Here is a 72,089-nt window from a genome sequence, read left to right as displayed (position 1 = left end):
TGCAATGAACATAGGGGTGCACATGCCTTTTCAAATTAGTGATTTAAATTTCTTTGATGAATACCTAGCAGTAGAATTGCTGGGTAATATAGTAGTTCTATTTTTAATTTTTTGATGAATTTTCATACTGTTTTCCATAGTATCAGCACCAATTTACAATCCCACTGATGGTGCATGCGGGCTCTCTTTTCTCCACATTCTTGTCAACACTTGCTGTTTGTTGTTTTATTGTTAATAATAGCCATTCTGACAGGTGTGAGTTGATATCTCATTGTGGCTTTAATTTGCATTTCTCTGATGACTAGTGACAGTGAGCATCTTTTCACAAGTCCATGGTTATTTGTATATTTTCTTTGGAGAAATATCTATTCAGGTTCTCTTCCTATTTTTTAATCAGATTATTTGGCTTTTTTTTTTTGGTGATAAGTTGTATGAGTTCCTTGTGTATTTTGGACATTAACCCCTTATTAGATAGATCATAGGTTAGTATCTTTTCCCATTCAGTAGGTTGTCTTTTGATTTTGTTGATGATGTCCTTTACTGTGCAAAAACTCTTTAGTTTGATGTAGTCCCATTTGTTTATTTTCTTTTGTTTCTCTTGCCCAAGGAGATATATCAGAAAAACATTACTAAGAGCTATGTCAAAGAGTTTACTGCTAATATTTTCTTTTGGAATTTTTATTGTTTTGGGTTCTACATTTAAGTCTTTAATTTATTTTGAGTTTATTCTTATATGTGGTGTAAGAATGTAATCCAGTTTCATTTTTTCTTATGTGTTTGTCCAGGTTTCCCAACATTATTTATTGGGCAGACTGTCTTTACTTCATTGTATATTCTTGGCTCCTTTGTCATAGATTAATTGACCATATAGATGTGGGTTTATTTTGGGGTTTCTGTTCTGTTCCATTGATCTATGTGTCTATTTTTATGCCAGTACAAAGCCATTTTGATTACTATCGCCTTGTAGTATAGTTTGATATCAGGTAGCATGATACCTCTAACTTTGTTTCCTTTCTCAAGATTGCTTTGGCTATTTGAAGTCTTTTTGGTTCCATATAAATTTAAGATTATTTGTTCTACTTCTGTAAAAAATGTCATTGGTATTGGGAATTGTATTGAATATGTAGATTGCTTTGGGTAGTATGGACATTTAAATGATGTTAATTATTCCTATCCATGAGCATGGTATATGCTTCCATTTATTTGGATCTTCTTCAATTTCTTTCTTCAATGTCATAGTTTTTTGAGTATAGGTCTTTTACCTTCTTGGCTAAACTTGTTCCTAGGCATTTTATTTTTTTGATGCAATTGTAAATGGGATTTTTAAAAAATTTCTTTTTCTGATAGTTCATTATTGGTGTATAAAAATGCAAACAATCTCTGAATATTAATTTTTTATCCTGTTATTTTACTGAATTCCTTTATTAGTTCTAATAGTTTTTTTGAATTCTTTAGAGTTCTTTCTATATAGTATCATGTCATCTGCAAATAAATGGTTTTACTTCTTCCTTTTCTACTTGGATGCATTTTATTTCTTTGTCCTGTCTGATTGTGGAGGCTGGGACTTCCAATACTAGTTTAATAAAAGTGGTGACAGTAGAAATTCATGTCTTGCTCCTTATCTTTAAGAAAAAGCTTTCATTTCTACTTTTCACTCTTGAAAATAATGTTAGCTGTGGTTTTTCATATATAGCTTTCCATATTTTGAGGTATGTTTTCTCTATCCCTACTTTGCTGAGAGCTTTTATCATAAATGGATGTTGGATTTTGTCAATAGATGCTTTTTCTGCATCTATTCATATATCATATAATTTCTATCCTTCATTTTGTTTATGTGGTTATCACATTAATTGATTTGTGAATAATGAACCAGGCTTGCATCCCAGGAATAAATCTCACTTCATCAGGTGGTATAATTAATTTTTTTTATTTTAATAATTTTTTAATTTTTCAAGTATAGTTGGCATACAATATTATATTAATTTCAGGTATACAATATAGTGATTATACAGTTATATAACTTATGAAGTGATCACCTCAATAAATCTAGCAGCCATCTGACACCACACATAGTTATTACAGTATTATCGAATGTTCCTTATGCTATATTTTACATCTCCATGACTATTTTGTAACTACTTAATCCCTTCCCCTTTTTCACTACTCCTCCAATCTTCCTTCCATCTGGCAACCATAAAAATGTTCTCTGTATCTTGACTTTGTTTCTGTTTTGTTTGTTCCTTCATTATTTGTTTTGTGTTTTAGATTCCACATGTAAGTGAAATCATATGGCATTTGTCTTTGTCTGTCTTACTCCACTCAGCAGGACAATATCCTCTAGGTTCATCCATGTGGTTGCAGATTGCAAGATTACTGAGTAATAAAATGGCCGAATAATATTTTGTTGTATATATATATATATATACCTCTTCTTTATCTATTCATCTATTGATGGTAGTATATTATCTTTTTTTTTTCTTTTATGTTTCAAATGTCTTATTCACTGATTTGGAGCTACTTGTTGACTTCTGTGTATTTTTTTTTTTTTTTTTTTGACAACACTTCAGTCTTCCAGGGCTTTGAGTAGTTTACTAAGTTGCATAGCATGTGTTAAATTTTTTTCTGGCTTTATTGAAATATAATAGACAATTAGTTGCTTATATTTATGTTGTGCAATTCGATAAGTTTTTTTGTTTAGTTGGCATACAATAATACATTAGTCAGTTGTACAGCATAGAGATTAGAGGTCTATATAACTCACAAAGTGATCACCCCACTAAATCTAATACCCTTCTTCTCCTTACATATTTATTACAACATTATTAAACATTTTCTTTATGATACACTTTATATCTCCATGTCTATTTTGTAACTATTCATTTGTACTTCTTAATCCTTTTGCCCTTTTTGCCATCTCCCTCAACCCCACTCCCTTCTAGTAGCCCTCAAAATATTCTCTGTACTGTGAGCTTATTTCCATTTTTGTTGTTGTTTATTTTGTTCTTTAGATTCTACATGTATGTGAAATCATGTGGTTTGTCTTTCTCTATCTGACTTATTTTATTCAGTGCAATACCTTCTAGGTCCAACAAGGCATTATCTTTTTCTATCCCCTTCCTTCTAGTCTGTGTGTCTTTTAATCTAAAGTGAGTCTCTTGTGGGCAGCATATGTAGGAGTTTTGTTTTCTTATCCATTCAACCACTCTTTCTTTTGGTTGGAGCACTTAATTAAATCAGCTACCAGTCTTATGGGTGCTCCCTTGTAGGTAACTAACTGCTTTTCTCTTGCTGCTTTTAAGATTCTTTGTATTTAACCTTTGGCATTTTAATTATAATGTGTCTTGGTGTGGACCTCTTTAAGTTCGTCTTTTTTGGAACTCTCTGAACTTCCTGGGATTGTATGTCTATTTCCTTTGCCAGATTAGGGAAGTTTCCCATCATTATTTCTTCAAAGAGCAATTCAACTTCTTGTGTTTCTTCCAGTACCCCTATGACATAGATATTTTTACATTTAATTGTGTCCCATAGGCTCCTTAAATTATTATTATAATCTTGGTTTCTTTTTTCTTGTTGTTCTGATTGTCTTTGGCTTCCCTATCCTCTATATTGGTGGTTTAATCCCCTTCTTTATCCACTTTGTTTATTCCCTCTAATATACTCCTCATCTCAGATAATGTGTTCTTCATTTCTGACTGGTTCCCTTTTATAATTTCCACTTCTATTTATGTTTTTCATTTTTTTTTTATCTCTTTGTTAAAGTTCTCACTGAATTCATCTACACTTCCCCTAAGTTCTTCAAGGATCTTTATAACCAGTGTTTTGAACTCTGCATCTGTTAGATTGCTTGACTCCATTATTCTTGGATCTCTGTTCTGTTCTCTCATGTGGTTTCTGTTTCTTAGTCTTTCCATTTTGGCAGCCTTTCTGTGTCTGTTTCTATGTACTAAATAAAGCTCCTAAGTCTCCCGGTGTAATTAGCATGGCTTTGTGTAGTAGGTGTCCAGTGGCACAGTCCTGAGAGGGGTTCAGCTGCAGACCAAGTTTAGCCCGAGCCTGTGCCCCTCTGGGGCCACCTGGTAAGGTTCAGCAAGCAATCCACAGATGCTGCCTCAAGAAACTACACCAGAAAATGAGGCCAGCTGCCACCAGTGTGAGTCTTGGCGTTGCTCAGCAGGTACACCGGACTTACAGAGAACACAACTGGATGTGGCTTGAGTGTGAGTTGGGGGAGGCAGGGTTTCAGGGAATCCTCTGAGCAGAGTGACCTCTGTTATCCAGTTTGATGCTATCTCAGCTATAGTGGCTCTGAGTCCGCACACTTGGTGGTGAGAGCTCATCAGAGGAACAAAGGATACCGCCAGCACCTCTGCCCCGGAGAAAGCCTCGCCTCAGCCCTCACCCCTTGCAAGTCTTTGGTGCAATGCTCCGCCCCTCCCACCTCCCTGTAGCCCACCCAGAGCTGGTGCTCAGAGCAAGCAGATCTGTCATTGCAAAAGTTTGCTCATGGACACAGCCCCCTGAAGAGGCATCTGCAGCTGCTGCTGCCATAGCTTCTGTCCCACTCAGCCGCTTGGGGACCAGCAGCCTTCCTCTTTGCCCCCTCCCACCTTCTACTGTTGCAGGTTGACTAATTATTTCTCCCCCTAGTTGTAATGCTTCTGTTCCTCTAGATCCCAGGTGACTTTGCTTGCTGTTTGCTCTGTGTTTCTGTCACAACTTTGATTTGATCGCGAGAGATGAACAAAGCCTCTATCATCTATGCCATTTTTTCCCACCGACTGGTATATTATCTTTTTAATGTATTGCTGAATTTGGTGTGCTAAAATTTTGAAAATTTTTGTCTCTATGTGCATCGTGGAAATTGCCTATAACTTTTTGTTGTTGTTTGTAATGTCTTTGTCTGGTTTGGTATCAGGGTAATGCTGGCTTTGTAAATGAGTTTGAGAGTCTTCGTTCAATTTTTTTGGAGTAGTTTGAGGAAGATAGTTATTAATTTTTCTTTGAACGTTTTGCTAAATTTACCCATGAAGCCAGATTTGGTCCAGGAATTTTGTTTTTTGAGAGTTTTTTGATTACTGATTTGAGCTTGTAAATAGTTATCAGTCTGTTTAGATTTTCTGTTTCTTCCTTATTAGCCTTGGAAGATTGTATGTTTCTAATAATTTATTTATTTCTTCCAGATTGTCCAATTTGATGGCATATAATTATTTATTGTATTTTCTTATAGTCCTTTGTATTTCTGTTGTGTTAGTTATCACTTCTCTGTTTTCATTTCCGATTTTATTTATGTCTGCACCTATCTTCTTGTTAATGACATTGTTTATCACTTAACTGGCTGCTATTTTCAGTGTCAAAGTTAGTCTTAAAGTGTTACCTAGTAAATTGTTATTAAGGCCCTCACCATTATTAACTTTTAAACTCTTTTGTCCTTAACTTTTAACTTTAGGGTTTAAAGGTAAATTTTGAGCTTATTAAACTACTAAATCCATTATTAGAAAGTAAACCTTTTGAAGCTAGTTGTTATAGCAACCATAGTTTTATAAATATATATATTTTTCTTTTATAAAGCTATTATCTTTGGCCAAAACTACTTCTGGAAGATTTTAATCTACATTTCTGATTTATTAATTACAATTCTGTATTCCTGCTTAGAATTTTCTCAATTGCTCTTTCTGACAATAAAGTCTACACTATTACGTATATGAATACTACAGGAATTCCAAATCTTTTGCAGCGAAATTTGGAACAGCCTTAATTCAGGAGAAATAAGACAGGATGTTACCAGTCATAGGAAGTACAGAGCTTATATTAGCAGAGCTGTTGATGTACTTTCTAATCTCAGTTGTAGCCATAATTACAGCAAGGCAGCCTTTGATTTAAGGCAAAGCCCTAATTCAAAGCTTTCTTTTCTTTAACTGTGAGTATCTGCAGGAGTTTATTTATTTATATTGGTACCTGCTGCCGAGGATTTGGGACTACATAGAGATTGATGAATTCTGGTTTTAAAACCACAGAAAAACAAGCTGAAAGCAACCCGATGATTTTGTGTATGAGAAGCAATAAGAATAGTTTCCTGCTGGTTTTTTTTTTATTCTACTAATCAGTATAGTATTGGGAGCATGATAAGAAGCTTTCAAAACTCCCCACTCCTTAAACCATCATTGAACACTTAAAAAGAAGGTACAGTGCCTCAATTTGTTTTTGCTGCAGTCAAGAACAAATTGTAATAATTTAAGTCTTTTGGGGAGCATCTTTCATCCTGGAATATTAGATTATGAAATGAAAGCTAAAGGGAGTTGTGTGGGATGGTTGCCTATAAGATGTCTACAATTTATTTTGATTAAAATTGGGAAAGGGGTACTAGAAGATTCATTCTTATTCATATCATTTAATCTATATAAAAATTTGTGACTAATATCTCTTGAGAAAGCTGTAATGATTTTTAATGTAAATGAGTTTAAAGAAATTCAGAAAGGTAGAAATTTATGTAACAGCTTTAAGATAAGCTGCTCGATTTAGCTGTTTACCTTTTCTGGGAGTATACAGTAAAGGACTGGTCTGAGTTGGAAATAGTAGTGAGAAAGGGAGACGACTAGTTGTAATCTATTCCCAATTTTATCATTGCCCAGCTCTGTGATTTGGGGCAATCACTTATATTTATATGTCTCATCATTTGAAATGGTAAAATAATGAGTGTAGATTTAGATTATGCCTTATCTAAGTTTCTTTATAGAAATAGCATCATATGAGGAAGTTGTCCAATGCACATGCCTCACCAAAAATAAGAGCAAGATTAAAGAGTATTCCAGTTAAAAAGAATCTATATGTTTGGTATTTCCAGAGGTAGGACATGGGCTCAGCATACAGGGTTGGGGGTGGGGGTGTCTAATTTATTATTATTTTTCACTCAGGAATCTGAGCTAAGAGACAAGGAGAGAAATTCAAAGTTAATGGGGTTGCTTTAGCAGAAAGAACAGTGCTCTCATGATAAGGCATGCACACAAATGATCTTGGAGTCAACCTTCTAGGTGGGCCAAGGTAGCTAACTACTAGCAAGCAACTAGAGCAGAAGTGCATCCTGAAAATAACTTCCCAATGCTATACTAAGTCCTCACTTAATGTTGTCAATAGGTTTTGCGACTCTAGGTGAAACGACATATAACGAAACCAATTTTTCCATAGGTTAATGGATATAAACAAGTGTTAAAGTTACTATAGCATCTCATCTATGTCATGATGAAACCATGTTATTCAAGGACTTGCTGTATTTGGATGAGAGTCAATGCACTGAACTCAATCAATCACACCTTCATTTTAAAATGCAAGAAAAGAAGAATTGGTCATGTTCAGTGATAATTGATTAGGAGGAATTCTTCTTCTTATTTTTTGGTAATTATTTTTGAGTGTAGTCATTTCTGAATCCTAATATGCAGTGGAAATATTGGCAGCTACTACACACATTCCCCCGCCTCCCCGATGGTGTTGGTGTTTCTTCTCTTACGAATAGTTCTTAAGTCCTGAAATATGGCAGGCTTGGCTCTAAAAGGGAGAGTCCTGAAACACTTAATCTTAATTTCTATACTCACAGCATATATTTACAAAATCCAGAGTTGCAATATGCAGCAAATTCAGAGTTGGCTACTTGTTAGGTTGTTGTTAGTTTACTGAATATTTATGAAAATAAAATTTTGTAACAACTACTGATTACACAGTAAAGATATGATAGCTTGGGGATGTTGAAATGTCCTTATGCTGGGATTCTTGAGGATTCAGGCACAATGAGGAAAAATTTAACTTGTAAAGACTTGGCCTCACTTGTTAGAGAACAATACATTTTCTTTTATATTGCAGCTATTGTGAAAACACTTCTGAATAATAAAATTATACATCAGAATACCATTAGGTAAATGGGAACATATTTAATTTACCTAAATAATCCATCTTTCTTCAATTCTATCCCTTTTTGCTTGCTTACTTCTAGTTTGTTTGTTTGTTGCTTTAACTTATTTTAGATTCTATTTGCCCAGTGTTTACTTGTGTTTGAAAGGCTGAGTTGAAGATATTTTTAATCATTTCCATTCCCTGGATGGAAGGTGAAATAAGAGAGCTTGGAAGGTCTTCGCTGTGCCTCTTTCCTCTTCACTCGTCCTCTGCTCAGCTTGCCCTCTCCTTCTTTTTTTAAGAAAACAATTACGTTTATTTTTTTATGAAACTTAAAAAAAAATTTTTATTGTCCTAAGCACACTTAATTGTGTTAGGTTATAGAGAAAGCCACTTAGAGTTTTGCCTCCAGCTGATAAAAGCCTATTATCTTGTGAGCTGGAAGAGTTTTCTCTACTTGTTTTATACCTGATTAGTTGTCCAATTAAGCTTAGCAAGAAAAAAAAAAACTAATATAAGGGATTGATATTTTCGTTTTCTTTAAGCATATTATATAATTCAATCGAATTTAAACACTTAAAAATTTTTATTTCTGTGGTTGGCAGTCTAGAATGGTACATTGAGTTGGAGGTAAGCAGATCTGAGTTTTAATTCTCAGCATGCTTCTTACTAGCTGCCTACATTATTTCACTCTCCTCAGCCTCAGTGAAAAATAAGTTCTATGGGGTGCTTAAGAGTATGGGCTTTGATCTCCCATTGCCTGCATCCATGTCCTAGCTTTGTCACTTAGCTGAGTTTTTCTGTGACTCAGTTTTATCAACTGTAAAATGGGATAGTAATAGAACTATTTCATAGAGTTGTGAAAACTGAATGAGTTAATGATAAGAAAGCACTTTAAAGCAGACACTGGCACACAGTAAGCTCTCAGCAAATGTTAGCTATTACTCATAAGACTGTTGCAAGAGTTAAAGGAAACACTTCACATGAAATTCCTGAAGGTATTCAACAATCATCAGTTCCTTTTCTCCATTTCCATAATCTTTACTAAATTGTTTCCTGCATTTAATATTTTTTTAGTACAGATACTTGCTAACCTGGCTTCTATATTTTAAGCTTTTGTCATTTGCATTGCACTCTGTACCCTATTTGTAATAACTGTTATAGCATGGTAACCTTCTTACCATGTTATTCCAGGTTGGGTGGCTGACTTTTGGTGGAAATTTTTAGTGCTCACTAAAAGGCATATGCTGTACCAGACTTTAAAATATCCTAACCATCTGTACCCTCTGTAGCTTTCACTTTATTTGAAGGCTTACCCGATTGGACAACACTGACTTAGCATTTGATGAGAGCAAAACTCAGAAAGAGAAACTAAAGAATGAATCAATTGGGGAGCATTTGAGATCTCATTCCCTGGCATATGTCATCAGTATGGCTCAAATAAGCTCATAAAAATTCTCAAAAAAAAAAAAAAAAAAAAAAGAATTAACTGGAAGACAAATGGGCTAGGAAAAATATATAGGGATGGCTTAGCTTAGAATTAGCTTAGCTGCAGCCTATGGCAAGTGCTGCTGGGCCCAGATACAGCTTTACAATTCTTTTCAACCCAATTATCCGTGAATCTGCAACCACCACTTTGACATTCCGAGTTGTCAGCCATGTGTTAACTGGTGATAAGATGGTATGGTCACTTTTGCTTATCTGGATTGGGTAAACGTCACCTTTTAGAAATTCCAAAGATAGTCTTTTTGGATTAGAAGTTTATTTTCCCTAGGAAAATGTTGAAGGTTTTGTGCATATGCAAAGGAATGATTTAGGCAAATAATATGTAAATGTCAATTAACTCATTTTATCTGTATGTTCCTTTGACATAAAAAAACTGTTAAACTATCTTATTTTTGTGAGAATAAAGTATCTCTCATTTTAAGCTGTAACTATTTTTTAATTAGTTATACTGGGTCCGTCTGTACTTCTTTATCCAGTGAAGTCAACGAGGATCATATATGGTAGAGCCCATAAAATCTTGATACAATTCATTTAGAAATAAATTATTTTACCACTGTTTTCAGATAATCTTATGTTTTAGAAAATTGGATAGGATAGTCCTAGTGGCCTGTATGAAGGAAACAGTTTCCGCTTTATAGCACATCTCATTATTTGTACCAAAACATGGTGGACAGAAGTCATACACAATGACTGAACTGTATTTTTAAAAATTATTTTATTTCACTTTTTTCCTAAAAAAATATTTCTTAAAGTTGCTGCTATGTTAATGTTCCCTAAGCAACCTGAAAATAAAAGGACAGATGGGTCTTTTTACTACCAAGTGCACACGACTCTTCGTAATTCTAGGAGTCCCTCAGCTTGCATGGCTTCCTTTATTACTTCCTTTCATTTTAGACAGCTTAGGTGGTCCTGACCAGAGGATGAGCACAAATATGAGAGGCCCCAATCCAAAAGCAAGACTAGACAGGTGGAAGCTGAGGTACAAGGAATGTCTTAGAAGAGCAGTCCCTAACCTTTTTGGCACCAAGGATCGGTGCTCCTATGGGAATCTAGTGCCTGATGATATTAGGTGGAGCTGAGGCGGTGATTCTAGTGCTGGGGAGCGGCTGCAAACACAGATGAAGCTTTGCTGGCTTGCCCAATGCTCACCTCCTGCTGCGTGGCCCGGTTCCTAACAGGCCACGGACTGCTACTGGTCTGCAATCGGGAGTTGGGGAGATATATTTAGAAGAGATATATTTCATGTAACTAACAAAAAAAAGTTAAGCAACTCATTCCCAGCACAAGTGAGTCTATGCTCTTCAACCAAGGGGCTACCCGGCCCTGCATGTTCTCACCGCCACCACAGATGATCTAGTGTCTAGAAGCTTCACTTCTGGAAAGACTGAGTTAATTATTCTTAGGTTTGTCCTCCTTCTATCCATCATTCATCACCCCTCTCCCAGCTCACCCCAACCACTCCCAGCATTTTAGAAAATAGTTTTTTACATGAGAAACTTGCAAGGCATGACTGAAAATAAAGGGTGAATTCAGCCTTTACACACTACACACACCACCTTCAGATCCCTCAATGTAACATGCTTGCTCGTGCCTTGCATGTTCTTTGTCCTCTCTGTGAAATTTCTTTTCCCTTCTATTTGTTGCCAAACTTTTGCTTGTCTTTCAAGACTCTCAGGTCATGCTACTTCCTTGAAGAAGCTTCTCCTGGACTGTCCTTTATATTCTGCGAGAAATAAGTTCTATACTTTTGACTTCTATAATATCTTGCACATAATGCCACTATTTTGTGGCAGACATCTGTCACTAGGATACAAAGTCGCCTTTGTAACCCTAAGACTAAGTAGTGTTTAGTACACAGTTCTTTCTCAATAAAGTTTGTGAGTGGAGATTACATACTAAATTGTCAACTCTGCATGAAAATGCAAGTTCTGTTCTAGAGACATGAGTGAGGTAGAGTTGTGAGGTTAACTATTATAGAGTTATGTATTGTAATTACTGACAAAGTTGCTTTGGAAAACATCAGCCATTCCGCTTCCTTCCAGTAATACCTTGTCTGTAATTTGTCCTTCTTCTCCTAGCATAGCACTCCTGGCAACAACAATGGCGTAATGCAGATACCCTGGCTGCAAACAGGTGTGGTTGGTAATGGATGGAATTGGATTTGGAACTATCTCAAAGATTTACTTTGGATGCTTTTTGATGTTTCAAGCTCTTGGTTTTGGCAAGCCTGTCACTTGCCAATTGTCAAATCGGTTGAGTCATTAGTCTGGCCTTGTCATCTAGGAGCCTCCAAATGATTGATATGGGCCTACTACACTTCTTGATGGGATGATTAAGTGTCCACTCAGCTCTATCTAACTGGTTTTATCAAAAAGTAAAATAAAATAGTTTGGCATTTATTCCTTTTTTTTTTTTTTTTACCTATGAAAACAGCAAGCTGGGAAAATACATTTGAAAAAGCTGTTTACTTTCTAATGTTCAATCCCTAAAGGATAAATTTCCTATTGGCAAAACTGAACCATGTAATTTTTTTCAGGCTAACAAAATAATTTGCATTTGTCTGCTGTGCACAGTGATTTTGCATATATTTTCCTTTCTCCTTCACAACAACCTCATGTAGTTAAAAGGATAAGGCATTATTATCTTCATGTTATAGGTAAATATCTCGAAACTCAGAAATTGTTTTAATGACATATTCAGTTTCTCTATGATATTTATCTCCTGCCACACTGTGCTATCAAACATTCTATTGTATAAAAGGGATGTCTGAATATTGCATCCACCTCTATGTTATTCTCCCATCCCGAGTCTATTTCTAAAGCATATATCTTTTGACAAACCTAATTGCCAAAATGATGTGATCCTTTAGGTGAACCTGTGAGGGAGGGGAATTAGCAAGCCTGGATCATCCCATCCCAGAGTAGGGAACCTGTCTCCAAAGGTCAGATGGAAGTGATAACTCAATCCCAGAACTGATGAGAAATCTGAGACATTCCCTACTTGTCTATACAAATGGTTTCTTTCAAAGACAAGGTGTTTATTGTCTCCAATATAATGTGGCTCTTGGATGCTATCCAGTCAGCAAAGTAGAAACTCACATTTGGCAAGGTGAACCCAGCCATGGTTTCCTGGTGTGTTGAATCAATAGGAAATGACTTTGGAAAAATACAGCAACAGCAGCAACAAATGGCTTTGAACTTTTGCAGCCAAGCACTGTATAAAGTGAACTGCCAAGAGTTTCCCCTGTGATATCCTTTCTTGGTTGATAACATATGACTTCAAACGTTTGCCCCTTATATACTATATGGCCTTCATTCTTCAGAAATGATTAAACCAAAATTCTTTCTGGAGATGAAAATTTATCCCTAAAGGTCTAAGGACCTTTAGTTTTCTTTATTCTTGCCCAATCAGGTTCTGTATCCTGATGACATTGTCAGCTTCTGGGCTCCCATTTCCATCACTATTTTTTCTCTGTGCTCTGTTTTCTGTTTCTTTCTGTTTTAAATATCAAGATAAAGCTCAAAAAATAATTACCATGTGATTCCTCACTTTATGGGAAGCTGGGCTGTCAGTGAGGAGAAGTGGGTGGGCATGGTGGGAAGGTGAAGGACTGATTGAATAGACTCGCGAGCAGCAGGATTTGGGGGTGACAGCTCGGAGCATGGGGAACTGGCGAAGAGGAATCCTGAGGGCTGGAACATCATCCTGTGGCAATTGATGGTGGGGTTAGAAGGAGTCAGTTTATTGCTGTTGGTAGTTTCCTCTTTCATGTGTTTCACCATTTTGGTTTTGAGGTGGTAATATTTTGATTTGGTGAATATTTTATAATGAAAAAGAGTTGGAGTATAACAAGTAGTAGCAATGTGCTGGGATTCTCTCTCATGTACATGCAAACTGCTGTGTCTAATAAGCTTTCTTCTTGTTGCTTAGACACATCTGGACAATACTGGAAAAGACTTCAAAGTCACAGGCACATTTCTGATGGACTCTGCTTCATTTTTGGATTATAAAGGTTAAGTTGTCAGGCAAAACTAAATAGAATAAACCAAGCTTTAGACACTCTCATACTTTTTCACTTTTTTTGTCTCTTTTTTTTTTCTACTGGCTGAAAGAATATGAGTATTTTAAAACTTAGTCTAGACTCAGCTAAAAGCAAGTGACAGAAGGACATTTGACTTTGGTTGGTGAACACGCAATGCAATATACAAATAACATTTTACTGAATTGTACACTTGAAACCTATATAATTTTATCAACCAACATCGCCATAATAAATTTAATTTAAAAAACTAAAAAAAAAAAACCCCACCCCGAGTAATGTCAAATTGTCTTGCCAAACAAGATATGTTTGTATTTCCTCAACGTGGATAATTATGATGACAGAGAATATTTATTTAGCACTTACTATCTTGCAGGCTCAAAGGGCAATCTATTACATAGATGTATTGCATACATTATTTCATTTACTGCCCTCAATAATCTGAGGGTAACAATTACTACTAATTTAAAGATGAAAAACTGGACGTTTAGAAAGACTAACCTGCTTAACAGTATCCAGCAATTTAGCGGTGGAGCTAGAAGTTGAACACTGGTCTGTTATTTCAAAGCTTATAGTCTTCTTCTATATACACGAGATGTTTTTGTTATGGTTGTTTTTCTTTTTCCTGAGGGGTGTGACCAGTAAAATAATATTCTGCAAAAAAGAGAGTTATTAGTGTATTAGGCAGGTTTATCCAAACTCTGAGTTGACTGCCAAAGTGTACAAAGTAGGACTTTAGGTTATGGTCCATTTCTATGCAAGCCTCAGAGAAGTCCTCCCATTATCAAATATAATGCAGGCTGACCATTACACTTCTTATTCTATTCCAGGATTATTTATTTCAGATGATTAAGGTTATTATAATTGCATGTCTGTAACCATTAACATGTTTCATTTGCCTATTGTGATGATTTAAAAACAAGATCCAGAGGGTTCCATGATTAATTCTTGATATCTGAAAGAATCAAATTAAAAATGGGACTAAACACCTACAATACCAGGTACCGCACTAACTGCTTTACATGCCATCTGATTTTAATCCTCACTAAAATGATGAAGAATGGGTGGGATTTTAACTTTACCCATGAAAAAATCGAGGCTCAGAGAAATTGAATAACTTGATCAAGACAATTTAACAAGTTGTAGAATCAGATTTAGAATCAGCTGAACACAACCCATTTGATCAATTCCATAAATTTTCACTGAGCATCAACTCTGCCAGGCATAGAGATGTGGACAGAAATTCAACAGAGCACAAGACAAGCATGGCCTTGTGGATCTAAGGAGCCAGGACGATTCAACTTCTCTGTGTGCTGAATGCCTTCAGCAATGGCAACAAATCACTGTGTATATGTTTATAGTTTATATTTCTATTCTTCGAGCCTACCATTTATAATCATTGTATGGAAAAAACACACTTCTTTAGTAATACCGTGTTCATATTACTGTCACTGAGCTCAACATGTTATTCTTGATATAATTACAGACTTTCTGATGGAACATAATTTACTATGGACAGGACAGAATAGGGGTAAATGATAACTTTTTCTTACCAAAAGAAAAGAAAAGAAACAAAAAAAGAAAAGAAAAGAAGAGAAAAAAAAAAAACAACAGCTAAAACACGACAACAGCAACAACAATAAAACAAATTCCAGAGTGAATTTAAGCAACACTCTCCTCAAAAGCATTTTCAACTTCCAGTCCCAACTCATAACATTTTAAAAAACTCATCAGTAAATCTGTCCTTGGAAAGTGTATTTCTCTCTCTTGAATATCGATAAAGAGATCTTAAGTCAGATGGTAACTGCTCTAACTTGGGAAGAAAATGCCAAGAGAATTCCACTTTGACCGTCCTTGAGGTTGTCATTTTAAATTGCTATTTTTGTTACATATCTCTTCCCATTTCTAAATTTAAGCTGAAACTTTATGCTAAGAAGCTGCCACTTTTATCCCATGATAATAAAAAAATTTTCTCTCTAAACCTTGTAAAAGAAGTCTAAAGATTTCTGGTACTCCTAACAGAGATATATACTTCAAAATCCAGATTTCTTTGGATTTCTATCCTTATGGAACATCTTATTTTTCCACTCACCCTCCCTCTACCTTCCATTTTGTATGTTTTTGCTTTAACCACAACTCCTTGCAGCTTGTTTTTGATTGAAACCGGAGACTAGATTACTGTTACAAAATTAAAAAGCACAGACCTGCTGAATGAACTACCTTAAGGAATATTTGAAGAAAGTCCATGTATTTACAGTCACCTCTATAATTTAGGACTTAAATGAACACTGCTTATAAAGCAGATAAATACATTTAAATACAAATTTAGCTATTTCTAATAATATTACTATCAAAACAACTACTATACATACCATGTGTCAGCTAACGTCTGTGAACTAAACGCTTTCCATACATTAGATTCTACTAACGCTCAACACAACCTGTGCATCAACTTTAAATAAATATGTCTTATTTTCAGAAAAGAGTACTGTCTTGATCAAGGTCATATAACTTTTAAGTGTCATAGGGAGGATTCAAAGACAGATTTATCCAATTCCAGAATCCGAGCTAGCCTTCTTCTCTTATTAACCTTTAATATCTAGCGGTTATTTATTTAGCAGTTACTATGTGTAATATGCTGAGAATATATTGGGAAGAGCAGCTTTATCTTCGAGTTCTTAGAGCATGCGGGTCATCTGGGGGGGAAAACCACACGAATAGGCAATGAAGAGTGATGGATGTACTCTGTGGAGGTAGCATGTGCTACTGAAGTATAGAGAAATGTTCTGCTCATGGGACATGGGCAAAGAACAGAAAATATTGCCCAGCAACTAGTATGTAGTTGAGACTAAAAGAACAAGTGGAAGTTGGTCAGAGATGGAAGGATTGGAAATCAAAGTGGAGGGTAAGTCCAAGCAGAAATAAGAGCAGGCACAGAGACCCAGACAGACACAGGGAGAGAAGGTAGGGGGCTCCATAGGACAGGGGCTTGAGCTGGGGCTGGAGAGGATTAAGAAGGACCATATATGCTAGGACTACCTGACGTCAAGGAAGATTTCTCTGACTATAAACTGGCCTCTGCAATATATGGGATCACCTGTGTCATTGGATCGCCTCATCCTCCCAGTGATTAGATTCTCCAAACAGAGGGTTAAAGCTCCATCTCTCATTGAAAGCATTTACTCTCAGTTGCTGCTCTTTAATTCTGCCTCTTGCTTGCTCTACTCTTTGTAACCATGTGTTTCTCTTGATTATCACCTTATTCATGGGAATGAAAATGGGGACACTTGGCCCTGAGAATGCTGAATGCCTAACAGTAGTGCTTCTTGAATGTCAGTGTTAATGCTAATAATGTGAAATTTTGACACTGGCCTCCTGTACACTTTTCAGTGCCTGCTTCTACTCCCTCTGCTATCACTCTCTAATTACATTTTTTTTTTTTTACAAAAAATCAAGAAACATTATGAAATACAGGCTGTTAAGGAAGTCACTAAACAAGATTAAGTTGGATTATGTTGCTTAATTTCCATAATGCCTGGTGGCTATTCAAATAAGTACTTCCCCCCGCCCCCTACCACCACGATATTTACTTTTTAGCCGATGGGATATACTTGTTTCAATATTATTTATATTTTTAAGAGGTATACTCTGTTTTCTCCCAGGTGAATCTGCAAGGAAGAAAAGTTATTATTCAAGACATTAGCCTATGGTTACAGGTAGAAATGATCAAGTTGACCAATGAGAGAACAAATTCCATGATTTTTCAATGTTAATTGCTGGTGGTGCTATTGTTTGAAACACAGATGATCACTTTTCAATATATAATCCATTTGACCCCAGAGAGCACTGAGAATTTTGATAGAATCTTATTTCATAAACATTTGTCTCTGTTTTAAAATAAGCATTTATCTAGCACTGTCATCTTCATTAATCTCTTCATGAATAGTGCCGGTAAAGAAAGAACTGTTATTCCCATTTTACAGAAATGGAAAGTGAGAGTCAGAATGGAAGAAACTTTTTATAAATATTTTAGCATGTTATTAGGCCTTAAAATTTCCACTTTGTTATTAAGCTTATTGAATTTTCTTATTGACTGAGTTGTGCTGTGTCTTCCTAAATGAGCATAGCAGATTCGAAGGAGGGCAGTATATTTAGAGTTTTGGGTTAACATTTCTGTCATACATTACTCAATTCCAGTAAAGCCCTCTACTTGAAAACCTTGTTTTCTATTGTTTTTGTCTTTTCGAAGATTACATTCTAAAGGCTGGAAGAGAATAAAATATCTCTGACTCTAGTTCTCTTGTGTTAAATAAAGAAAAAACAGTCCTTTTTTCTCCTTTTATAAATTAAAAAAAATAACTCACATGTAAGGCTATTCATGACAGAGGCAAAAATGAATAGTACCCAATGCTCATGCTAAAGAATTCTGGTATTACAAGGAAGGGAAGATCCACAAGTAGCTATATGGTAATGTAATATTAACAATCACTTAAATGTATTGAGTACTCACTGGATTTCAGGCACTTTGCATACATTATTTTAATTAATCCTCACATTACTCCTCTGAAGAAGGCAGTATTATTACCCTCATTGTAAATATGAGAAAACTAAGGCTTCAGGAGGTTGAATAATTTGTCCAAAGACATGTGACCAGGAAAGCAGAGCCAGGTCTCAAAATCCTATGGTTTGACTCTCAAACCAATGAGTCTTTCTCCTTTGCTTTCCCTTTTAACAATTGTTTAGCTATTCATGGGCAATAAGTTTTAGAATTAATTTGTCAATTCGCCCAAAATATCTTGATGGTATTTTATTTGCAATGCCATTTCTTTAAAGATAAATTGAAGGAAATAGGACATCTTGATAATAAGATGTTTCATTCAAGACCAATGGAGTGAGTAGCTATTTAGTCAGATGTTCTTTTAGATTGCTTAATAAAGATTTGCTTTTTCTTGATAAAAGCCATGTGCATTCTTTGTTAGGTTAATTTCTAGTTACTTTATAATCTTTATTGCTATTTAAATTGTCTTTTATTTTGCTTTTATTTCTTATTTTATTTCTGGTATAAAAATGTGGATTTTTAAGTTGATCTTGTATTTAACAAACTTGTTTATCAATCTTAGCTACATCTAGTAGTTTGGACTTGCAAATTATGACAGTTCTGTCCCTTCCTTTCCAATCCTAATACTTCTCCAAATCAGTGTTTAACAGTGGAGGTAACAGTGAGCATAACTGTTTTCTAATCTGAAAGGAAATAAATCTCAAAGAGATATTTTATGCGATTTTTAGACAGGACTAATTAAGTTAAGGATTAATTCTGAGTTTTATATCTTTGTTTTCTTTTTAAATCATAGAATATTTTAAATCAAGTAAATCGTGTGATTTTTCTCTTTCTGGAGATGTGATGACTGATAGATTTTCTATTATTAAATCATATTTTCATGATTGAATAAAAGTGGAGAGTTTTAGATAATTCTTATTTTATCATAGTTATTTATTTTTATTAATATTCATTTGGCTATGTCTAGGTAATATTTTATCTACAAATTTTATATCAATGTTAATAAGCAATTTTGGTGTATATTTATTTTCTCATTTTTTATTAAAAATTATTGGGGTGACATTGATTAACAAAATCAAATTCCAAGTGTATTATTCAACAGTAAGTGGCATTGTATATTCACCACCCAGAGTTAGATTTCCTTCTGTTACCAACTATTTGACCTCCTTTACCCCCAGCTACCTCCCCGCTCTCCCCTTCCGTCTGGTAACCATTAATTCACTGAGACTCTCTCATTATAGAGTCTCACTTGGTTCTGCAGTCAAGGTTGAACTAGTCTCTTATGTTGAATGGGTAGCTTTCCCTCTTTTTTTGGCTTTTTGGAACAATCTGAATGGGTTAAGACTGAGCTAGTCTTTTGTTGAATTATCCAAAACATCATGGCCTTTATTAAAGAAAAACTAAGTTCACCTGAGCTCATTGCAGTAAAGGAGAATGCCACTGTGACAGAATCTTGGTGTTTCAGAGGTGAAGTCAGAGGTGGGATATTTATAGGGTTTGAGGATCTAGGTTGATGTGGTATAAGATGAGTTTTTCAGGAAGGGAAACTGATTGAGATTGGGCAAAGTTTGTGATATAGTTTAGATTTGGCGGACGCAGTGAGGCAAGGGCCTTGAAATGAGTCTTCATAAGTAATCTGTTGATGAGTAACCTATTGACTCACATGAGAGCACTTTTTTCTCTAATAACTTGATATGCAGGAATTTCCTGAAGGAAATAGCTCACTGAGAAGACAACATTTGAGCAAAGACCATAAAAACATAAAGATATATGGATGTCTAGCAGAAAATCATTCCAGGCAGTGGGAACAAGTACAAAGGCCCTGAGCTAGGAGGAATGTGTGTGGAGTAGCGGGAAGCTGGTGTGGAAATAGTATCAGAGCATAAATGGGAGAACTGAGCCATAGAGAACATTGCAAGGACTTGGAGGTTTACTCTGAGAGATATAGTAAACTATTGGGGATTTTCGAGGGGAAAAATAATATGATCTAACTTAGATTTTAAAAGGATTACAGAGGCTGTTGTGATGAGAGTAGGGCAGTGAGTCAGGATGCTATTGCAATACTTCAGATGAGAGAAAATATAATGGTTTCTCAGATGAGAGTGGAATCAGGATATATTTTGAAGGTAAAACAGACAAATTTTGCTGATATATTGAATGTGTGTTGTGAGAGAAAAAGAGAAGTAAAGGAAGCAACAAAAGCTTTGGCCCGAGATAATGGAAGAATATAGTTGATATTTACTGGGAAGGGAAAGGCTCTTGAAAGGCTCTTGAAAGGCTCTTGAAATGGTTTTGGAGCTGTAGACAAAAGAGTTTAATTTTGAGCAAATTGATGCGAGGTGCCTTTTACCTACCCAAGTAAAGATGTCAGTAGGTAGTCAGAGATATGAGAGTGGAGCTCCAGGGAGAGGTTTGAGGTAGAAATAGAAATTTGAAGTTCTTAGCAAATAGGCGGTATATATATAAAGTCATGAGACTAGATGAAATCAACTTGGGAACAAGAATGGATAAGGAAGCTCTGACATGGGCACTAAGCTACCAATGTTTAAATGATAGAGGGAGAAAGAGGCACCAGCAAAGTATATTGAAAGGAAGAGCCAAGGCTATATGAAAGGAAAGCTAGGAGAAAAAGTGGTGTCTTGTAAGCCAAGGGACTTAATTGCTTCAAGGAAGAAAGAGGATGGATCACATTTGGATCACCTCACATAACACTGTGGAAGTAATTGGGGCCTTGAAAAGAACAGTTTGGGTGCACGGTGGGGTGAAAATCTGATTGAAGAAGAGTGAGGAAAAGAAGGAAATAAGAGGCGGGGAGCATAGACCATCCTTTTGGGGAATTTTGCCGAAAGGGCCAAAGAGGAGATGAAGCTAATGAGGGAAGGTCATTAAATTTTATATGCTAATGGAATGATTTAATGGACAGAGAATAAATTATGATGAGTGATATCAGTTTATCTTTTCTTCCCATAATTCTCTCGCTTTTGCTTTGTCTATTTTATATACACACATTTATGTCTATAACTATTATAAATATATTATACTATGTAATATATTAATATATTTATATAATTATATACACAATATTTTAAATTTACTCTTCTTCAAGTATTGAGTATACAGTTCTTTTGGTGCTTTTCATGACTTGTGTTTATTTTTAATATTGTTACCACAGCTGTCTTTTAATTCAAATTTACCTGAAATATCTTCATTTATACTTTTATTTTAAATCTTTCTGTATTATTTTACTTTTAAATTTATGTCTTATAGATAACATACTGTGGCTTCTTATTTTTTAGTCTAATTTGAGTGTCATTATTTTAATTTGTGAATTTCATTCACTTAAATTATTTTAATTATTACATTAATTCTTATTTTTAATCTTATTTGATAATTGCTTATTTATTATATATTTTTTTCCACATTTCATTGAATAGGTGAATTTTTCTTGTATAATTGTAAATTATATAGTCTTTGTATTTTTTGAGTGGTTTTCCCTAAGGTATGAAGGACGATACATATATTTATTTCTTTCCCTAAATAAGGCATGTCCTTGGCATGCTCTTACTGCCTTTCTTCTGTTTCCATGCTCAGGTACACACACACACACACACACACACACATTATGTTAGTATCACTTAAATTTTGACTTTTCTAGGTTTTACGGATATGATTTCTTTGTTGTGTGTATGTTTTGGTCTTCTACTTCTTGTTTGGTAATTGTTTATTTGTATCATACTCTAAAAAAGATTTTGTAGTAGTCCCACCTTATCCATGTAGGATATGTTCCAAGGGCCCCAGTGGATGCCTGAAGCTGCAGATAGTATCAAACTCTTTATATACTGTGTTTTCCTCTAACACATACAGATCTATGATAAAGTTTAATTTATAAATTAGGCACAGTAAGAGATTAACAATAATAACTAATAATAAAAAAATTATAACAATATACCACAATAAAAGTTATGAGATCTCTCTCTCGGCAAACTAGCATGAACTTTTTTTTCCTTTCTCTCAGTTTCAAAGACAGAAGATTTATCCTTATTGCAGACTAAGCAACCTCAGCATACAATTTTTTTTCTTTCCTTATTATGTCGAGAACTTTCACCTTTTTATTTAAAGGAAATATTTTATAGCTTCTCTTCGGCATATTTGAATTGCCAACATTACTACACTTGTGCTTTGGGGCCATTATTAAGTAAAGGAAGAATTACTTGAACAGAAGCAGTGTAACACCGAGACAGTTGATCTGATGGAAACAGCACGGAGATGCTGGAAAAGGGATAATGCACATCTTAGGCGAGACAGAGCGAGATGGTACGAAATTTTATCATTCTACTATGAAGGGTATGTAGTTTAAACCTCAGGAATTGTTTATTTCTAAAAATTTCCACTTAATATTTTTGGATCACGGTTGAACGTGGCTAACGAAAACCATGGAAAGTGAAACTATAGATAAGGGGAGACTACTGTAATTTGTGTTCTCATACTTCTCATCTTATAAAAAATTTACATTGATTTCTTATTTTTCATGAGTGCTTCCTTCAAGAACGTTTAAAAATGAGTTTTTGTATAGTAAATTTTCTGAGGCCTTCTATATTTGAACATATCTTTATTTCACTCATTTAAAAATTAATATTTTAGTAGGATATATTCTAAGTTAAAATATTCAGTCCTTTCACAGTGTGAAAATATTACTTCATTGTCTTATTACTTCCAGTGCTCCTGGCATGTGATATCAATTTATTATTGTCCTTTTTTAGGTTATCTACTCTTCCTCTCTAGGAGACAGCTTATAGAATTTTCACTTTGGTTTTGATGTCTTATAATTTACGATAGTTTATACATGAATTTTTGATTCTGTTCGGCAGTCTTTATTTTAGATATTGGAAAAATAAGATGAGGTTTGGCTGCATAAACATAACGCCAAATATATTAACTTGCATGAACGATTTTTTATGTTTGCCTACTTACCATACAGGAAATAAAGATATCTATCCACTTGTTGATTCTTGTTATGTTAGGTTCTGTGCAAAGAGTTTTGCATGCATTAGTTTTTAACTATTACAACAACTTTACGAAATGATACTATTGTTGTTGCCATTTTTAGGAGATAAGGAATTGAAATTTAAACCACTTGTGTAACTTGCCGAAGATCATTTAGCTAAGAAATGGTAAAGCTAAGGCAGGATCTAATCCCAGGTTGTTTAACGCAAGATCTTTCTCAAATTACTTTGTTGCCTTGTATGTCTAGTTATATGCACATTGTGATAAAATTTTCCAACTTAATTGTTGAGTACTCTCAATATGTGTGGTTTAATTTAGTATTTTTGTTTGTTTAAGGAGAAATTTTATTTAACTACAGCTACAAGTAAATTACTTTTAGAAAGGCGAGGGAGGGAGAGATATAGTTTTCATACAAATTGCTTTGAGAATAATTTAATAATTTGGTACAATTGTGATGATAACTCGATATCTGCAATGTCTGTTAGAACAGAGAATGGCCGTGCAAATGAAATGGTTTAGAGGCACTATTTGCTCATTGCTCTTTTCTCTTTCCTCTACAAACTGTCATCTCCTGGTTACTGCTGAAATAATCTCACTATTAGTAAAACAAATGTAAGATCCACATTTGAAAGAAGAAAGATTACTAAGAGCTGTGGGCAGGGTTCTAAACCTCTCTGTCTTTGTCAATAAAAGTACACATTTGTCATCCATATGTCCTCTTAACTATTTTTTCCAATGTTGTTCCTCAATGTCTGGGTCTGATAACAAGCTAAAAAGGCAGCCTGTAGTATAAGAATCAAATTGATACAGGTGGCTGGAGATGCTGGAGTGGTGGTGAGAAGAATTTAAATGTTGATTCTAGGATCACTTTCTTCACATATAATTTCTCAGAGGTCAAATTATAATCTTCAAAAAATACATGTGATTTGGGTTTCAAATAAAAACAAGTGCTGTTTTAGTTCTTTTATTAGCCAATCACTTTTACCATTTCTCTCTTTAACTTTTTACTAATTCTGGATTGAATTTGAAAGTGTCAATGATGGGGCAAATTTTTGACTGTAACAGATAACACTCGTGGATGAGGGAGCTATTTCTTCTGTATTCCTTTTAACTTCCACATTTCTGAATCTCCTATTGGCTTGAGACAAATTTTATTTTATTTATAGGTGTTCACTTGTGAAAAAAAGAAAAGAAAGGAAAGACTCCTGTGTCCTAAAAGTGGCTTAATGGTATTCAAATGGTACTAGCTGCTGTGATTATAATTTTTATAGTTAAACCTGTCATAATATTAAGTATCATTTATTGAGATGTACTAAGAATTTGGAAAACACTATTTATGATCCTCTCAATAATCTGTGAAGTAAATGTTATTATCCTCACTTTACAGATGAGCAAACTAAAGGAAATTTCCCAAGGGCATCCAGCTATAAATGTCAGAGCTAGGATTCAAATCAAGATATACCTTCTATGCACATGTCCCTCTCACATCACTACCTCTTCATCACCTCATCCACAATATAATGCATCTTTACCTGTCTTTCTTGTGCTGATTAATTGTCTTTATCAAACTCCCTTTGGTCTTTTTCTCTTGGTACCATCTCAGTAATTGCCTTGGTTATCAGTAGTTTAAGTGAAATTTCGGGCCAAAGACTTGTATTTTTATTTTTACAGTACATTTAATATTCGATAGTTATCTAAATAAAACATTTCTCTGCTCAATAACTTTGAGCAAATTTAGACTTGTATCAATTTACTATTGGATTGGAGGTGGGAGAACAGGAATCATGTGTAAACATAAAGAAAAACTATTTATTTACTTTTGTATGTTTTAGGTTCTTTTTCTTTGACATAACTGAATCTAGTAAAAGAATTATGCCTTCAAAACTATATAACTCATTGATGAACTGCTACCAAAAGACAACTATAGATTCAATTCAGTTAGGAGGCCACCTTTCTATCTAGCTGAAACATATGATGTATTTTCTCTTCTACTATTACACAATACCTGTAATGAGTAGTTCCCTAGAATTTCTACAGTGCAAAGGCTAATTTATAGCTAAATAAGATAATATGATTTATAAAACCAAGGATGTCTGTCTATTGATTCACTGTCCAACATGGTAGTCATGTGATATAGGAGGCTATTTAAATTAAAATTTAAATCAGTTAAAATGAAATAAAATTAAAAAATGACAGTCTGTCATGCTAACTCTATTTCAAGTGCTTAATAGCCACATATGACTAGTGGCTGCTATACTGGACAATGAAGCTATAAAACCTTTTCATTAGAGCAGAAATTTCTATTGAACAGTGCTAAAGGATAAAGAAGACAGAAATAAATTTAAGAATAATTAGTTCATACAGCATGCTTGTCAGTATCACCTGAGTTATATAGAATGAAATGGGTCATGTTGCATTGTAATTCCCTTTGTATTTATCTGCTTCCTAAATATCTACTGAGAAGAAAGGATTCAGTCTGTGTGTATAGTATCCCTGTCAAATGGCACACATAATGACTGACTCCAAGCAACTCAGTAAATATTTGTTCAATGCTGCATGAATGAGAATCAAGAAAATAGATGAATAGAGTAAATATTTGGACAGTATAAATAAAGTAGCCATTTTCTTTCTAAACTATTATGTCACTCTTCAAAATAGAATAGTTGATCAAAAAGTGTTTTGATGTGGAAGAGATTGCAGTTGTTCAGATTCTAAGGCCTAAATCCCTCTGTCACCAGAAAAGAAAAAAGAAGCAAGCGCTTAATAGCATTGTCAAGTTTAGTTGACTCTGATTTGGAGAGGGTGGCTGTCAAGTCATGGTGTAACATTTTGCTTCTTCTAGTTGAATGAGATTCTGAAGAAAAAAATACCTTTTTATTCTAAGTATTTTAATTTGTTTCCTATTCTAGAGCTAAATCAGGAATAAGATTGGAGAAGTGACTGGAAAGTCATTTATAGTTTTCATCTTCTGGGTTATGAGAAAGCCATAATAAGGGAATCATGGTGTTGTTATGTCTTTATCTTCATATCTCACATGTTTAGTAGGTAAATTATATGTAAGTAAAGAGAATGAGTTACAATTGTGGTAACAATAGCAGAATGTGGTATGTGTGTATGTGTGTGTGTGTGTGTGGGCACAGCTAGTGAGGTCTGGGGTATGGAATCACAAGATTACTTTTGACATTGTAAAAGATAGTTGAACTTGGGATTTAGTTGACATTTCCTTGCTTATGTGTTAACACATATTTTATATCAGAAAATTTTTCATATGGCCACTTAGAAAAACAATTACTAAAAGCTTATGTAATTAACTTCACCATGTAAGTGATTTTTCTGTTCTATAGGTTGTATTCTTCTAAGTGGCTAAATCATTCCACAGTTGTCACAGCACACTTTTCTCTTTGCTTGGAGCTGCATTTGCTGACCCACATCTGTGGACATGACTTCAAGCTGTTTTTCCACTGAGAGTGGATGGTTTTGTGAATCCACTTATATCCTCTCATCTGGTCCTCATTTTTCTTGGACAAGCATTTTTGAGTTAGCAACCTACAGCTAGAGTACAAAATGTGGACACCTGATCCCAACATGAATTAGACTTGAATGCTATCTTGATTTCATTAACTAGATGCACTCAACAACTGAGACATGAGAGGAAATGATAATCAAAGTCATATTCTCAGGCTTTGGTGATGTAAACTTTGCATGTGAGTGTGGCTTGGGAGGGTAGCCTGAGATGAGAACATAGTGGTGTTTTGGTATGGTCTCCAGCAATCCTGAAGTTAGATATAGAGACCAAAAAGGTATTGCTTCAAGTTTCTTTAAATTCTATCCCTCCAAATACAGCATCGCAGAAGAAAAAATAGATGGAAAACTCAAGGAAATTAATCAGCCAACTGCCCTTTTAAAATAATTTGTGATTATAGTTTTTTTATTTATCTATGTATCTAAGTACTTTATATTTTTCTCTGAATACTCTATAGATTTGTGGATTTTTTAGACAAAGTAAATCTTTTTATACAGTAGGAATACTGTTTAATGTCAAACTGATCAGAAGGAAGTAGGCGGCTACTCACATGATTAGATATGTTAGAAGAGTGATAACGCTTTTATTGCACAGTTTTGTTCTTTTTTGCCTCCTTTAAGTTTTTTCTCTTCCTTTGCTACAAAGAATAAGATTTCTCTTTGCAACCTTGCTCCACCTGACAGTCTTATAAAAAAGAGACTCTAAACCAAATTCAGCTCTATGAGCGTTAGGGATAATACAGAACTGGAATATGGCTTTTCTTGTGTGCTACATATAGTAGGAAATATTCTGAATTAGCATTGTTGGGAACTCACACCTAATCAAAAGATGTATTTTCCCCGTGTTATAATAAAAAACAGGTATTAATATGTGAGTTGAAAGGAATACATCAAGCTGCTGAGCTATAAAAAAAATCTAAGGAAGAACACTAGAATATTGAACCCAATTTAAGAAATCTTTGGCCGCTTGCCTGATGAGGTATGTCAGAGATGGGCAAGAGAACAGTTTCTCTCTAAACTTCCTGGCAGCACACAGTACACATCCTTTTCCTAGGGTGGCTGCATTATTAAGAGATCCAAGTGTATCCTGAGGATGTTAGCTGAGATGGACTCTGGCAGGCAGCCCCAGAAAACTTAGCCAGAAAACTCTTATTCAGAAGAGATCTTAAAGTGTTTGTGACACTGCTGGAATATGTTAAACTCCATCACAGACATGGAAGTCTGGGGGTAGTGACTGTTTAAAGCTTCACAGTCACACTCAGATCGATACCTTTTTGAAGCAGGTGATTCACTTCTCCTGACAGGTGTGGAGTATTCCTTGCCATACTAAGAATGGCACTAATATCTCATTTTAAACAAAGGAGCCAGTTTTGGACTCTCTTTGATTTCGTTTTCCCATTAGTTTTCTCTAATATTTATTTATTTTTATTTTATTTTATTTTTGATTGTTTTAGCTGACCTCACAGATTGCAAGGACTTTGTCAGCTTACAATCCCTTATTTTTTATTTTTTACACCTACAGCACCTGGTCCTCCTAGGTGGTCTCCCATCCAATTACTAACCAGGCCCAACCCTGCTTAGCTTCCGAGATCAGATGGGATTGGGCTTATTCAGGGTGGCATGGCCGTAGACTCTCTAATATTTAAATCTATACATTTTTTTAGTAAAAAAATTCGAGGTGCATGTGAAAAGAATCCTGAGTATAACAGGTCAATGACGCCAGCTCTGAGGGACAAAATCGGCTGCTGTCAGAGAGTGCAGGTCTCTAAACTTTTAAGTCTTTTCTTATAGTCAACCTGTAAGATACTGTAAGCCTCTTTAGGTAAAGCAAACCACTTCTTCCATAACCAAAATGATTTTTCCGGTATCTTGATAAGGTTGGTATTCTTCATAGGATGGTAAAGCTATTTTGAAAAACAATGCAAAAAAAAAAAAAAATTGTCACTTGGATGAAATACCCCAGGGCTATGTCAATAGCTGAGAGTTTTCCTTAGTATGGTTCTGAGCAATTTTCATAAGCATGTTTGGAAACCCATTCACTCTGAGTCCCTCTCTTTAGTCTTGATAGTTGTCTGCAGCCACAGGTATGTTAAAAATTGTGGTACCTTAGTGTCTGATCTCCCATTGCTTCTAGAACCAGCCATGTAAATGAACTACCTTCCCCTCCCCATCTCTCTGCCCTGAAAGAAGCTGCATTCCCCAACTCTGAAGCACCTATATAATGTTTAGATTCCAGATGAATTGGATGCTAGGATGATCATGTACCCTGATGATCCTGCTATGTACCCAGTTATCCTGATGCAGGGGTGATTTTACCCCCCAATGGGACAATTGGCAATATCTAGAAATATTTTTGGTTATCAGAATGAGGGTATCATCTATCTAGCCAGCCAAAGATGCTTTTAAACATCCTGAAATGCCCAGGACAGTCCCCACCATAAAGAATTCTCTGGCTCAAAATATAAATAGTGCTGAGGATGAGAAATCTTTTGTTATATACTGTATAATGATGGCAGACAATTTGGTCAATTCCTCTGCCCAGATGACCTGTTCACATCGAAGTCAATGCAAAGGCAGCAGGTGGCTGAAGAAGCACCGCCACCAAGGAAGTGAGCACTTGAAAACTCAACTATCCTGTGAAGATAGTTGTGAGCCTTGCCTCATGGTCTTGAACATTTCAATCTTGAGAAAATGTGCTCAAAAAGAGCTGTGCTACCTCCCTACAAACTATAGATAAATACATGAGTGGCTACCCAGTAAGCCTCCCTTTACTTCAAGAATCATTTACTACATATATATTTTTTTCGTATTAGCTACAAATTACTAATTACTTAATTTGTGTCAGGCATATGTTAAGTGCTTTACAGAATTTGATTTATTTCACTCTTACAGAATGAATTGATGTCATCATGAGCTCCATTTGTGTAATGAAGAAATTGAGACTTAGAAACAGGTCACATTGTAAATATTGAACTAGGACGTAAAGATGGGTCTAGTTTGACATCAAAACACATGCTCTTAAGCAGATTTCTAAATTAGTGAGAACCCAACTAGATATTATGGACAATTTTAAGTAAGCCAAACATATTTTCTTGATGATATTTCCCCAGCTCAAATCATTGATATTTAGGCATAAACATTATGAGGAAAGGAACCAGCTTTTCATATAGTCATCTAGACCAAATGTCAGAAAAAGACATACTGTGCAAGAATTCTAGAACATAGCTCTGTGAAAACAAGTAATTGCTCTGTCTGGTTTTCCTCTATATCTTCAGCACAGGGACTAGTGCTTGATACATAGCAGACACCAGATTTACACTGCTGAATCAATGATGGAGACTCCTAGAGTCAGACGAAGATTTTCACGGCTTTTCCATGGTGACATTATCTGTCAAATCCTTGTTGCTTCAAATGACAATTCTTCTAATTTAAAGCAGAAATCCTCTAGCAGCTGTGGAATACAAGGAGATATTGAAGCGCAAGGCCACAGAAGAATTCAGGGTGTTTAGAGGAGGAGGCTCTTGGGCTTCCACTCCAGTGCTTGGCCCAACTCCCAGCTCTGTCTGTGTCTCAGTTCAAAGGTCTGAAGAGCTTCCAACTGGCTTCTGTTGAGTCAATAAGTTGTCTCCCATGGGTCAGGTGATAACTTAATCCAATAAATTGTGGCTAGAGACAGGTCAGGGTCTTGCAGTGCAAATGAGGCTAACTTAAGTGACCCCTGTCTGGAGGAGAGCAACATTCAGAGGAGAAATGTGTGGTCAGGATGGGCACCTCCTGAAATGTGTGGAATGCTGAGGTTGCTGCCTTGAGAATGTGCCTTGTGTCCACTCAGCCTGATATTGACACCTCCTGACTTAGCATACCCACAATGGAGTATCTTTTATTAGCTTTTATTAGTTCTTCCAATTGCTTGTGCATTTGGAACTTAGTTTAGGGAGAACATTGTCCAAAGAAAGCACATTATTAAACTCATTAGATATTTATATTTGGTCATTGCCAAACAACTATTGTTGGCTGATGAAATCTGGTTTAAACTGATGTATTGATTTTCTGAATCAAATGGGCTAACTAGTGATCTTAGGCTTCTCTTTCTATTTCAAACTACATAAAAGATCATGTACTGAACAAATTCTTATTTTTCATAAGCAAAAGCCCATATTTTAAGTAATTTGCAAATGAGATTTCTCAGTCACTAGAGAAGTGTGTTGTCATTCATGTGTATTTAATGTTGTTATTGAAGCTCTTCACAATATATAAACAAGTAATAATATCGGGTAATTTGGATTAAAGAGGGGTGGTCACCTGCAGAAGAAATGACGGAGCCTGAGAATTATTGTACAGGAGGGAATCACATTTTCTTCCCTCTCATTCAAAGACTAGATTCTAAATCATCATACTAATTCATCAGGTAAGAAGGAGATTTCAATGCACTTTCTGCTTTAACCAATGGTGTAATTCCTGGCACCATTATGACACAGCTGTCTGTAATGTGTAGAAACTGGATGTCAAATAGGAACACAAAGCTGATGACTTTGACCTGTGATAAAACTTGGTTGAGGAAGAGGACCAAGTTGCTGGCTTAGTAAAAAAATGCCCTGGAGCACCTGAACTCAGTAGGACAAGTTCCTAGCATGTAGAACATACTCGTTATATGAATACCTTTCTTAATATTGAGGTATGTTACTTTTAAAAATTAATTAATTTATTTTTAGTTTATTACTTTTTTAAACATTAAAAAAACTTTTTTCAATTACAGTCGACAAACAATATTATATTAGTTTCAAATGTAAAACAGTGATTAGACATTTATAGAGGTGTGTTACTTTTCACAGCAGTGAGAAAGTGGATCCTACTGTGAGTACAGACATGTTCCCTCTCCTGACTTTTCCCTTCTACTCCCCAGTCTTTCTTTCTAAAGCTAATTACAAAATGCTATTAAGAGCCTAATGTCAACTCTTGAAGTACAAGGACCATGGGTTATTATAGCAGCTGAAGGTCCTCATGGAAATTTCTTTAGTATGGCAGTGTCATAATACTTATTGACTTAATTTATCCTATTCCTTAGACTGTAGCTTTTAAGGCCCTGGGTGATTTGTCTTTTGAATGTTTCCCTGACAGCGTTTCCACACTTACCCCTCACTCACCCACTTCAAGCACACTTGATGTTCATCAATCATCTCAAGCATATTACCAGCTCGAGGTCTTTGGACTCGCTATTTCCAGACCTGGAAACCTCTCCCCCTATACCAGTGGAGGGCTTGGTCCTTCATTCTATTCAGGTTTTGATCATCTTTTCTCCCCTGACCACAATATACAAAAGGGTAGCCCTGTCATTTCTATTTCCTTCTTTTGGTTTGTGTTTCTTCATAGCCCTTATCTTCTCCTGGCATAAAGTTATTATATATGTATTTTTTATTGTCTACCTTCCCATAGGAGAATAGAAGGCTCTGTAAAGACAGGGTATTTGTTAATTTGGTCCATTACTATATATCCAGTCCCAGAATAGTGCCTGACATACAGTAGCTTCTCATTAAATATATATTGAATAAATGAATAAATAGACAAAATAAAACTATAAATATACTTTATATTTGTATTAGATAATCTAAGACATTACTTGACCGACATATTTTATTCACAGGTATAGGATATTAGACATAGTGAATTCCAACTGAGTTACTTAGTAGAATAATTTGAAGTTGACTTCTGTTAGGTATCTGTTTAATACATTAGCCAATATTATTTTCTGTCACTTGTCACTTTTTGTTAGAGTAAAAATTCTGAACTAAATCTATCAACTTGCGCTATGAATGTGTCACAATTTCTATTTTGTTTTCAGTAGCCAATTATGAAAACATAGGAGGAGGAGGAAAACATATATTCTATTCTCACATGCAACCTTTCAAATCTATTTAAAATCAAGGATAAAGGCTTTTTAATTTTCAATCTAAAGTCTCCTTAAAACAAAAGGTAGAGAATAGAAAGTGGTTATATATCAGCAGGTCTCAGAAAAACATACTTGAAAAACTTGATTTTAAAACAGGTGATGAGCATGGAAGGTTAGCTATAGAACAAGAGTTAGGTAGAAATGTGAAGCGGACATAGCTTGTCTTTAAGATCTTCTGTATATTTAGATTTCTTCCACATACGATGCCCCATCTCTAGTGTCTTTTTTTCTCAAAGATTATGGCGTCTATATCTCTCTCATTTTTACCTCTCTTGATACTTCTCTGCTTGAACTTCTTTCTTTTAGAATCTAGAGAATTTATAATAATAAATTACAACTACCTCCAATTTTCAAATAATTTAGATAATGTTAATTTGTAATTATTCAGATAATTCAGATAGTTAATAATTACTTTGATAAATTTTTGCTACTGGGCTAATGTACTAATGAGAAAGGGTCTGAAGTCAGTAATCTAGTTAATATAGGTTCTCTCAGCCTTCTAATGGTTGCCTATTTGGCATTCCTGGTATTCAAAACTATTTATTTAATGCTTGGTAGTGACTCTTGTGGCACTAACAATTCAGATCTTATTAAGGATGTAATCATAAACTTATCTAAAGGAGAACTTGGCAAGGCCATAGGTAGTAAGAGTTTTAGGACTTATGAAGCAAGTGGGAAGATACCATATGATAGACCAAATAATAGCTCTAGTTCTCCCAAATGGAAAATGATTGTTCACCATTTTATCATGCATTATTTCTCCAGAAAGCAATTCATTTTACTATTCTTTAGCATAGAATCAAGTTTAGTGAATAGGATAATTTTTATTCTGATGTGCCAATATTAAAAGAAAAAACAATTGAATAATGACAATGATAATTTCTTTAGAGCTTTAATTTTACATCAATATTCATTTCTGTACTATCTTAGGCTGCAGAGATTTTAACTGGAGACCATTCACTGCTGAGGTCCAGATAGATCTAACAAGTAGGAGGGGAGGCCTCCAGAAGTTAATCTGCATGAAGGACTGAAGCAAAATATAAGGCAAAATTACTCTTTTAATAAAGTAGCTCACAATTGTCACTAATGTTTGTCTCTCTATTCAGTCATCCAATGGCTATGTCTGAGTCCAACAAGAGGTAGTTCTGAGTACGAGATGCAGATCTGCTGTTAACTCAGAATAAGGACTTGGACACTAATTTCATTTCTGGAGCTTTCCCCCTCCCCCAGTATGAAGAGAATATTTTTCTGGTATATATTTCAGCGATCATCTGAAGAAATAAAAACTGGGTAATATAATGATCCAAATAATGTTAGGTAGTTTAAAATTTAAAGTCACAGATAAATTTGTTATAGATTATTAGAATGGCAAAATCATTTTATAAATAACATAGTTAATCAGATTGTATCTAAATGTGTTTTTATGTAATTGTAGGTATAGAAAACAAGAATGGATTTACTTACACTAATTTCCATTTCTTCTTTCTTTCTTTTCCTACTCCCCCTTCCCCTTCTTCTGCTATATTTTTATTTATTTGCCAGTGATACCCTTCTTGCTTTAGAATTAGAGAAAGTGGGATTTCTCATATCGACCCCAGAGAGCATCTTGTCTTTTCTCTTTTTTTTAAAGGATAAAAAAGGTGTCTTGCTTCCTCATATCTAATTTAAGATGTTGATTTGCAAAGAAATTCTAAAGCAGCAATTTCTATTTCTTATGCCGAGTATCAGAGGTTGGTTGCATACCTATTTTTGTTCGTTCGTAAGGGGAGGTAAGTCTTTGAACAGATTGGAAATTAGAGATTCTGTAGGCTTTAAAAAAGAAAAATTCTCTCATTTTTTTTGCTAGAAGAGTTAGTAGCCAATTTTAAAACTTAAAATGAGCCTCATATTTCTGTTCCTTTGGGGCTTATTCTGCATCTTCCGATGACCGATATGTGCAGTCTTAAAGTGAGTTCCATGTTTTTCTCAGTTTTAGTGTTTCTTCCTCACACAGCTGTTAGTGGTGCAGTGTGTGGGCTAATCTGTGGGCAGAAGAGCTCTCTGGGTGGGCACTGTCTGTGCCCTCGAATGCAGATGGCACTCAGGGGATGGAGCAGGCACTTTCTTTTTTCTATCCTCCCACTCTACACTCTAATAAAAATTCATCTTCAGTGCCTACAGCATTGTGGGGAGGTTGATTAGCCCATGGGTTCCATTCTCTCTGTTTACAAAGAAAATAAGAGTGTATAGGGAAGTGATGCAAATGGATAATTTAGTATGATGAACCGTGCAGTAAATGGAAGTTGATGATGTAGTTAAAGCTGGAGTGAATTGAAGCTTGAAAAATAATTGATAAAGAAATATGAAAATACCTCCAAAACTCCTTTTCAAGAGCATGTTTACAATCCTGGATGAGTCTTAATGCAGAATTTATTTGATAGTTTGGGGCATTACCTATTTCTAAAGCCAAAGTTATTTAGGTTAAATTAACTCTATATGTGCTCTTATCTCTCTCCAGGTACTGAAAAACATAAAGCGTGTCAGTCTGAATGATAAGTATCTTGTATGAATAGCTATTCTTAATTAATACTTATTCTTAGATAATGCCCAAGTCTATTAGGAAGAGACCAATTTGCTCCCCATTTGTAACATTTTTTCATCAGTAGCAATAGAACATATTTTACCTTCAGCTGGAGAGAGATATGGAGTAATGAATACAGTAGGAAGGCCAAGAAAAGGAAGTTTCTATTTGAAATAGTAATGGAGAAGCAACAGTTTTAAAAAAATCAGACTGAAAATGGCATATGCTTGTTCTCTCCGTGGTTAACATTCATTTAAATTTTCCAGCTATTATTTTGTCTCCCAGTAAAATAAGCCAGAACCATATTGATTTATATGTTTGTTGGCATCAGTTCAGATCCTCCAGTAAGTGGACACCATGATGAAATTAGAAGTGCAAGAGATGTACTGGAAAGAAAGCCTGGGAGATCTGAAAAGAGAGGGGGAAGGAAGAACGATTCAGTTGGAAGAGCCAAAGACTACAGGGCTACTCCCAGAATGTCTCAGTGAGGCTGATGGGCTGCCCAAACCAAAAGTTGTTCATTAAAGGAGTCCCACAATGGGCAGAAATGGCCAGTCTCCACTTACCCCAGGTGTTCACAGGTTGCCTGGGAGCAGCTAGGGAAGGCTGTGGCCTCAGCGTGAGTGCTGAAGTGGATGGGGGATCTGGACTTGTCAGCTCACTGGGCTCTTTGGAGCAGGGTCTCTCTTGAAGGGCATCTGAGCAGTGCACCTCTGTGATTACCACACCATGGTTACACGTTTGACTACTATTTAAATTCTAGAAATTTTAGGTCCTTTCTCATGCATTTTTGCTAGTCTTAGCCTTTAAGTTCCTATATGGAGGCCTAAGAGTTTTAGCAAATATTTCATGAAGCCTCATCCATTTATTGCTCTGTAATTGGCATCCATACCCAAATCACTCTGCTCATATGGGCTGTCTGTTTTTATGAGATGTGTGACTTAAAGAAAATTTGTGTGAGAATCATGACTGATCTTCATCTCACAGTAGAGGCTGCGCTAAATATGTGCTATTTCAGTTATTTTTTTGCTAATAGTTTTCTTAAATCTTTTCTCAAGGTATGTCACATGCTGTTTACCAAGTAAGTCTATCCTTGTCTCTAATCTCAAGGACACTTGTTAGGAAGTGCACCCCCGACCTTGAACCTATTTGGGTGAATACTGTGGTGGGGAAAGGGAGGCAATGTTGGCTCTGGATGGGAAGAAGATCAATGAATTTTTTGCCTGTAAGCCCAATTCTCTTTCTCCCAGTGGTGACAGCAATGCTCCAACTCGAATACAATCCCATTAGGAGGAAGCACCTGAGAGCTCAGACTCAACTCTAAACCAAAGCACACTATGTGCATGCAACCCAAGCAATGTCTGAGAAGGATCTTCACCCTGCAGACACCTATAGCATTTCATCTACTTCTAAAAGTGATGAATCAGTAAACCTGGACAGCAAGGAAGATATAAGTTGTCCTGATATGACTCCTGGGTTTTTCTCACTTCTTCCTCTTAGAGTTCACTGGGACAGAATAGTTTCACTCTGAGAGGAAGGAACTATGAAGAAGCATCAGGAAGGCAGCTTTTTAACATAGAAATGACTCATTTTTAGATTAAAAAACAACAGAAAATGATGCATGTTATAGGTGGTTTGAAGAAAAAAGTTTAAAAACTGACTATGAGATGACTTTTTTAAACAAGTCTCTCATCCCAATGCAGTTACTTTAGAATTTAGTCCCATGTTCACTTAAGCCAAGATTTCCATCCTTTATTCCAGGATCAAATCTGGTTATACTTATTTGTGTAGTCACTTTGCTAAGGCTTTCCTCTGGATAACTGGGTCACTCTTTTTTAGCAGAGGTAAGGATGTTTTCCAAATACAAACATACTTGGGTTAAAAGAAATCACTGTGAATTGTTAAGACGATTAGGGTCCTTATAATTGGTATTGTGGAAAACAGCTCATTAAAAATATTTTTGAGAATGATTCCAAAAAGCAGTTGGTAACTTTCATCAGAAAATTAGTTGCTGCTTCTGCAGGTTTTTATCCAAACCATTTCTAAATTAGCCTACCACTAGGTCTACTAAGGAAGAGTCATACCTATCTGTTCTCTTCACTGCATGAGTGAAACTGCTTATCAAAATTTGTGTCAGGTTGGTGCTTAAGGCAATTGTTTACTGTGGTAACAATTCTATCAAAAGCAAGTTTGGGGCCTGACAGCACATTCACTGTAAAATTGCTGGTGGACATCTGCCCAGTACAGGACTATGAATGTGGGGCTCTGTGCTAATGTTTATTTGGACACTCAGCTAATAGAAAGAAAACTGGTTTAGTGCTATTTCCTTAAGGGTTAGTGCTTGAGAGTCTCTGTTCTGATTATGACCTCAGGCAGCTACTTAACATGCTTCTTAGTGGTCCATCTGGCCTTGAAAATACACCATTCCTGTTATAAAACGAGAAGTTTATGCAGTGGAAAAGTTTGAGTATTTCTGGAACTCAGTAGACTTAATAACAGAAGTATTACTACTGAGTTAATTGTTAAATAGCTGTGGATGAACTTAAGTTTTGTATTGGAAATTGGATCCCCTAATGGAGTTAATGAAATTATAATGCTGGAGAAATTAAGTTGATTCTTTACAATAGCACAAATAAAAGTAGGTTTTCATTTTACTTCCTTACCAAATCTCTAAATTGAGGCCATATTTTGCTCTATTTAGTTTGCTATTCTCCTTTTGGCACTTTGGTGGAATAGTACATATTTAAAGACTGGTATTTTGGAACTCTGCAAACCACATAAGTGTTTTTGCTAGAGAAGTTATTTCCGTTAGTTGCCTTCTTTACTTACAAGTTGACTATAACACATCATGAATTTTATGCCCTATATAAATTACTTTAATTATGTTGGGTTTATGTAACTTCTTCTTGTTTGTGTAGGCTAAATGCGTGCATGAATTTTTTTCTAGAAACTTGAGAAGCTTATTGAATGTCACGGTAAATAAATACAACTACATTTGAATGAAGGTATTTATTCCTACTGTTTTTACTTAAGTCTAGATCAGTAAGATCATTGTCTTTGCATGATGATACTTCATTTTGGTAATGAAGTTGGAAGTACAGGCCAGTATTCTTGTCTAAGCCATCCCAGATGGCAAGTGTAATTCTTAAACTTCCAGTTTACCAACATAAGAATTCTTCCTACCCTCTCCTCTGTTCTACAGAAACAAACATGGCCCAGATGCCATGATAAATGTGTGGGCCTCATCCTATATTCTTGCAGGAACATTTGTTATGGCCAACTCTAATTTAAGAACAAGAAATGCTTTCAGCTGCTTCTATTTAGTTGCTAAATCTAATGACAGGATCAGAAAGAAATTCAAGGAATTTCAAAATGACTGAAGAGCTAATATATAATGAAAATCCCAGTAGAAAAAAAAAAGCCAACATAATACCTATAACACATGTTTGTTTGCTCAGTATTCTGCAGTTAAACTTGACTTTGTTGAATAAAACATAATAAAACTTCGAGTTCAAAAATCCACTCATTGGCCACTTTAATTACATTATTGTTTTCTGGTCAACTGATAAGACAGTTGCACATAGTATTTAAGCCCTTCTGGATTTACTCATTTTAGTGAGTATCTTTATGTTCTTTCTGTTTTAATACTTACATTTTACCTGTGTTAATAATTTACAGCATATTAAATATAAATAGAACTGAAAAAAATGTCACACCTGCTTTTCTTATTTATATACATTTTAGGGTGGTGATAGTGTTGTCATGGTGAAAATCTAGATCTGTTAAAACACTTGTGTTACTATGTAGTTATCTAACTCTTGGTTTTTCAAGGACTCGATTTAATTTATTTTGGAAAATATTTCAGAGTATTCAGAAAATAATCTGGTTGATGATATGAGAGACGTATTATTATTTAGTAGACAACAAGATCAGCAAAGTGTTGGGGAAAAGAGAGTAAGATATAAAATTGTTAACTTCATGGGGTAAATCTCACTCTGCCCTGTGCTTCCTGTTCATTTGTATGTTTATGTGTATTAATTAGGTTCTTACTTATATATTTACTTCATGCAGAACTTTGGGTTGGGCAAGTGGAAAACATCATATGACCAGTTATCTAGGAGAAGCATTTTTGTGTTACAGATATATAATGAGCAAATAATATGACTAATAATTTATAATTGTCATCAGTAATAATTTAAATTATGTATTTCTTAAAGCTGTTGTAACAAAGTACTACAAACCGGGGGCTTAAAACAACAGAAATGTATTGTCTCACAGTTCTGATGGCCAGAAGTCTGAGAGAAAGATATTGCCAGAGCCATGCTCCCTCTGAACCTGTAGGGAAGAATCCTTTCTTGGCTCTTCCTGTCTTCAGTGGTTTGTCAGCAATCCTTGGTGTTCCCTGGCCTGCAGCTGCAATACTTCAGTGGTGTTTATTCCTCACGTGTCTGTGTCTTCACAGGGCTTTCTCTCCCTGTATGCTTCTTTCTCTTCTGCCTGTAAGGGCACCGATAATATTAAATTAAGGGCCCACCCTACACCAGTATGACCTCATCTTCTCTAGATTGCTATGAAGATCCTTTCCAAATAAGGTCACATTCACATGTCTCCAGGTTAGGACTTCATATCTTTTTGGAGACACAGTCAGTCTGAAATCTATATGTTTTATTTTCTCCAGCCTACGGTTTTGGATAAAGCACAGAAACAACCTTGGTTATATGAGCAGAGGGTAACTTATTGTGAAAATGTTGAAGAGTGAGATAATAGGTGGGACGCTGGAGGACTGAGCTAGGAGAATGGAGAGAAATCAGAGGTCCTCTGGGAGAGGAGCAGGCAGAACTAGAGCCAAGGTCATGCCACAAGAACTGTCTGACCTCTATTCTGCCTCTGCACCATGATTAATCTGACCTCAACTGTTGCTTTAGCATCTCAGGGATGTGTCTGAATAACTGCAGGTAGGAACCTGACTGTGCCAAGTGTGGATTGAAGGAGACTCTGCCACCTTCAGTTTAAGAAATGGGAGGCTGCAGTACAAGTAAGTTGGAATTGGTTGTCTGTTAAAACTACATTCGATTGGAAGTTTTCTCAAAGGATGATGCCAATGCCAATAAGAAGAGGGAAGAGGGATTCAGATACTGGATAGCCAAATGTGACAAATGTTTGCTGCAGGAGGGAAAGTTTATGACACCTAACAAAAATGATAAATTTCTCAGGGATTAAAAAGATCCTCAAGTTCATAAATAAACAAAATTGGGATTTCCCTTATAAATTACTCATTGGCTACCAGTATTGGAAGGAATACCAATAACAAACATTTATTAATTTGGAATCTGTTTGCATATCTGTAAAATGATAATACTAACCACCTAAGTTAATTGTGAAGATAAAAGATGATGTATAGGAAGTTGCTTCCATAATGTCTGGCAAAAAGAAGACAACCTACAAGTAATAGTTATTAGCTATTTTAAAGCTGATAATTATTCCACTTTCACACAGAGGATTTTGATTTGCATAGATCTTTGAAAAATAATTGAAATATCTTTGTTCTTTACAAAATGAATGGAAGAGAGAATTTTGCTTTAAAATATTAAGTATAGACATAATAAATGACCTCAGTCATAAATGGTAAATGATTCCTAAAGAATGTTTTATTTTGAATAAGAATGAACATTTTTGTGTCCACCAGGAAAATCTAGATGGCTCAGAGAATCAGTATGTTTGTAAAAACTTGTCAAACTAAAATGTTATCTGAATGATCTAGGCCATTTTAAACTGTAGGTGCAATGATGTCACAACAGAATACTTTATAGTAGCTCTCACCTTCCCTAGAGGACTCTTCAGTGTCTCTGTAGTTATTTTGTGGAGTCCTCATCATAACACATGTGCTTCTGCTGTGTCTGCTGCTAGTGACCTTGCGAAGACACTGCTCCTCATAAGATGATTGCCATCCACCTACTGAGTTCTCAGCACAAACTGCCTGGGAATAAAAGACGATGCTTTCTCCCCAATTCTATGTAGCAGCTGGTCATTGGACTCTGGAGATTCTCCACTTTTATTTAAAGCTTTCCCATAACTTTCACACACATATTGCCTTCAACTGTGAGGAAAAAAACAAGTCCCATAGGAAGTCAGCTGCCACTCCCTTCTATTGTCTTTATATGGAAGGATGCCCTATTACCATTTTTTTTCCGCTCAAAATCAGTAGCCAAAAAGATTAGCTCATTCTTAAAAATGTTGGACAGATTATTACGATAACCTATGTCCTCTGTATAAAGATGTCTTATGTGTCTATATTGTTGTTTATATATAAGCTAATAAAAGAAAGAGGGTAAATAAATTTCCATGAAAATTGAGATATGCGCTTTTGAAATTGCTATTGCAGAAACTATACTGTGAGGGAATTCTGTATTCATCATTAATCTTGAAAATTGAAGCCAAAATTTCTCACTGAAATATCTTCTAATTCCTTGTTTTAGGATTATGTACACGTGGATTCTTAGCAGTCTAGACTGAAACAAGAGATGAGGCAGAAGATATCTGTGGTTATCCTGGAAAGGACATCCAATATCAGAGTTTCTGCTTACCTCCAAGCTACTCTGTATGCAGGTAGGTGGCTCTACCAGAGGCAGTTCGAACAGGGTACTCCAAAATTTTAGATATTAGGTTTACTTGTTCCAGATTACTATTTTCTTTCCACATTAGTTTTTTTAAAAAATGTAGAAATGATGCAATGATACATTAAAGGTTTTGAAAATAAAAAATTTCCAGTTTTGCCACATAGGCTAATTATTTTAATTATTTCCAATTCATACTTCCATAAATATATATTTCTACAGTTATTAATATTCTCTATATAATATTGTGTTCTATTTCACATGCTATACTGTGAGCACTGTCTTGCATAGACCTCATAATAATAAGCTTGAGTTGACACCCTCTGAGAAGTCTTTCCGAAAACCCTAACTGAAGTAGTCCCCATTCCCTTAGTCCCTATCCTTTCCTGCTTTTTAATTTTTTCCTAGAATTTATAATTGTCTGACATTATAGCATTTACCAATTTCTTTAGTGGCTAGTTCTAATAAAATATTTAAGAGTCTGTGCTAAGGTCATTGTTTTACATCTGAGGATGAAATTGTGAAAAAGGTATATAAAGTTTTTGTCTTTATGGAGTTTTTATTCTAGTGAGGGAGATAGACAATAAATAAATAATTAAATATCAGATAGTGATAGTGTTATGGAGGAAATTGAGAAAGGGGAGGAAAGGGTATGCTGTTTAGGTAGGATTGTCAGGGAAAGCCTTTCTGAGACAGTAAGTTTTCAGGGAATTCTTAAGTGAAGTAAGAGGTTGAGCCACCTGAATAAATGAAGTAGACAGAACAATAAGTGCAAAAATCCTGCTGTAGTAAATACTTTTCATTTATTGTTATATTATATTCCAATGGAGTTGTGTCTCATCAATTTTATTTGCTCTTGGTTACAATTTTTTTGGGGGGCTAATTTACTAAGTGTAATTTCTATTTCGGGTTAGCTTTAATTGATATCTTTGATCACAATTAGGGATAAACCTTTGTTCCTTGTATTTGTTCACTACTTGTATTTCTTCTTAAATGAACTCTTTGTCTCTATCCTTTGTAAATTTACCATTAGCATCTTGATGTTTATGTATGTAAATGTGATCTTTATCTATTAGAGATGCAAATATTTCTCTATATCATTAAAGTTTTAATTTTGGTATTGCTATTTTCCATTATATAGCTGTCCTTTGTGGTTTTGTATGCATTTTAATGGAATAAACTGATATTAAGGTCTGTAGTAGATTGATTGTATTAAGAGAACTGATTTTTCCCTCTCCCTCCATGTATCCACATCCTTTGCCATATAACCTTTTATTCCTTTCCACATTGAGTATGGGTCAGCCATGTGATGTATTTCAGGCAGTGGTATGCAGTAAATATGGCAACAACACGAGCTTGAAACAACAGGAAAGAACTTGTGCAACTGCTCACTCTCTCTCTTGTTCTCTTCAGTTGCCATGAAACTGTGCCAGGGCTATACTGCAGGTAGATGACAGACACTTAGTACAGAGCCACATTGTGAAGCCCTAGCTTCAGCCAGCTGACCCTCAGATATGTGAGTGGACTCAGTCAAAAGCAGCTGAGCCCCCACATACTCGTGAGTTAAATAAAGGCTCATAGTATATAATGGGGTGGGGGGTTATGGTTATTTTCTATGTAGCATGTTTGTGTTTGTGAAACAGGTAATAGATAGAATGCTCATCTTTAAATTATTACTCTGGCTTTGTTATTTGCTCCCTATATTGGTGGCCGATGGTAGAAGTGAAAATTTCTAAAACTATGTTAAAATCTAATGCCAGTGTTGGTCAAACGTTAAGATTCCACTGTATTGTCGTGCCCTGGCATGCACTGGGGTGGAGGTTGGGGGATAAATTTGTATGGGTACAAATGAGAAGAATCCAAAAAATATCCCATGATGGGCATTTTTAGAGGAGCAAAGGATTCTTTGTCTAGTAAATCTGTATCAGGGGATTGCTGGCTAATGAAGAATAGACATTTTAAAGGTAAAAGTTTAATGTATTGTAAATAAGGTATGATGAAAACACTGTCCAATCTAATACTGTCCTCTTTCTATGGAGAACAAGGATGTAGGAACGTTGCATCAAATAATTAGTGTCTGTTTTTCTGGTAGCATTGAGGTCATGCCCTTTCTCCCGGGAATATCGAATCGCGGTGCTTAGCAACTGTCAGGTAATGAGCACGATTTCAAGAAGAGCTTATTCCCAGTTGTTTATTGTTTTTTCATCAAACCTGTAATGCCCCCTCCCTTTGAAAACAAAACAAAACAAAACAAAACAAAACAGTATTTAGTTTCAAGGCTCTACCACGTTTTCTGTGTGGGTCACTGCACTACAGCAGATGGGACTCTGCTTGAAGTGCTAGTGTCAGGAGTGCTTTATTCTGTCAGCTTCACAGTCTAGGAAGAAAAATAGATATGAGCAAATGATATCGTGACTCAAACTAACTGAGGTCACCCATTATTGTTCAATTCATCAACTTTTTAAAAAACATTTTTTTCCCTTTGTGTATCTATTATATTTCAATGCCGAGGAAGTTATAATTCACCCACAAATCTGCTATATGTTTACATGTTTCATTTGATGACAGGTTTTCTAAAGTTTGTTTTTCTACAATCTGGACCTTCAATGTATTCTTAACATCAGATTCTGAGGTAATTAATAATAAGGGTCCAAATATATTTTAAGAAGAAATAATTATATTTGACACAATTTAAAATCTTTATGTCAAGAAGAGAGCTAATAAAAGAAGGACTTAGCAATGAATAATTTAATGTTTATGCCTCAATTATAGATGTAAGAAGAATTCTTACTGAATTTGTAATTTGGCATTTTCAGTTTCATGAAAAATGAGATTACTGAAGGTCATCTAACTTAAATATCTTTGAGAAATAACTTAAAGAGAATCTAAATTCCAGAACTAGGTAGTCAATGAATGCTTTGGCTGCACCTGTAATGATACTGGCATATAAGTGTCCTAAAATTATGTTGTAAGATATTATATATATGCTTAGATTATATCAAGTTAAAAAGGGTTTTATATTGATTACAGACATTTAATATTGGTCTTTGATGAATATTGTATTAGACTGATTGGAAAGCTGGGCTTATGCCAGGAGGAATAAGTTATTATTTTATGAATCAGGTAACCCGGAAGATGACTTGATAACATCTATTCACTTAACAAACACCAAATAAGCATTTGAAATGAGAATTGAGCAACAGGTAAATAGATTGAAAATTTCAGTTAAGGAAGTTATTATCAAATAAAAAAATAGTAAAAAACAGAGTTAATGTGAGCAAGTGTACCAGTCAGAGTTCCATTTAAGAAACAGAAATTAATCTAGATATTTCAATCAAAAAAGAATACAGGGAGTTAAGAGCTTATAAAATCTTTCAAAGAGCTAGGAGAGTTGGTTGAGGTTAACACTATTGTAGCCAATATTCAGAAGTCAAGAAGAAGCTTGTCTATTGCCCCCACTGATGCCACCACAAATACCTCAAACTTGTGAAACTAGTGACCAGACACTCCAGTGGATCCCACTGGCCACAGGCACCACCGTGAGTCCTACCTTCTGCAGGGAAGTGTTCTCTGTCTCTTCCATATCTCAAACAAGACTATCTCATTGATGGACCACCTACCACGTGAGGCCCTTTTTTACTGAGGATCCTGACAAATGTCTGCCCTAGCCTTCTAGCACCTCTAATACAGGGGTCTTCATAAAAGGGGATGAGAATGAATGCTCAGCCCACATCCAGCACACTTAGTATATTTTGAAACACATGATAGCCTCCAGTATTTGTAGGGAGATGAACAAAAATACCAGATCTTTCTCAAACTATTCTACATTCACAGGTAACTTCACAAGTGGCAAAAATTTAACTTTGTCAGAATGTGATACAAGTACCCATAAATTAAAAGACTTTAGACATATAATCCAAAATTTATTTTTAAATAAAATTCCACCTTCTGTATTTAGAAAAAAAAGAAACTATTGCCACCCAAGTTGCAATGTCTGGCTTTACCTAATTATTTGTTATATTTCAAAATGAAAACTGACTAAAGATCATAATGATAATTATGATGATAATAATTCAATGCTTATTGAGCATTTACCAAGTTATAGGTGTTTTATAAGCATTACTTATTTAATCTTCACAACCACCCAATGGAATGACTACTATTAGCTTCATTTTATCCATGAGGAAACTGGGATTAGATTAATTGACTTAGCCAATGTCATACAACCCACCAAACCTTATCCTCACATCTTCTCTATCTTAGTAAATACAATCATCTACCAAATTACTCATCAGAAAATCGAAGCATTATCTATATAATTTTTTCTTACCCCAAATCAAACACATCAGCAAGTGCTGTTGACTTTACCACCAAAATATGTCTAAAATCTGCCTCCTTTCTCTATCATCTTAATTATCACTGTAGTCTAAACCACTGCGATCTTGTGAATACCACACTAGCCCCCTGACTGGTCATTTTGCCTCTACTCTTGACTGTCTACAATCCATTCTGTTCTGCAGTGAGAATAAATATTTCTGCCTAAAACATTCCAATTGCTTTCACTGTACCTAGAATAAAATCCAAACTTCTTGCGTGATGTTGCTCCTAATTACCACTATAAACTCATATCTCTTACGTTTATTAATTATATTCCAGTTATACCGACTGTATTAGTTTGGTAGAGCTGCCGTAACAAAGTAATACAGACTGGGTAGCTTAAACAACAGAAATTTATTTTCTCACAGTTCCAGAGGCTAGAAATTGTCTTGTTTCTTCTGAGGTCCTTAAGGAAAATACCTGTTCCAGGTGTCTCTCCTTGCTCTTGGATGGTTATCTTCTCCCTGTATTTTCACATCATCTTCCATCTGTATGTAATCATGTCCAAATTTCCTCTTTTTATAAGAATAGCAGTCATGTTGGTTTAGGACTCACCCTAGTGACCTCATTTTAACTAAAATACCTCTATAAAGACTCTATCTTCAAATACATTCTTATGTACTGAGGATTAGGACTTCAATAGAAATTTTTTCAAGGGCACATTTCAGACCAGAAAATGCTCAGCTCGTTCTCACCTTGGGGCCCTTGTGTTGAGTCTGTCTTCTACCTTCAGTGTTATTCTCACTTCTCTTCTCACATCTGGACTCCTCCAATTGTTTTTTTGTCGCTCTAATATCTTTCCTAAATAGATCTTCCCTGATCATCTGAACTCAAGAAGCCACTGAATCATTTTCTGTATCATCGCTCTATTTTACTCTTTTTTGGATAGCACTGATTATTTTCTGATATTTTCTAATATTTGTTATGTTTTTTTGCTTTTTATCTGTTTTCCCCAACCTTGCTAAAAGGTAAGGGTAGAGACCTTGACTGTCTTCTTCAATGTTTTATTACAGCACCTAAAATAGTGCCTGGCCTGGAAAATGGGAATAAGTAAGTAAGTAAGTAAGTAAGTAAATAAATAAATAAAAGCAAAGAAAGCAAAAGACGGGCGAGAGGAAGATGGGTAGGGGAATGGGGAAGGGAGATGGAGGAAGGGAGGGAGAGGGAATGGGGGATGGAGAGAAAGAAGGATGGGGAGGAAGGGAAGGAAAAGAAGGAAGCAAAGATGGAAGGAAAGAATAGAGGATTCAAAATTAGGTCTATCTGACTCCTAGATTTGTATAACTGAGCTTCTCTCAAAAATTGTGCTTTAAGAATATAATAGAATTTAAAATGCCATTTTGATCACCATGAGTGATTTAAAATTTAGAAGATGAAATTTTAGTTTTCTGGGACTTTTGGTCATTTTCTGGGTATCATTATTGGCAGTGTTGGATCCTATGATAAGTCTCCATAATTCTGAAAACCCTGAATTGGCAAATGTAATGAAACTTGCTAAGTTCAAAAAAGTCGTACAAACAGTTTATTATTCACACCACTTATTTTTGGCTCCCATTTCTTTGTTTTCAACTCCCAATGTGCATCTATACTAAAGGAGTTATGATGTTAAAGAAACCTACCTAGCTAAACACAAATGTAAAAGCAGATGTAGGTGGAAACAGAACCAGAAAATACTAGAGAAGGCATTACAATTTACTGACACGTAGCAAAGAAATACAAGGCATTTACATTTCTTGGTAGGTTACTAGAAGAAATGAAATAAATTGTTTGGTAGTATGGAAAAGCATTATGGATATTTCAAGAAGAATGCTCTCTGAGCAGTGTTCTTATTAGCGCATAAAGATAAAAGCTGTGTAGGAAGATTCCATTGGTATCTAGAAGTTGTTTACAATAGTTTGTCATATAAAATTTAAGTGTTTGATGGTGTGGTAGGCAAAATTCTAAGGAGGGACATGATTGCTGCCCCGTGGTGTGCATCCACACTCGGTGTTAATCTTTCCCTCTAGGGAATGTAGGTGGGACCTTTGACTTGCTTCTAGATGACAGAATATGGCAAAGTGAAGTCTTTTTAAAGATATAATTAAGGTCTCAAATCAGTTGAATTTGAGATAATAAAAAGTTATAATATCTTGGTTGAGACTGACTTTGTCAGGTAAAAGCACTTAAATAAAGGACTGCATACCCCTTTCCTCCGCTGAGGTGAGAGGCTCTCCTGTGGGCTTGACACAGTTAGCAGTCATCTTGATGATGGCCATGTGGAAAATAATTGCATGAGGCCTCTAGGATTGGAGGGTGGCCTCCGCCAGAAAAACATACAGCCACAAGGAAGTGAGTTCTGTTAATAACTTGAATGAGCTTGGAAGCAGATTGTTCCCCACTTGAGCCTTCAGATGAAAATTCAGTCTGATTGACACGTTGTTTGTAGCCTTGTGAGACTCTGAGCAGAGGACCCAGCTAATCATGCCAAGATTTGTGACCCATGAAAACTTCGAGATAATAAATATGTGATTCTAAGCTGTTAATTTGTGGCAGCTTGTTACATAGCATAGATTACATGTAGTTCAAAATTAAGAACAAATATGAGACCTGGTACTTGTACAATTGTTTCCTATCTCATTTGCTGCTTCTTTTGCAGTTTGTTGTCCCTAGTGCAGCTGAAATACTCATTTCAAAATATAAATACAGTCCCTCCTTATCCACGGTTTCACTTTCTTGCATTTTCAGTTACTCACAGTCAGTTGCTGTCTGAAAATATTAAATGGACAATTACAGAAATAAAAAATTCATAAGTTTTTTGGGGTGGCTCCATAGCGTAGTAGTTAGCACGTCTGCTTTACACGCAGAAGGTCCTGGGTTTGCGCCCCGGGTAGAGCCACGGACCATACCCCAGGTGTACTGGGGCCCCTGGGGGTGCCAGGCCCTGGGTGCATGCCACGAGCACATGAGAGGAGATGCCCTATCTTCAGAGATCCAGTTCTTAAGGGGAGAAGGCAACATATGTAGGTCAGAGGTGGAATGGCAGGGGCGGGGGGTGCAATTAAAGAGGGGAAAAAAATTCATAAGTTTTAAATTATGAGCCGTTCTAAGTAGTGAAATGAAATCTAGTGGCATCCTCTTCATACTGCTCAGGACATGAATCATCCCTTTGTCCAGTGTATCCATGCTATATAGTCTGTCCAAGAGTTAGTAGCCATCTTGGTTATCAGAGAAATCACATTCATATAACTTTTATTGCAGTATATTGTTATAATTGTTCTATTTTACTATTAGTTATTGTTGTTAATCTCTTACTGTGCCTAATTTATAAATTAAATTTTATCATAGGTAGGTATGTACATATAGGAAAAAACATAGTATATAGAGAGTTCAGTACTATCTGAAATTTCAAGCATCCTCTCGGGGTCTTGGAATATATCCTCTGCCAATAATAGAGGACTACTGTAAATATCCCCTCTGCTTAAAACTCACTTATGATTTCCATTGATTTCTGGGGTGGGGAGGGGAACAACAACAGAATCCTTAATATTGCCCTACATGGTTCGTATTCTGTGTTTTTTTTGTATTCTGTGTTTCTCTTTGCTCTCAGTGCTTGTCATATACTAGCTATATTTATCTTCTCAGGTGCTCTGTTTCCTTCTGCCGCAGGGTCTTTGCACTTGGTATTTACTTTGGTCTTAAACTATTGCTATTCTTTTGTGGTATTAGACAATTCTTTTTTTTAAAATAAAATTGCTGCCATATTCCACAGAATAGTGCTATTACTCTCATTCCCATTTCAGAGGCTGAAACATGAGCAGAACCTTCATGGACATTTGCTTTTCTGGCTGAAGAACTGTCTTATTCTTTAGGAGAGCATAATGCTTGCTTCTCTGCAAACTTTTCAAGATGGTAAGGAAGGAGATAGTTTTTATAGTCATAGATGGGTTAGTCTGTTAAATCGTGAAAGATCACTTTTGACTAAAATCCAATGGAGAAGGTCTATAAACATCCCAAACAAAATAAGCTCTAGAGTGCTACTGTACAACATGGTACCTATAAGCAACAATAGTGTATCATACGCTTAAGAATTTGTTAAGCCGGTAGATCTTACGTTAGGTGTTTTTACTGAAAGAAAATAAAGTAAAATAAAATAAAATGAAATAAAATAAAATAAAATAAAATAAAATAAAATAAAATAAAATAAAATAAAATAAAATAAAAACATCTCAGTCATGGTATCACAGTATATGAAGCCAAGGTGAGGAAAACAAATGGTGATCATAAGTAAGATTCTTATGCCCTTTGATGTCACTGTTAATGACAGGTCATATGCTGGGACTCCCCAAGACTGTCGATGCAGAATTGGGAAGTACTGGACACATCTGAGTTACAGAACACCTCATTTTACAACATTATGATAAATGTCAATGTCTGGCAAAGATGCTTAAGGCTCCTTGGTGTGACTGCAAATGCTTTCACTGAGTGCCAGGCCTAAATGCTAAAACAGCATCAGTTCACATTTCCTCAAACCCCTTGTCTTTCTTTTGCTGAAATTAAAAAAAGAGAAAATGCTAGGGGCAAAACTATAGCATCTTTATTGTAGCTGATACAACATGTCTGACCCCATCTTGAGAAATGAAAGAGAACTCATCAGAAATTGTTGGTTAATTTGCTGAGGCTAAGTTCTCTTTCCCAGGGTCATCTATTGCTACAGAAAGTAAAAAAAGCAATCTGAATAAAACTATTCCCCTGGTTTGCATGAAATCAGAAATTGCTTCAGTGTTTCATACATTTCAATGTACAGCATGTCTGAAAGGTCTTACACCATTTCTGAGTGGAACCAAGCTTGATGTTGATTTGAAAACATACAAAATATCATATAACAGAAATTACAGTGTTTTACTAGGAGATGTGTTCACCAGTTCATTTGTTTGAAGACAAATGATCTTTATTCTGACTGAACCTGACTTTTGTTATTTGCAAAATTCAGAACTTAATTTTTCGCTTAATGTTAACCAAGCACAAATCCTGAATGCCAAATAAGTATCATGCATGCTATCACTCTCCTACTCGCTCACACCATTAACTGATCTTGATACAGTTTTCATTAAACCCAGGTTTTAGGCTCCATCTCATTACATCACTACACGCATCCTTCAGCCAGTTTTTCTTTTTTCCATGAAGTGGAAAATGAGGCCAGCTTCCATATAAGTAAAATATAAGCCAGTATTTTTTAAACTGTGTAGATTTCTTTAATACAGGATTGCTTAGTCTTCACTTATTGGATGTCTAATATGCTATCCTATTTTAAAAATTTTTTAAATTTATTATTATTTTTTTATTTTTTTAGGCAAGGCAACCCTTGGTTGACCTCACAGATTGCAAGGACCTTGTCAGCTTACAATCCCTTAATTTTTATTTTTTATGCCTACAGCACCTGGTCTTCCTAGGTGGTCTCCCATGCAAGTACTAACCAGGCCTGACCCTGCTTAGCTTCCAAGATCAGATGGAATCGAGCTTGTTCAGAGTGGCATGGCCATAGTAACATGCTATTCTTAAAGGGACTAAAATACATAGCATCTTCCTAGCTCACTTGATTATAGGATCCCTTTTTAAAGAAATACCTATGAGTCTCTGTAACACAATTTGGGATATGCTGCTGCAATACATTACCATTGGTGGATTTTTCCACTTGAGGCTTCTGGATCTTATGGGTGATCTAGGTGGTCATTTTTTGTAACCATTGGGTTTTTTTCTTACATAATGATATAGATTTGAATCATATGCTATAAGGCTGTACCTAAGAACCAGACAACAAGCCAGCCTAGTGTATCACACAGCATTCACATTTCAAAGAGGATTACTTTTTTGAAAACTATTTTCATTGACAATTTACTCCAAGCCAAAATTTTCTAAGCACTTACGTCTCATTTTAGCAAAGTGGCCATATACCCCAGTTTATGCCTAAGGTAGTCCTGGTTCATGCCTGCTTTTCCATCGTAATTATTAACACTACTTCATTTTAACATCAAAAGGGTCCTCTTTGAATGATAAATTAGTGAAACGATCTTCTTACATTTAATTATCAAACAACCTATGCTATCATTGGTATTATTATCCCCATTTTACCAATGAACAAAAGGGCTCAGAGAGACTAAAAAACTGGATTAGTTTACACGGCTGGGACATAGCTGAGCCAATATTCAAACTAGGTCAGTCTAACCTCAAAGCTTCTGCTCCTGAATGCAGTACTGTCCTGCTCACTGAATATATGATGCCATGTAATATCCATAAAATTATGTAAGAAGCATTATCATCTGCATTTTGAAGATGAGAATATTGAGGAAATCATACACTGTAATTTATAAATTCAAGGTCTATTGTATTGAGACTCTTACCTTTTCCTGTCTTTTAGGTGGTAGTGCTTGCTTTTCACAGTCAGCCCCACAGAATAAGTCAGGCCATCAAATGTGACTGGCAGGTACAGCTACACAAAGGGCTGCAAGTAGGGCCTCAGACCAGCTCTGCGCTGATCTGCTGGGACTCACTAGATCAGGCTCCTGATGCACATCTCTCTCCTAGATATTTACCCATTTAGAAAAGCAATATGCAGTAAAATTCAGATACGTCCAAGTTATTAAAATCAGACCCCCTGAGCATCATAGAAAACAAGAAGGAACTCAGATGAGAAAATACTTAGTACCCAAATGTGGTATAATAATGACTCAAGTTACAAGATCATTCTTATTAGAAAAATATACTGAGAAGTTTCATTTTCTAAAAATTGGAGTCTCCATTGGTAGAATAATCTAATATGTGATTTATGAAAATATATTAGAGTCATCCATTCTTTCGAGTATTTAATGATCCATTTAAACTTAAGCCATATGTATTTCAAAACAAAGACATTCATTTATGCTATCATAAGAGTTTCTACTTTCAGAAGATTCTGTATAAAGTTAACAGTTTTTATTTTAACAACACTTTTAAGTGCTAATCTCATTTTATTTTATAGTCTAGATCAGGGTTTCTCAAGATCTAGACAACATTTTGACATTTTAGACTGGAAAATTCTTTGTCCTGTGTATTATAAAATGTTTATTAGCATCCCTTGTCTTTACACAGTAGAAGCCAGGAGTATTTTCTCTGCAGTATGACAATTAAAAGTGTCCCCAGATATTACCAAACATCTGGGGCAAGGAGAGCAAAATTGTCTCATTTAAAATCCACTGATCTAGATGCTTCTTCTTTGTTATCCTGGAAAAATTGACTAGTAGAAAATAAATGAATTAATATTAAACATAAAACTCTTCTGACAACATTTAGTACCTTTGAAATTTCTCCAGAAGTCAGAGTCCTGGTAAACTTAAGAATCTGAGGATGGAGCTGGTTCTTGGCTAAAGTTAGGAATAATTGGTTGAGAACAAATCTGATTTGAAGAAGGGATGAAGGAAAAGATAAGGTATATTAGCTACTGGCTGTTCAGGCTTTCAGAATCAGCACAGAATCTTCAAAAGATCTCCCATGGAGGTCTTCCCTTTCTGGCAGTGATGAGAGCTCTTTGAGAAATGCCCAAAATCTCTAAGAAAAGTTCATGTCTTTCTAGTCTATGTCCCTGCCCCTTTGCTCTTGTCCTCTGATTTTCCATCAATAAGGCAAAGCTTCTGTTGGGTAGTTTATATTTGATAGGCATAAAGCCCAGAGATTAAAAATATTGCTTCTGAGATCTTTGGAAACATGGTGGAATGAGAGACATCCTCAGATCTCTCCCCTTGAAACAACAATAAGATGAACATCTAAAACTCAACATAAAACACCCAAACTGCACACCAGCATATCTGAGTGTGGAATTTGCACATAAGAGCTACCACAGGTCAGAACCCTGGGTGTCAGGCAGTGGTCTGGGAGAAATAAAGAAGCTGCCTCTCGCAGCCCCCAAAGCTACCTGCAGGAGAAGGGGAGGGGAGAAGGAGCGGCGAGTTCCCTGAACAGTGCTGCCTGGGAAAGCTGTAAGCTTCCCAGGGCCAGCCTGCTGCAGGGCCTAGTCATTAGGGCAGAAAGCAGAGAAGTGGTTACAAAACCGAGGCTGAGCCACAGCCCTCAATTCCCAAAGCAGAGGGCCCCTCCCCCCATACCCTCTGAGACCTATCACTTTGGAGCCCCAGAGTAATCTGAGCAAACGTTGCTGAGACTGTCGCTGACACTGACAGGGACTGAAACTGAGGGTAGTGAGCATAATTAAATATCTACAAGTAAATTTAAAAAGTTTTATTAAGGCTTTATATAAAGCAGGGATCAAAGAAGCTTAGACACCACCTACTAGAAACCAAAAGAAAAGCACCTTCTTTGCAACAGGCTAAAGAGAGACCTTTATATAATAAACCTTTCTGGAAAAACAGCAGAATACACTTCCATTAATGCCCAGGTGGAGAAATAATCTATTAAACACCATGAACAACCTAGTGACAAGGCATCTCAGAAAGAAAGAGAAAAATCTCCAGAAAATAAGCTTACAGACATAGAAACATGCAACTTAAAGGACAGAAAATTCAAGATGGTAGTTCTGAAAAAACTCAGTGAGATCCAAAATGAGTCATATCAACAATTTCAAGAATTAAAAAAACAACTAGCTGAGCGGGGCAAGGAGATTGAAACCCTCAAAAATGAACAGAATAGATCTTCTGGAGGTTAAAAAACACATGGCGAGAGTTGAAAAATGAAATGAAACTGAAGAATGAAAAATAATAAAAGAGAAATTCAAGAACTATCTGACACCATCAGGAGAGGAAACATAAGAATAATGGGCATTCTTGAAGGTGAGGAAAAGGAGCAGGGACTAGAAAGCATTTTCAGACAAATAGTGGATGAGAATTTCTCAAATCTAAGGAATGAGCTGGAGCTTGGAATTCAAGAAGTCAGCAGAACACCAAATTATCTCAACCCAAAAAGGCCTTCACCAAGACACATTGTATTAAAATTATCAAAAATCAATGACAAAGACAGAATTCTCAGAGCAGTCAGGGAGGGGAAAACAGTAACGTATAAAGGAAAACCCATTAGATTATCCTCGGACTTCTTAGTGCAAAATTTACAAGCCAGAAAGGAGTGGAATCAAATATTTAAACTATTAAGTGAAAGAAACTACCAGCCTAGAATAATGTATCCAGCTAAGCTCTTCTTTAGATATGAAGGAGAAATTAAAACCTTTTCAGATATACAAAAATTGAAGGATTTCTCCAATACGAGGCCTGCACTACAGGAAATACTGAAAGATATCAGCTCACCTAAAACAAAATGACAAAAAAAAAAAAAAAAAAAAAAAAAAAAAAAAACATAATTAGGCGTAAAGTGACTATCAGGCAAATGGAAGAAGAGAAATGCAACCCATACTAAGAGCAGGGCATTATAAGCCTAAATAATAATAAGAGAATTGTTATAACAAGATAGTATTGAAAGTTCAGCATACATAGGGACAAACTGAGATAACAATGACTGAAAAGGGGAGGATTCAAATATCCAATTCACAAAGGGGAATGGAGATAAGGCACGTGCAGAAGAAAATGGACAACTGTATATATATAACTATCCTTTACATATTCGTAATGATAATCACTCACTAAAGATTCAGAACTGAAGTATATAACATAAAACAAGAAGAACCAGAGGTAAAACCCACGAAAGCCAACCAAAATAAAGAAAACAGAAACAAGGACAAGGAAACAATGTAAACAAGGAACTACCAGAAAGCAAAAGATAAATTGGTTGTAAGAAGACCTCACATTTCAATAATCACCCTAAATGTAAATGGACTGAACTCACCGATAAAAAGGCACAGAGTTGCAGAATGGATTAAAAAACAAAACCCAACCATATGCTGCCTCCAGGAAACACATCTCAGCTCCAAAGACAAATATAGACTCAAAGTAAAAGGGTGGAAAATGATATTTCAAGCAAATAGTATTCAGAGAAAAGCAGTAGTGGTACTAATATTGGATGAAACAGACTTCAAAATAGAAAAGGTAAAGACAGATACAGAGGGACACTTCATAATGATAAAGGGAATCATGCACCAAGAAGACATAATACTTATTAATATCTATGCTCCCGATCAGGGAGCCCTGAAATATGTAAAGCAATTACTGACAGAACTAAAGGGAGAAACAGACCAAAACATTATCATTGTAGGGGACCTAAATATCCCACTGTCAGATATGGACAGATCATCCAAACAGAAAATCAATAAGGAAATAACATCCTTAAATGACACATTAGACCAACTGGACATAATTGACATTTACAGAGCCTTCCTTCCCAAACAGCTGCTTATACACCCTTCTCTAGTGCACATGGAACATCCTCAAGAATCGACCATATACTAGGACACAGAGACAGCCTCAACAAATATAAGAGGGTTGAAATCATACCAACCATATTCTCTGATCATAATGCTTTGAAACTAGAGATCAACTGCAAAAAGAAAGCAGGAAGAACCATAAATACAACATGCTACTGAAGAATAATTGAGTCAGAGAAGAAATAAAAAGAGAGATCAAGAGATACATAGAAATGAATAATGATGATAGTACAACAAATCAAAACTTTTGGGACCTGGCAAAAGTGGTCATAAAAGTTCATATCATTACAGGCCTATCTCCAAAGAAAAGAACGAGGCCAAATAAACAACCTAACACTTTATCTTAAAAAACTAGAACAGGAAGAACAAACGAAGCCTAAAGTCAACAGGAAGAAAGAAATCATCGAAATTAGAGCAGAAATAAATGAAATCGAAAATAAAAAACAATAGAAAAAATAAATTCAACAAAGAGCTGGTTCTTTGAGAAGGTTAATAAAATTGACAAACCCCTGGCTAGACTCACTAAAGAAAAAGAGAAAGGACACAAATAAACAAAATTAGGGATGAAAGAGGGGGAGATTATGAATGACATCGCAGAAATACAAAGGATCATATAAGAATACTATGAAAAATTATATAACGCCAAATTTAATAACCTAGAAGAAATGGATCAGTACTTAGAAAAATACAACCTTCCTAGACTGAATCAAGAAGAACTGGAAAATCTAAATAGATTGATCAGCAGTATGGAAATTGAAACAATCATCAAAAACCTACCAAAAAGTAAAAATCCAGGACCAGATGGCTTCACCAGTGAATTCTATCAAACATTCAAAGAAGATTTAAGGGATCAAATATATGGTAGCTGAAGGAAACTGGTCTTTGGGTGGTAAACACACAATAGAATATACAGATGTCAAATTATAATGTACACTTGAAACTTATATAATTGTATTAACCAATGTTACCCCAATAAACAATAAAAAATATATATTGCTTCCTTAGGGAGCATTTTCACTTGGGATCATTCCTAAATTTAGATTACCCTCCCTCTGCTTTTGCGTTTATCTACTTTTCATCACTTCTTTCCATGCAACAGATATGATACAGACTCCTTCTAATCCCCCAACTTCAACCTTTTCTAACCAACTTAGTGTCTGGCAAAGCCTAATCAGCCAAGAATGGGAGGAGTCACAGTACAGGAAGCATAAGGAAGACCTCAGTGATTTTTAGGTTTCTTTTTCCATGTTTCTCTGTGGTGACAAAGTAGCAAGATTTTAAGGGCTAGAGTGTCTAGGGAAAGAGGTCATTAAAGATGCTTTGGCCTCGGTTTTATTTTATTAGCCCAGTTCATAAGAGCAATATCTAGAGGCCCTGAGTTTAGATTTCCATCTACATTAAAGACAGGAGTAACACTCAGGCCTTATCTCTCTTGCTTCCACTCTTAATATGAAATCTCAGGTAAGAAATGATCTAATTGCATTATAAATAGGAAAGTTAATAATTTCACATTTTTAATAAGAATAAAGCCAATGGCTGAATTATAGGCATTAGTCATAGGCCAGTCGAGATTTTCTTACTTTAGAAATGATACAAACATTTACATTGTATATAGATGGAGAAAATTATAGAAGTCAGTTTTCTTAGTGTTTTTCCTAACCATTTGGGTGGGACAGTGCACAGAAGTGGGGTCTCAGTGTGTGGAACAGCAGGCTATTTCTTGAAAGCTTGGATGTGAAACTAAGGACTAAATTTCCAAATGTCACAATCAAAAGCACCTTCTATAGGGATTAATTAAACTATTATTTTTTAAAACTTGAGCTTATTTAAGAATGTTGATAGTCTTGAGAAACCTATGATCAATGTTTTGCAGAATCACTTTAAACAGACATTCCTATCACTGTTTAGAAGCTAGAAAAGTATCATTTATGTTTATTCTACTTTATGGGCCCTACATGGTAAAATTAAGTTTAGTTACTTGAAATAATTTTGGTAGACTTCCCTCTGTAAATTGGTAAGCAGAAGAATTTAGTGGTTAATTCTCATACATTGGTTTTGAAAAGTCAGGCATAGCTTTAAACATTCACTTTATTTGCAGCAATTTTTCATGTAAATAATAGAATGATAAAACTGCATTCTATTCTAAGCTAGTAAATTGCACCTAAGAAATAAATTGATGAAATTGTAAGCCTTTTAATAAGGAATATAGGTTGTAGAAAATTTTGCTAATATGAGATACAGAAAGTTAGAAAAATAATATTCTCAGGATTATAAGCAAATAAGCACTAAATAAGGAAAAGTTTCTGCAAATATAATATGGTAATAATAGAGTTTTGAATAAGAGAAATTCAGAAAATGGACCAGCCACTGAAAAGGCAAATATGTACCAAACAAATTTGTATTTTCATGATTATACTAAGGACAGAAGGAGCAATTTATTAAGGTTAATGCCTCAGAGCATTTAACTTCTCTACTCGTTTTCTTTAATTTTTTAAATGGAAAATAGCTGCTTCAATAGCAAAGAACATTGTAACATGCAAGAATTTTCAAAGAATGCAACTGCTCTATGGCATTTAATTTTACTCTTGATATACTCATCTGATGCACATACAATGCCAATAAATTGGGGTAATAACAAAATCTGAAATCCAGAGGATTTCTTTTGCTTTCATAGTACAAATTTGCCCTGAAGATAGAAGGCAATCCAAATGCAAGCTTGTTTCACCCAGAAAGCAGTGTCTGCAGATTCTTGTTTCATAATAATAACCTGAAAATGAGATCACAGGAAATGTATTAGTGAATAATGGATCATCAATTGAAATTGATTAGCTAGCATAAAATCACCCCTATACATAAATCTTTCTAAGGAACAATCACCTTTAACTTGAAAAATACACATGTTTATTCTTTCAGGAGAAGAAAATGAAATATTTAAAGTATTCTGTTTGCTAGACAAATTATTTCTTCAATTCCCTAATAAACTTGCTTCAGGTTTTTAAAAAATATAGCTGTTTTACCTTCCTTAGTGATCTTTTCTGCAACAGAAACCAAATTCCTTTTCAACTTGCAGTCGAGCTGGAGGCTAAGGAAAAAAAAAGAGACAGTGCTAGCACTTCTCCATTATAAGGCTGAGCAAAGAAACATGACAAAGTCATAGTTGCCTTTCACAGTCACAGAAAAACAGCTCTGTAGAGGCAACTGGCAAGATAGTCCTCCATTTTAAAAGGAAAGAATCATTGTAAAGCTCAACTTTTAAAAGGAAAGAATCATTGTAAATCTCAACTGGCAAGATAGTCCTCCATTTTAAAAGGAAAGAATCATTGTAAAGCTCAATCATTGTAAAGCTCTACATCAAAGTCCTTGAGTTCAAATTTTATTTCCATTTTGAGGGAGAACAGCTCAAGCGCTGGGAATTTGTATTCTTTTCCTCTTATCCAAAATCTTACTCCCTGCCACCAAAACAACAAGGACAACATGGCATGGTTGTATAATCCTTTAAATAATGTAGAGGATCTTTGTTTGACAAAGATATTTTCAAAAATTCCTGGGCCAATGTGCTACCTAACAACTAACAACTGCCACAGTTGATTGAGTCCAATGAGTTATGTATTGTAGACTCATTAGGTCTATAGCTCATTGGTGGGCCACAGAATGGTCCAGAAATGCAACTGCTTCAATCAGTTCTTTAGGGTGAATGACTTTCATGATTACTTATGACATATTTGGAACATTAGCAAGATTTAGGGTTATTAAAATTTGGTACGCTAAAATTGGTTTATTATGAGAACTTACCACAGGCTCTAATGCTGGATTTTAGCAGTTAATCCAGTTGCCAGATGATTGTGGGTAACAAACAGTACAAATTTCTTACATCACATATATAGATAATTGGAATAATGTAATTTTAATGAAGAAAAAATTGTGGTCAAGTCATTATCAACATTGTCTTGAACAGATCTTGATTTTCAATTGCTGCTGTCTTTGTTTAGTGTTATTTTTACCTTCTCATTAGCAATTTATTTTCAGTTAACTCTAAAAGAACAATATTTTGGGGTTAAATTTTTTCCCTATAACTAGACTTTAAGGAGTGTATACATTGTGATTCAAATAGACTCATCATATTCTTATTGCTAAAGAAGATGTATTCATACCTTCTCTAAGATTTATTTGGTCCATTAATGTAAAATTCAGTCACATGCTGGCTTCAATGCTGTTTTCCTTTGAGTTCTTTTTTTGCTTTTCACCAAATAGTTAATTTCTTTAAATTACCGATCATGTATTTTGCACAGGAATGCTTATATAACCTATTTTATTCTCATTTGTCAGAATATTTTAAAGCATAGTTAGAATAGAAGGCTCTTACGTTCTTTTCAATAAAGATCTTTTTTTTTTTTTTGCATTTTATAAAAATTAAGGTAAATACAACCTACCTTATTGCCAAAGGGTATGCTATATAACATACTTTCATTGTGGACACTTTCGTTACCTAGAAATACAAACTGTTACTATTTCTTTAATTATTCCCACATTTGATAGTTCATTTATTCAGCACTTTAAAAAAGTTATATATTCAAAGAGTAGGATATAGGTAAAGAGAAAAATTGCTAAAGAAATAACAGGTCATACTGACAAGGCACTCTTGGCAAGTATACTATTAATTTCTCCTACCCGTAAAGATTGACTTAGAAAGGATACTGAGGAGTTGCTTCAGCTTAGAAACAATTTAACACCTTTAAATAATGACCTCCACTTGATTACACTTGGATTAGCCAATTGCAAAGTACCTTTTTTAAAAAAAATTTATAAGTTTCAAGTATACAGTACATTGGTTAGGCATTTATGTAGTTTATAAAACAATCCCCCTAATTGTTCTTTCTCTCCTCTGGCTCTCCACCTAGCCATTATATCAATGCTAACTGCAGTCCCTATGCTGTGCTCCCTATCCCCATGACCGTCTATCAACTACTAATTTGCACTTCTTTAACCCTTCACCCCTTTCTCCCAGCTCCCCAACTTCCTTCTCCTTTGGCTATCACCAGATTGTCCTCTATATTTGAGAGTCTGTTTTTGATTAGTTTGTTCTTTTTATTCCCTCTGGCTCCTCTTTGCCCTCTCAACATTCTGCACGCATTCCTCCCCATCACTAAAGTGAATCTTTCACTGAAGTGAATCATTCTCTCGAGCGTTATTCAATTTCATTTGCTCTGTCAATAATGCCCATTCATAAACATCGGCTCTTATTTACATATGTCATCATCAGTCTTTATAGCAATTCCCATGATAGAATTTTTATCTACATTTTACATATAAGGAAACAGAGGCCTAAAGAGTTCAAGTGACTCGTCAAAGGTCACAACTAGTAAGTTGTGAAGAGACAGGTCAATTAGAGTTCAAAGTACATGCTACTTTTACTATATAACAATGTCTCTAGCATTGCTATTCTAGAAATACCTCACAATTTATTTTGGATGTCAAGTGGTTTTGCACATAAACACAAAATCTATTTTTTAGAACTTTTACACTGACCTGCCTAATCATATTAGGTTCAAATTACATTGACATTGGTATATATGTGCTTTGTTTTAGTCCCAGCTCCTTCAATAAATACCAAGGACTTACCATTTGGGTGGTGCACAATGATGAGTTTATCTAAAAGATAAAAAAAAAGCACATTCTATTGAGTTTTTCTCAATATTTATTCTAAACTCTCTTCTTTTTATTATTTGACTACTTGTCTTAAAGGTGAGCATGAAATTTCACAATCTGATTTAAAAAATACTAACCTCTATCCACTAAGTGTGAGATCATATTTTTTATTACTTTTGTCTTTTTCCTCCTAATGCTTGTCCCAAGGTATTATGATTATAGTTATGTTTGACACTTAATAAAAGCTTGCTATTCTGTTTTGCCATTCTTATAGCTTGGACTACTCCTTTTTTTTTTTCTTCTGTAATTAACATTTTCTGTAATAATTACATACAGTATAATTCAAACATTTTTAAGTGTATGTTTTTCACAAATCTGTACAGCCAGTTAGGATAGAGAACATTTCATCTCCACAGAAAACCCCCTTGAGCTCCTACATCCATCCTCACCCCACTATTACCCATGATGACACCTGTCCTGATTATCTCTATAGATTAGTTTTATCTAGAATTCCAGAAAAATGAAATCTGATAGCATGTACTCCATTGTGTCTAGTATCTTTCACTCAGCATAATATCTGTGAGATTCATTCATGTTGCTATGTGTAATAGTAGGTATTCCTTTTTATTGTCAAGTAATATGAATCCACTGTATGAATATACCACAATATAATTATCTATTCTCCTATTAGACATTCAGATTACTATTTTGAATTTGGCTGTAATAAATGAAACTGTTATGAAATTTGTGAACGTGTCTTCGGATGGTGATATGCTTTTATTTCTCTTGAAAAAAATATCTAGTAAGGGAATAGCTAGGCTGTACAGTAAGTCCATATTTAACTTTTCCGGAGTTGTCACAACATGTCACACTCCTATCAGCAACGCATGCAATACATGTCCAGTTGTTCCACATCCTAATCACCCAACTTTGACAATATTTTAAAATTTTAGCCATTATACTTGTTGTATATTGATATTTAATTGTAGTTAAATATCCTAATCACCCAACTTTGACAATATTTTAAAATTTTAGCCATTATACTTGTTGTATATTGATATTTAATTGTAGTTTAATTTGTTTTTTTCCTAATGATTAATAATTTTAAGCATTTTTTCAAATTTTTATTGGCCATTTGTTTTTGTAAACTAAGATCGAGGTGCTAGATGTGCTCATTGATGCTGGGTGTCATTGCTTCTAGGTCCTCTCAGCAGACAGGACTAAGAAAAAAAAATGTATATATATATACATGTACAACTCTATTTCTCCATATATATTAAGAACCATGAGTTCCATTCCAATACCACAAGATTCATTCTAGGCTTCGTTCTTTCTTTAGTTGTAACTACCTTCTGTGACAATAGGAAACCTGGCTCTCATTATCCATAGTTTGTTTGTTCATTTATTTATTATTTATTTACTCAATCCTACAATATATATAAAGTAGTTTTAAAATTGCTAAACTGTACCCCTGTAGAGAAATAAGCCCTACTAAATGAAGTATAAAATGATTTTTATGTACTTTTTTCTTTTAATTTTAGCCTTAGAATGTGTTGTTTTCTAAATTTATTTACTTATTTTTTCTAGCACCCTTCAGTGTGGTTATGTTATTTATTTGTCATATCATCAGGTTAATTTTCTTCTGCTTATATTCTATTTTCTATTCTTCTCAACTCCATCCTTGTTTGTTGACTATTCAAAATATTAACACAGTTCTAAATGTCAGACTATGCAAAGAGGTATATATATCACAGAAGTACAGTTTTTTCATTTTGAGTAATTTTTTTCAGTTTTATTTTTTGATTAATTTGTTCTTTTTGTCTAAGTTGTTAAATGTATTGGAAAAGATTAAATTATATTTCCTTAGTATCATTTTAATGTCTGTAATATCTGTTGTAATAGCCTCATTTTAATTCCAGCTTTATGTGAATCTTTTCTTCTCTTTTTTCCATGATCATTTTTGCCATGGGCTCACAATTTTAGTTATGTTTTAAAATAACTAATATTTGGTTTTGTTCATTTTTTCTATTGTTTATATCTTATTTTTTAAATCAATTTATGATCTTATCTTTGTTATTTTTTCTCTTACCTCATTTTGAATTAAGTTTGCTTTTTATTTTTCAGTTTCCTAAGGTGAAGACTTAGATCACTGATCTTAAGCTTTTTGTCTTCTGTTTTAGCTGTATTCTACAATTTTGATGTTTTTCATTATCATTCAGGTTGAAACATTTTCTTGTGATTTCTTATTTGTTCTATGGTTATTTTGAAATGTTGTATTTAGTTCTTAAATATTTTGAGAAATTTTTCTAATTTCTTAAGTAAATAGTAATATGTTTTTGTTGTGGTAAAAGCATATGATTTCAAAAGAATAAAGTCTTTCAGAGAACATATTCTGAAGATTTGAATCTTCTGAAATTCATTGAAACTGTTTTGATAGTCCAGCATGTTTCGTACCCTGGTCAACCTTCCATGAAAACCTTAAACAAACATGTCTTCTGAACTTTTTAAATGTCTTGTTCTACAAGTGTCAACTAGGTCAAGTTAATTGAAAGTGTTATTTAGATCTATTGCTACTGGTTTTTGTGTATTTGTTCTATCATTTAGTAAGGAAGTGGTGACAACATCTCTGAGTACTATCAAATTTTGCTTCATGAGTTTTTATAAAACTCATAAATACATATATAATGTAAAGGACACAAATATTTAGGATTGTTATATCTTCCTAGTGAACTTCCCTTTTACAATTTTGTAATATTATCTTTTATCTCTTGTAATAATCTTTGTGTTGAAGTTTATCTTGTCTTATATTGCTATAGCTGTGCCAGCTTTCTTATGCGTAGTATTGGCATGGTAAATCTTTTACTATTCTTTACTTTCAAACTATCTGTGTCATATATTTAAAATTTAAGTCTTTTATATAGCATAAAATTGGGTATTAGTTTTTTATCCAGTCTGAAAAAGTTTGCCTTTTAAATAAAGTATTTAATTAATTTACATTTAACATAATTATTGATATGACTGAATTTAACACTACTGTCTTGCTCTTGTTTTTAACTAATCCATTTTGTTTATATTCCTTTTTGCAAACCTCCTGCTTTATTTTTGGTAAATAAAGTAGCTTTTTAATGCTTTATTTTATTTCCTCTATTAGTTTCCTATCTATCTATCATCTATGTATGTATGTATGTATGTATGTATGTATGTATGTATGTATGTATCTATCATCTATCTTTCTATCTATCTATATATCATCTATCTATCTATCATCTATCTTTCTATCTTTATATCATCATCATCATCTGTCTATCTATTGTCCATTTATTTATGATTGCTTTATAACTAAATTATGAATTTTAACTTATCAGAGTCTATTTAGAAACAATAATGTACCTCTTGACGTTTTATGACTTATACTTGATACTTTGCACTTCCTACCTTACCTTTTTCTCTTCTTTGTACCTGATTCTTCACATTCCATACTTTGAACTTCACCATATAAAATTTTTACAATACATAATTCCATTTATCTGGATCCCTTGTCTTTGCATGGTTAACTTCATATCTTTTCCTTCTTTATATGTTATAATCTACTCCCCCTTAAGTGTAGGCTCAGCTCCAGTGAGGGCCTTAGAAAACACATTGGGCTTTCTATAGATCAAAAATGAAAAAAGCATAAAGCCCAAACTATACAAGTTCATGTCAGTAGTCAAACTGCCTGCTAAAACAAGAACCTACACTCATCTACAAATATTAAATATTAAAAAATTCAGAATATGCAACAGATTATATGTAATGTCCAGCATTCATTTTTTTTTTTAAAAAAGAAGAGGTACAAAGAAACAGGAAAATATAATTCATAGAAAAAAAGAAAATATCAATAAGAACTGAACCTGAGATGATCCCATTGTTCACTTTCATAGACAAAGGCATCAAAGCAGCTTTGATAAATATAATTAAATTAATAAAAGATATGGTCATCAAAGAATAAATAGAGAATCTCAGCAGAAAAATTGAAACTATAAAAGAACCAAATAGGAATTGTAGAAATTAAAATTATAATAAAAGAAATAAAATATTTATCAGATGAGTTTATCAGCAAATTGGATATAACAAAAGAGTTAATGAACTTGAAGAAAGAACAATAGAAATTATCCAATATGATAAACAGGGAAATCAAAAGACTTTGAAAAACAATGGAGCCTCAGAGACATGGAGGTCAATATAATATGATCTAGCATTAATGTAATGAGTAGCAGAGGAAAAAAGATAGAGTTTAGGGCAAAACGTTTTAAAAGAAATAATGGCCCAAACTTGCCAAATTTAATATAAATCACCTCCGTACAGTTCCAATAACTTTGAAAAAAAAAAAAAAAAGAACAAAAAAATCTACAATTAGCCTCTTAAGAGACATACATATAGACAACTATGATCAAACTACTTCAAGCCAAGATAAAGAGATATGCTTGAAAGCAGCCAGAGAAAAAAGTCACATTTCATACAGAGAAAAAAAAAGAATATTCACTAATTTCTTAACAGAAATAATGGAGGACTAAAGACAATGTAATAATACCTTTAAAATGCTAAAAAGAAAAATGGCCATTTAGAATTATATATCCAGAGAAAATTTTCTTCAAAATTTTGTTGAATTGAAGACATTTTTAGATAAATGAAATCAGAGGATTCACAGACAGCAAAATTGTAATATAATAAATGCTAAAAATGTCATACAAGGTGAAGGGATATGAAAAACGGACACTCACATCCACACTAAGGAATGAAGAACACTCAAAATTATACAAAGCAGGTAGATGTAAAATATTATTTATTATTATTATTATTATTATTATTATTGTTATTATTTTTTCTGTCTTCCATGTGGCTCTTATAGGGGCTTGGTTTTAGGTGTTGTTAGGGCAGGTCTAGAGTAGGTCTTACTCTAAGTCATGGTCCTTACTCGTTACATCTCTTGGGTCACAGCAAGATTCTAGGTAATTTAACAAAGGAGACATTTCCACTCTGGCTAGGCAGGGAATCAAATATCCCGATGTGGGTTTTCCTTGGCTTTGCTCAAACTCTAGTGTCTTTATTCTGCTTTCAGTGCCCTAGAAACTGCTATCTTATATGCCTTGAGAGGTCTTGTTCTGCACTTGTATACTTCTCTCAGCCACAGACTTATGGAGGCTCTCACTCTCTTTGAGGTTACCTCTCTACACAGCTATCCCTTCAGTGACTCACCACACACATTCCAGCATCTTTAGCTGCACTGATTTCTGATCTTTTTCTCCTCAGTTCAACAGGATTGGCCTGCTTTGAACAGATTGTAGTCAGGAAATCAGTCTCTGGGAAATCAAGAGATCCACCTCATAAACTTTGCTCATCTCTGGGATTATAGCCTTGGGTTACCTATGGTACACTCTCTGAAATCAATTCTTATGTTTTTAACCAGTATGAGTGTTCTATACAGTGGGAGAATTTATCTGGTACTACTTATTCCACTTTGGCTAGAAGTAGAACTAGCTGATTCCTAACTAAGACATCAATGATTAAGAGCACTGACTTTGGATTCTAACAGAAATGGGTTGTAGTGTCTAATCTGAAGACAAATTTGAACATCTTAGTTCTTCAGAGTCTCAGTTTCCCTATTTATAATTTGGAACTAATGTCTACCTCAAAACGTTATTGTAAGAAATTAATAAGGTAATATTAAGCGTATAGTAGAGAGTCAAAAAATATTATTTACTACTACTACTATACTTAATGTTCCTTAGTAAAATTATTCAGATATTTTGTAATTTTATACGTTGTCAAAATTTTGATCTTATTTCACATTAGAATGGAGGTCTGTAGAACTCAGTTTTCTGTAAATTAGTCCCATGTTTATAACCTTAATTATTTTAGGAAGTATATTTCTGTTTTAGAAAACATTTCTAAAAGAGCTTAAAGAATTCTCCATGGAAAGTAGATAGCAACCTAATAATATGAAAAGAAAATGAATTTTAACAGGGTGAATTTCAACAAGAAGCACTAGCTAAAAGCTATGAAACATTATTGAAAATGGAAGAGATGAATGCTTTCAAGTTTTTAATTATCTGTACAGGAGTATGGACTTGTGGAAAGAGCGGTCAGATAGTGAGAACATAATTTATTTTCAATTTTGGAATGTGTTGTTTATCTTTGGAGAAGATTTACCATCTTAATAATGGTTGGTTTGTATTAACATTAAAATAAGTGTCCTCCCCCCCTGAAGCAACTGTTAATTATTAGCAAGAGGAATTTGCATCGCCAAAAAGCGTGCTAGCTACAAGGGAAGGCAACACAAGATTTACAATTTAAGATAATCCACATGTGGACAATTGTAAGAACTGATTATATTGCGATCATTCTACCTTATTAAAAAAGTATGACTCCTTAAAAATTTAATGGCTCATATATAAAAGAAATTGGAGCAGAATTATCTTGTTTGCAATTTACATAGAAATCAAAGGAAAAAGAAGTTACTAGCATTTATTGAATGTTCATTATGGGTCAGAGAAGGTGAACGTATTTTATATGTTAACTCATAAAACTACTTTTAGATATGTGTATAATTATTCCTGTTTTGCAGACAAGGATTAAAGACACTCTCCAGTTACACAGATGAGAAGTGATAAAATGTAGATATGAATTCAGGTGTGTTTAACTCTATAGTTCTTGCATTTTCCACTCCATCATCCTATCAGTTTTGAATAACAGGCAAATTTTACTTACCATAGACATTTTCTTCTTCAGGCCTTTTCCCGATAATGCAATCCCGTAGTTGGCGTAGTTTTTCCTAAATGAGGGAACAACCAGGAAACAGAAGTCAAGGTTTACAAATTTGTCGTGAATCAAGATGAAACATCAATAAGTATCACCAATACCACCATGACTACTTAGTACTAATTTGGCATTTACAATGTTCCAAGTGCTATCCTTGATATTTACTCAATATAACTCAATCCTTACAACTTTGTAAAGTAGATATAAAATGTCATCATCTCATTTTACACATACGGAAAATGAGATACAGAGAGGTTAAGTAACTTTCCCAAATCACACAGTTATAGATGATAGAGTTAGGATTGAAACTCAGAGCCCAATTATTTTGGGAGCTGTTTTACAAATCTAACACCTGAGGGTTCTACAGTGGCTATATGGTATCCAAAAGCAGGAGGGTGACACAGTGTCGACTTGTTGCTGCTTGAGCCCATCTCCAGCCTCTGCAATCCTTCCCAAGAATTCTAATTCACTCTAACTAGAAACTCGGCAGCAAAAGATACAAGCCTGGATTTCCCTTCTCAGCTCATTTGTCATCTTTCTTTGCTTTCCAAATATTATACATTGGACACTATTATCTTTCACCACAGTTTAAAATAAGCTAAAAATCACTTTTATGAGAAAACCTAAGTGCAGCATTTTTCCTAAGGATTTCTCTTGAGACCTAGAAACCACATTTCCTAAATAGAGAGTTGTTTTCATCACCTTAAAGATCCTCTCCTAAGAGTGAAGCAAATATTCTTTTGGTACTCAGTGGTTATGAGTAGGAGTGAGGAGCATGAAAGGCAGAGTTTTTACCTTCTCAACCATCTTGCCTTCAACTCTGGAGATTCTATGTAGATATTCATTATTCTAGAAACTTATTATTAACTCTATGTTTGTGCCATTTTCCCTGTCAATTTCCTAAGATAATGCCTCTATTAATAATAAGATAACTTTATAGTTACCTCTGATAGATTCATTCTCATGGTACAAATGAATATTTTTGTAATCTACAAAAATAATAATGAAAAGTATATGGGATTGTGTCCTGCGTATGTTAGGAAAAAGGAGAACATTAAATTTTCTGTTGTTTTGACTGTTGTCCAGGCCCTTAGGTTAAGAACTAAAAAAATACAGGGAACAAGCTCCTTGACATTGGTTTTGGCAATAATTTTTGGACCTGATACTCAAAAGCAAAAGTAACAAAAGCAAAAGTAAACAAGCATGAGTACATCAACCTGAAAAGCTTCTGCACAGTAAAAGAAACCATCAACAAAAGGTAACCTACAGAATGAGAGAAAATATTTGAAAATCAGATGTCCGATAAGAAGTTAATTTCCAAAATATATATAGAACTCATACAATTCATTAGCGAAAAATCAAACAATCTGGTTAAAAAATGGGCAGAGGCACTAAATAGACATTTTTCCAAAAAAGACATACAAATGACCAATAGGTACATGAAAAAGCTCTGAACATCACTAACTATCAGGGAAATTCAAATCAAAAGCACAACGAGCTATCACCTCATGTGCGTTAGAATGGCTATTGAAAAGACAGATAAGCAGATAACAAATGTTTATAGAAAAGGGAACCCTGGGCACTGTTGGGAATGTAAATTGGTGCAGCTACTATAGAAAATAGTATGTAGGTCCCTGGAAAACTGAAAATAGAAATACCATATGATCCAGCAATCCCACTGTGGAGTATATATCCAAAAGAAGTGAAAACAGGATATTGATGATATATCTGCACTCCCATGTTCACTGCAGCATTATTCACTTTAGCCAAGATATGGAAACAACCCAGGTGTTCATCAATGGGTGAACGGATAAAGAACATAGATATATACATAATGGAACACTGTTCAGCCATGAAGAAGGAAATCCTGCCATTTGTGACAATATGGATGGAACTTGAGGGCATTAAGATCATCAGAAAAAGACAAATACTGTATGATATCACTCATACGTGGAATCTAACAACTTAAAAATAGAAACAGAGAGCAGAATAGTGGTTGCCAGGGACTGGGGGGTGGGAGAAAAGAAGAGATGTTGGTCAAAGTGTACAAACTTTCAGTTATAAGATAAATAAGTTCTGGGGCTCTAACGTGCAGCATGGTGATTATAGTAGACACTACTGTTATTATATACTTGAAAGTTGCTAAGTAAGCAGATATTAAATGTTCTCACCACAAAAAATAAATGGTAATTATGTGACACATGGGAATGTTAGCTAGCACTATGGTGGTGACCATTTTGCAATATATAAGTAAATCGACACTTTGAACTCCTTAAATTTACACAATGCTACATGTCAACTATATTTAAACAAAGATGAAAAAAAAAGTGGAAAAGGACTGACCGACACCTCAAACAATATTCAGAGTTACTAAACTTTTGGCTGTCACGGAAAGTAGCCTTAGTGCCTGTTTTTGCATTTACAGGTTAAATTTGTTTTGTTTTGTATCAACACTAACCATATTCATTATCCTATTGTCCCTAAATATTAGATAAGTAAAATCAGTCTTGAAGTAGTGAGTATGGACCATCTTAAATTCTTTCTAAAACAATATTGAATATAAATAAATACACAAACAAAATAGAAATACCCCAGGGTTTAATAAAACAACCAGCAAAATCTTTCCAAGAAAATATTTCGGTGGATTACTCTAAATTATAAACGATTACTGAACAGTCTAAGAGGATACAATGCAACAAAATTTATATAATCTGGCATTGCTAGAAAAGTGATTTATACATCTGCACTTAAGCACATTATACCCATTTCAGGATAAGAGGGATGTTTGATGGCGATGGCATGGATTGAGAAGCAATGTAATTCTGAAGATGAACAGCGATCAGTTGCAGAACTCTACAATTAGCATTCTTTTGCATTTGTTTAGCAAAATAACTGCCCTTGCCTAGCACTGCAAAATCTGGACCATGTCTAGTGACCAACCCACAGCCAGAGCTGCCCTTAGAGATAGGTGGTTCAAGGAGTCCTCTCAGATGTACTGGGAGAGTCCCCTCGCTTAAACTATCTCCTGCCTATAGGCCACATTGTTTAAATTTCACCATGAGGACTAACTTTTCTGTTGTTTAAAAATATTTTCCAAAGCATCGTTTTTAAATAAAAAAACGATTTCTTGGGAAAGATAGCACAGTGAGCTACTAATGATTATGTATACATTAGCCTAAGCCAGGTAATTAAATGTTTCATCAAATAGCTGCCTGACGACTGGTTTCTAAGGTCCTTGGGCTTTAAATGATGGGAAGACAAAAACTGTTGGAATGTTCTGAGAGTAGAAAGACCCATGAGATAT

The 72,089-nt window shown here is 34.8% G+C and overlaps 1 protein-coding gene and 2 pseudogenes across 1 annotated transcript in view; all 3 read right to left on the bottom strand.

The window, feature by feature from the left end:
• Window positions 1–28,023: 28,023 nt before the first annotated feature.
• Window positions 28,024–28,142, bottom strand: LOC120591371 (uncharacterized; annotated as a pseudogene).
• A 23,270-nt stretch (window positions 28,143–51,412) lies between these two features.
• LOC120591278 (uncharacterized) lies at window positions 51,413–51,531 on the bottom strand (annotated as a pseudogene).
• A 7,353-nt stretch (window positions 51,532–58,884) lies between these two features.
• The window catches only part of BANK1 (B cell scaffold protein with ankyrin repeats 1), a 267,758-nt gene continuing 254,553 nt past the window's right edge, over window positions 58,885–72,089 (bottom strand). Inside the window, exons 13-17 of the mRNA XM_039848882.1 lie at window positions 68,735–68,798; window positions 61,961–61,990; window positions 60,772–60,827; window positions 59,359–59,423; window positions 58,885–59,108 (exon numbers count right to left, since the gene is read on the bottom strand). Coding sequence (XP_039704816.1) covers window positions 59,364–59,423; window positions 60,772–60,827; window positions 61,961–61,990; window positions 68,735–68,798 — 210 coding nt within the window. The 3' untranslated portion in view covers window positions 58,885–59,108; window positions 59,359–59,363. The remainder of the gene's footprint in view (window positions 59,109–59,358; window positions 59,424–60,771; window positions 60,828–61,960; window positions 61,991–68,734; window positions 68,799–72,089) is intronic.

The sequence above is a fragment of the Pteropus medius genome, unplaced genomic scaffold, assembly GCF_902729225.1.
Source record: "Pteropus medius unplaced genomic scaffold, Ma_sr-lr_union100, whole genome shotgun sequence".
In the NCBI taxonomy this organism is placed as follows: Eukaryota; Metazoa; Chordata; class Mammalia; order Chiroptera; family Pteropodidae; genus Pteropus; species Pteropus medius.
Note: the sequence above shows the minus strand (reverse complement) of the source record. Positions and strands in the feature narration are given on the sequence as shown.